Below are 72,089 nucleotides of genomic sequence, written 5' to 3'. Positions count from 1 at the left end.
GGTCTATGATTTAGAAGACAAATGCATAGGACAATAATTGTAAATCTGTTTTTAATCAACTTACAATGTATGTAATTTCTGTAAAATACAAGTATGTAATTTACATCATATAATAGCACAAAACAGGGAGAGGAAATGGAGCCATACTTGAGCAAAGTTAGTCTATACTTTTTAAATTAAATTGGTATTAATTGAAGCTAGATGGCTTTTTTTTGTGGTTGTTGTTTTGTTTCTGTAATCTCTGAACCCAGCGTGGAGCTCAAATTCATAACCCCAAGATCAACAGTTACATACTTTACTGACTGAGTCAGCCAGGTGCCCTGAAGCTAGATGGTTTTAATGTTCATTTTAAACTCCAGGGCAACCACTAAGAAAATTACTAAAAAATATAATAAAAGAAATGACAAGAGAATAAAAATGGTATACTATAGAATTACTAACATAAAAGAAGCCAAGAATGATGGAATAGGGGAACAGAAAAAAAAGATACATAGAAAAAATAGCAAAATAGTAAATGTTAATCCTTCTTATCAGTAATTATAGAAATTATAAATTAACTAAGCACTCCAATTAAAACACAGCAATCAGCAAAATGGGTGAAAAACCATGATCTAAAGACATGCTGTCTACCAGAGACACACCTTAGACCCAAAGCCACAAATAGGATGAAAGTAAAAAGATGAAAAAATAATATACCATATGGACAATTTCCTCTAACTAATGGTAGAAGTCAGATAAGTTGGAAATGTGACTAGGATATAATGCACCACTGATGGCTTGAGATGGAGGAATCCATATACTAAAGAATATAGGTAACCTCAAGAAGCTGAAAGTGGGCCCCCACTGACAATCCGCAAAGAAACTGAGGACTCAATGTTAAAACTGCAAAGAAATGAAATTTTCAACAACTTGAATGAGTTCTGAAGTAGATTCTCCTTAAAGACGCCACATAAGAGCCCAGTGTGGCCAGCACCTTGACTTTGGCACTGTGATCAGAGAACCCAGTTGAGCCTGCCTGGACTTCTAATCTATAGAACTATGGGCTAGTAAATAGTTGTTTTAAGCCACTACTATGTCTGTGATAATTTGTCAAGCAACAATAGAAAACTAATATATTCTCTTGTTTTCTAATTGTTTCACGTGACTTATCTCCCTTAGGAGATTGCAAGCAACATGAAAGATAGAACCAAGTCTTATAAGTATAGCTCACAGTGCATATAACATGATACATTAAAGATCAAGAACAGTTCATTGAATAAAATACTAAGATTCATTTATATTTTCTGCTTACACCATATGATATCTCAGACTTCCCAGTCACCTCCAATAATGTGCAGGATTATTTTAGGGTAATAATGGACTTAAGAGTAATACAGCTGGAGTAAAAAAATCTATATTTTAGAGATGTTCCAACCATATCAAGAATGTATTTAGAATACCAAATATATTTCATCTCTTTTTCTGAGTAATTAAAATGCTTACACTCTATTAGGGAAGATAGCCTTCTGTATCTATTGCTACTGTTTCATAACTTACTTTCCTTAGATCATTTCAATAATAAATAGCACCAATTTTTTTTCAGAACTCAATCTCTAACAAGTTACAAATTTTCATTAGTTTCTATAATATCACTGTTCATTAAGTTATCATTTTTAGCCTAATCTTACATAAGGGTACTCTGAAAGTAATGGATTTTCAGAAGTGTGCGTACATTCTTTTACTTTCCTAGAGAAAACATACTTATTATTAATAACTCTCTTAATGGGTGACGGGCACTGAGAGGGGCACTTGACGGGATGAGCACTGGGTGTTATTCTGTGTGTTGGCAATTTGAACACCAATAAAAAATAAATTTATTATTAAAAAATAACTCTTAATAGATGCAGTGTTGGGAATATGTAAGTTATAAAATTATTGTGAAGTTAATATAATCTCTTAGTTTTTTTTATTTTTTTAAAGATTTTATTTATTTATTAATGAGAGAGACAGAGAGAGAGGCAGAGACACAGGCAGAGGGAGAAGCAGGCTCCATGCAGGGAGCCCGACGCCAGACTCTATCCCGGGTCCCCAGGATCACACCCTGGGCTGAAGGCAGCGCTAAATTGCTGAGCCACTCGGGCTGCCCTAATCTGTTAGTTTTTAAAACAAAGAAAAAGTAACTTGCCTTCATATAAGGATCATGAACAATTAAAAAGTAAAATCATAATTTCACAGATAGTTGCCCATCTAAATTCATTCATATTTGGAGAAGAAGAAAGGCTACATTAAATTTTAATCAAGTTTCACAGCTGCTGAAATATATTCATGAAATACTTGATTGGCATTCCTAACACAAACAGAATGATCTATAAAAAGGACTGTTGCATTTTAAGGTCAGGCATGTCATGTTCATCTTCCTATGTTCAAAATGTGTCATATTGAAAGATTGTAGCTATTTCCTTATTTTCATATTCCATTTCTTATGACTTCATCTTCAAATAAATTTCATTCAAATACCTAAAATCAGGTTGGAAAAATTATGGTTCTCAGATAGAGGGATGGGTTTTCTAGGAATGAGTTATCATTCTGCTTATTCCAAATGGACTTGTTGATCCTATAGAAAGAAAGCTTTGTATGCCTAGGTTTATACTAAAATTATATTAATTTGCTCCACTATAATAATAATATTACCTTTATTACTTTATGTCCTGCTATTTTATAATCCCTATAAATATTTTCATTATGGACCCTCCCTTCCAATATTTCTAGACTTCTAGGTATGGAAAGAGGCAAATATAAAAATAATCTATGAATGCAGATGAAGCTTTCTCTAAGAAAATAAACACAAGGGATGCCCGGGTGGCGCAGCGGTTAGACATCTGCCTTTAGCTCAGGGCTTGATCCTGGAGTCCTCAGATCTAGTCCCACATCAGGCTCCTTGCATGGAGCCTGCTTCTCCCTCTGCCTGTCTCTGCCTCTCTCTCTCTCTCTCTCTCTCTCTCTCTGTCTCTCATGAATAAATAAAATATTTAAAAAATCTAGAAAAAGCACATATTTTTTAAAAAAAGAAATGAAACACAAGAAATTTCTGATTTACCTAATAGATATTTTAGAGAAGGTAATTTGCTTTATAAAAAGAAGTTTTTATTTAAAATAATTAGTGTAACATTTAAAGAATACTTGATTCGCCTTCCATATAAAGCAATATGTAGTTTTTTTATTTTCATTTTTTATTGTGATAAAAACACTTAACATGTGATCCACTCTCCAAACCACTTTTTAAGCAAACATCATTATCTATAGTTGCAATGTTACATAGCAGATTTCTAGAGCTAATTCATACTGCATGACTGAAACTTCATGCCACAGTACTGGCTACACATTTCTACCCCTCTGCAGCCCCTGGCAACCACCATTACATTCTTCATTTTATGAATTTGACTATCTTAGATACCTCATATTAATGGAATGATGTAGGGGCCCCCTGGATGGCTCAGTCGGTTAAGCATCTGACTCGTTTTTTTTTAATAAATTAATTTTTATTGGTGTTCAATTTACCAACATACAGAATAACACCCAGTGCTCATCCCGTCAAGTGTCCCCCTCAGTGCCCGTCACCCATTCACCCCCACCCCCCGCCCTCCTCCCCCTCCACCACCCCTAGTTCGTTTCCCAGAGTTAGGAGTCTTTATGTTCTGTGTCCCTTTCTGATATTTCCCACACATTTCTTCTCCCTTCCCTTATATTCCCTTTCACTTTTTTTATATTCCCCAAATGAATGAAATCGTATAATGTTTGTCCTTCTCCGATTGACTTACTTCACTCAGCATAATACCCTCCAGTTCCATCCACGTTGAAGCAAATGGTGGGTATTTGTCGTTTCTAATAGCTGAGTAATATTCCATTGTATACATAAACCACATCTTCTTTATCCATTCATCTTTCGATGGACACCGAGGCTCCTTCCACAGTTTGGCTATTGTGGACATGGTTGCTAGAAACATCGGGGTGCAGGTGTCCCGGCGTTTCATTGCATCTGAATCTTTGGGGTAAATCCCTAACAGTGCAATTGCTGGGTCGTAGGGCAGGTCTATTTTTAACTCTTTGAGGAACCTCCACACAGTTTTCCAGAGTGGCTGCACCATTTCACATTCCCACCAACAGTGTAAGAGGGTTCCCTTTTCTCCGCATCCTCTCCAACATTTGTTGTTTCCTGCCTTGTTAATTTTCCCCATTCTCACTGGTGTGAGGTGGTATCTCATTGTGGCTCTTGGTTTTAACTCAGATCTGATCTGAATGATACTGGCACTGAGTCCTACCTAGGCTCTATGCTCAGTGGGGAGTCTCTTAAAGATTCTCTCCCTCTGCCCCTCCACCCTACCCTCAATCACTCTCACTCTTGCACTCTCTCTCTTTCTCCTGCTTCATCTAAAATCAATAAGTCAATTAATTAATTAATCAATCAGGATGCCTGGGTGGCTCAGTGGTTGAACATCTGTCTTTGGCCCAGGGTGTGATCCTGGAGTTCTGGGATTGAGTCCCACATAAGGCTCTCTCCGAGGAGCCTGCTTCTCCCTCTGCCTATGTCTCTGCCTTCTCTCTGTGTCTCTTGTGAATAAATAAATAAAATCTTTAAAAATAAATAAATGGATAAATAAATAAATCTTTTAAATAATGAATGGAATGATGCAGTAATTGTCTCTGTGACTGAATTGTTTTACTAAGCACAATGTCCTTGAGATTATTTTCTTTCTTAAGGCTGATTGGCATTACACTGTATATAATTGTAAAAAGTGAAATGAAATGCAGTCACTCATGTCTACAAGTTTTAAAATTAAGCCAGTTTGATAAGTTCTTTATAAATCTTACACACTAGCCCTTTATATGATAAGACATTTGCAAATATCTTCTTCCATTCTGTAAATTGTCTTTTGGTTTAGTGAACTGTTTCTTTTGCTGCACAGTTTTTTATCTTGATGAAGTTCCAACAGTTCATATTTGCTTTTGTTTTCCTTGCCTCTGGAGACATGTTTAGAAAGAAGTTGCTGCAATTATGACTCAACACTCAAAAACAAATAATCCAATCAAGAAATGGACAGAAGACATGAATAGACATTTCTCCAAAGATATACAGATGAACAACAGACACATGAAAAAATCCTCCACATCACTTGGCATCAGGGAATTACAAATCAAAACCACAATGAGATACCACTTCACATTAGAATGGCTAAAATTAACAAGTCAGGAAACAACTAATTTTGGCAAGGATGGAAAGAAAGGGGAGCCTTCTTACACTGTTACTAGGAAGAAAACTGGTGTAGCCACTCTGGAGAACAGTAAGCAGGTTCTTCAAGAAGTTAAAAATAGAGCTATCCTACCACCCAGCAATTGCACTATGAGGTATTTATCCAAAGGATACAAAAGTGATCCAAAGGGGTACCTGCACCCCAATGTTTATAGCAGCAATGTCCACAATGGTGAAACTATGGAAAGACCCAAGATGTCAATCAACAGATGAATGGGTAAAGAAAGGTGGTACATATATATAATGGATTTTTTCACCAAAAAGGATGAAATCATATCACAATATGGATGGAACTAGAGGGTATTATGCTAAGTGAAATAAGTCAATCAGAGAAAGACAATTATCATATGGTTTCACTCATACGTGGAATTTAAGGAACAAAGAAGAGGATCACAGGAAGAAGGAGGGACAAATAAAATAAGATGAAATCAGAGAGGCAGACAAACTTTAGAGACTCCATAAGAGACTCTTAACTACAAGAAACAAACAGAGGGTTGCTGGAGGGGAGGTGGCTGGGGGGATGGGGTGGCTGGGTGATGTGCATTAAGGAGGGCATGTGATATAATGAGTACTGGGTGTTTATGAACAGTTTAATAACTGAAGTCTACATCTGAAATTAATGATATACTATATGTTAAATAACTGAATTTAAATAAGTTAAAAATCTAAAAATTAAATAAAAATAAAGTTAAGCCAGGAGGTTATTAAGGAGGTGTTCCTTTTGAACATCCTTACTGGGTGGAATCGTGATATCTTGAACTGAGCCAAACTGCAAATTTTCCAAGTACTCTGCAAGAACATCAGCAACTTGCTACAGTAACTCACTTTTGCTTGGTGATAGCTTTAGCAACCATTTATGTTTAGCCAAGATTAATCTTCTGCCACCAGAACCAATCAAAATTCTCTGTAAACAACATAGACCAGCATTTTCTTTAGTCCTTGAAACCCCCCAACTTTGTTCCATAGTGGGACACAATTTGATTTACTACCCAGATCCACAACTTCGAGACTCCAAATAACAGCTTTTGTTTTATTTCAATTATGCCTCTGTTCTATGTCAACAGTATATCCCACTTTTCTTTATCTATTCATGTCTATGGACATTTAGGTTGTTTTGATATCTCAGCTCTTATGAATAATGCTGCAAGAACATTGACAAACTAATATATTCTAGAGATCCTGATTTCAGTTCTTCTGTATGAATACCCAGGAGTATGATTGTTGATTTTTTTTTAAAAGACTGTCTTATTTATTCATCTCAGAGGGAGAGAGAGAGAGAGAGAGAGAGAGAGAGAGAGAGAGAGAAGAGGGAGAAGCAGACTCCCTGCTGAGCTGGGAGCCAGATGTGGGGCTTGATCCCAGGATTTGGAGATCATGACCCAAACCGAAGGCAGATGCTTAACCATCTGAGCCACCCAGTTACCCCGGATTGCTGGATTATATAGTAGTTTACTTTTTAATTTTTTTCAGAAGCCTCCATACTATTTTCCATAGTAACTGTTCCAACAGTGTAAGAGTTTCAATTTCTCCACATCCTCATCAACACTTGTATTTGGTGTTTGTTTGTTTGTTTTATAATAGCTAACCCGACAGGTGTGAGGTGTTTTTTATGAAGAAATGTCTATTCAGGTTCTTCACTCATTTTTTTTTTACTACTAACTTCTTCTTATAGCAAATAATGCACTGTAGTTTACTCTGGTCATCTTTCTCTTCTTACTGTTTTTCCTGAAGTTTACTAACTGCTCCATGCAGCTCTATGCTTAGATTTCTTTGTGCTTTTTATCTCTTTGGTTTCCTTTATACTTATTGCTAGTTCTTCTAATAGCTTCCCAACATAATTTCCACAGATTCTATCACCACTTTGTTATTTATCATTCCTGTATTTTTATTCTTGTACTTATCTCTCCTGAAAATCTACAATAATTTCTCTCTAAACTGGTTGTGTCCTAAGCTTCCTAAACAGCCCTCATGCTGGGACTTACTTTTGCCTTTTCCTTCAGTTATATTTCCTAGTTGATTTGCATTATCTATTTTCTTAAAACTCTTTGTGCGTGTGTGTGTGTGTGTGTGTGTGTTATCCTCCATTAATTCCATCAGGTGAAAGATTAGTATTTATTATTTTGATTTTTATAGAAGAAATGTGTGGGAAATATCAGAAAGGGACACAGAACATAGACTACTAACTCTGGGAAATGAACTAGGGGTGGTGGAAGGGGAGGAGGGCGGGGGGTGGGGGTGAATGGGTGACGGGCACTGAGGGGGACACTTGTCCGGATGAGCACTGGGTGTTATTCTGTATGTCAGTAAATTGAACACCAATAAAAATTAATTTATTAAAAAAAGAAAATGTTTTAAAATGTTCACAAAAAAGTTAATAAAATGGTAATGTACAAAATCTAAAATGACTGCACAGTGTCAAAAAATAAAGGTGATTACACTTTCAATATGCCCAACTCTTGAGTTGCCCTGCTTCAGTCTAGACTACTTGTCTCCTAGATCTCATGAATGCCATCCTGTAACTCCCTCCAGTATCATCTTGGAGAACATTTTTACTCTTTTTTTTGTGAGATAACTGACTACAGTTTTCTGTCTTCCCATTTGTCCTTTGTAACTCTGTATTTATTTCTGGAGCATACATTTTAGTATCTTTTTTGGGGGGTTATGTTTTTATTTAAATTCCAGTTAGTTAACATACAGTGTAGTATTAGCTTCAGGTGTACAAGATAGTGAATCAACACTTCCATAAAACACCTGTGCTCATCACAAGTATACTCCTTATTCTCCATTACCTATTTAACCCATCTCCCACCCACCTCCATTCTGGTAGCCATCAGTTTGTTCTATACAGTTAAGAGTCTATTTCTTGGTTTGCCTATTTCTGTCTTTTTTCCCCCTTTGCTCATTTTTTTTTTAAATTCTGCATGTGTGTGAAATAATATGGTGTTTGTGATTATCTGACTTTTTTTGCTTAGCATGATTCTCTCTAGCACCATCCATGTTATTGTAAATGGAAAGATTTCATTCTTTCTTGTGTCTGAGTAATATTCCATTGTATGTATATAACACATCCTCTTTATCCACCCATCAGTTGGAGGACATTTGAGCTGTTTCCATAGGTTGACTATTGTAGATAATGCTTCTATAGACATGGGGTGGAGGCATCCCTTTGAATTAGTATTTTTATATTCTTTGGATAAATATCTAGTAGTACCATTGCTAGAATACAGGATAGTTCTATTTTTAACACCTTGAGGAAACTTCATATTATTTTATTTTAAAGATTGCATTTATTTATTCATGAGAGACACAGAGAGAGAGATGCAGAGACACAGGCAGAGAGAGAAGCAGGATCCCTACAGGGAGTCCGATGCAAGACTTGATCCCGAAACCCCGGGATCACATCCTGAACTGAAGGCAGATGCTCAACCACTGAGCCACCCAGGCATCCCACTTCATACAATTTTAGAGTGGCTGCGCCAGTTTGCACTCTCACCAACAGTGAAAGAGGGTTCCTCTTTCTCCACATCCTCACCAACACCTGTTGTTTCTTGTGTTATGGACTTTAGCCATTCTGACTGGTGAGAGGCGATATTTCATTGTGGTTTTAATTTGTATTTCCCTGATGATCAGTGATGTTGAGAATATTTTCTTGTGCCTGTTGGCCATCTGAATGTCTTCTTTGGAAAAATATCTATTCATGTCTTCTGCATATTTTTTAACTAGATTATTCATTTCTTGAGTTTTGGGTTTTATAAGTTCTTTATATATTTTGGATATTAAGCCTTTATCAGATATGCCATTTGAAAATATCTTCTCCTATTCCATAGGTGTCCTTTTAGTTTTTTGCAGAAGCTTCTTGTTTTGATGAAATCCCAATAGCTTATTGTTGCTTTTGTTTCCCTTGCCTCAGGAGACATATCTAGAAAAAATTCGCTGTGGCCAATGTTAAAGAAGTTACTGCCTGTATTCTCTTTTAGGATTTTGGTGCCTTCTAGTCTTGTGCTGAGATCTTTCATCCATCGGAATTTATTTTTGTGTATGGTATAAGGAAGTGGCCTAGTTTCCTAGGCTGTCCAGTTTTCCCGACACCATTTGTTGAAGTGGCTGTCTTCTTTCCATTGGATATTCCTTTGTGCTTTGTTGAAGATTATTTGACCATATGGTTGTGGGTTCATTCCTGAGTTTTCTATTCAGTTCTACTGATCGATGTGTCTATTTTTGTGCCAGTACCATTCTGTTTTGATTACCACAGCTTTGCAATATAACTTGAAGTCTGGAATTGTGATGCTTTCAGCATTGCTTTTCTTTTTTATTTTTGCTTTGGCTATTTGATATATTTTACAGTTTCATACAAATTTTAGGATTGTTTATTCTAGCTCTAAGAAAAATGCTGGTGGTATTTTGATAGGGATTGAATTAAATGTGTAGATTTCTTTGGGTAGTATAGACATTCTAACAATATTTGTTATTCCAATCCATGAGCATGAAATGTATTTCCATTTCTTAGTGTCATCTCCACTTTCTTTCATAAGTGTTCTAAAGTTATCAGAGTACCTGTACAGAGTACCTAACCTCTTTGGATAGGTTTATCCCTAGATATCTTATTGTTTTTGGTGCAGTTATAAATGCAATCGATTCCTTGATTTCTCTTTCTGCTACTTCATTATTGGTGTATGGAAATGCCAGAGATTTCTGTATATTGATTTTCTACCCTGCAACTTTATTCATGTATCAACTCTAGTATTTTTGGTGGACTCTTTCAGGTTTTAGATTTATAGTATCAAGTTATCTACAATAAATGGAAGATTTACTTCTTCTTTGCCAATTTGGATACCTTAGTATCTTTTTGAAAAAGGGTTCAGAGAAGGTAAATGTTCCCTGAACATGCATTTCTGAAAATGTCTTCATTCTATATTTACACTTGATTTTTATTTGCCTGGGTGTAAAATTCTAGCTTGAGGATCACTGTACATTAGAATTTTGAAGGCACTGCTCAGTTGTATTCAACTATGCAGGGTTTTGTTAATAGATATGAAGATATTCTCAAATATGTTTGAAAGTTTTTAGACCACTGTATCAGACACATTGTAACTGGTATGTAAAAGTTCACTAAGGATACCTGGGTGGTTCAGTGGTTGAGTGTCTGCCTTCAGCTCAGAGACTGAACCTGGGGTCCAGGGATCAAGTCTCACCCACATCAGGTTCCCTTCAAGGAGCCTATTTCTTGTTCTGCTATATCTATGGCTTTCTGTATCTCTCATGAGTAAATTAATAAAATATTTTTAAAAATAAAAATTAAAAAATAAAAGCTTTCTAATATCACTACCCTCAATAATTTTCTTGAATCATCTGTTTGATGATAACTCCCTCTCCACTTTCTCTATTTTTTTTTATGAAGTTCCTATAATTAAGATTTAGGGGGAGGGGGCGGGCATAGATGGCAGAGAGGTAGGGTCCCCAAGTCACCTGTCCCCACCAACTGACCTAGATAACTTTCAAATCATCCTGAAAACCTATTAATTCAACCTGAGATTTAAAGAGAGAACAGCTGGAATGCTACAGAGAGAAGTTTGTGCTTCTAACAAGGAAGGAAGGAGGAAAAATATATAAAAAGAATCCAGTGGGGGAGGGACCCCCACTAGGATCCGGGCTAAGGCCAGTCAGCAAAAGCCTCCAGGACAGGAAAGCCCAGCCCTGGGGAAGCAGGAACTTTAAAATTTCACACCAGATTCTTCCCGGATGGAAAGGTACTTAGCAGGGAAACCAGGCAGAACCGCAGGAGGTCCAGTGGAAGCTCCAGTTTCCCAGAGTCACTAACAGAAGAAGGGCGCCCCAGAGGAGAGCATGCCACAGATTGTGGGCCGAGCTCCGTAAAGTGCTGGAGTGCACCACCAGGCGGTGGCTCTGGTAGGAGGGGGCCGTGCCCTGCTGCCTTTGGGAGCCAAGGCCCCGGGAGCATAATTCCAGTGGCACAGGTCCTGGACCCTAGAGTGCTGGGGACACAGCCTAGGATCCTGTGCTCTCCCCGGGACAGGTAGAGGCAGGGAGGGCACAGGACAGTGAGGACTCTCCTGCCACCGGGTGCCCCCAAGCTGTGCAGATCAAAACACCCCGCCCCTGGGAGCATCCAGGCAAGTGTGGACTGGGAGACTGTGGGAGTTACTGAGGGGAGCTGACTCCAGAGCTGGAAAGCTGGCCGCCACCAGTGTGGTTGTTCCTCCTGCTGCGACCCTGTGCCTGGGATTGAGTGGGACCACAAGGGAACAGGGCCTCACAGGATAAACCACTCCCACTGAGCCCTGCACACACTTGAGAGTCAGCACAGCAGGCCCCTCCCCAGAAGACCAGCTGGAGGAGACAGGAAGAGCAAGTTCTTGGCCGAGCAGTGCTGGAAAGCTCCAGGGGAAGTCGAGGGATTTACAGTATATAGAACCAGAGGATACCCCTCCTTGTTTTTGTTTTTGATTTGTTTTTTTCTTTTTCTGTTCCTTTTTCTTTTCTCCTTTGCTTTTTCTTCCTTTTTCCAATACAACTCGCTTTTAACCACTGCACTGAGCAAAAGGACTAGAAAGAAGACTCACCACAAAAGAAAGAATCAGAGACAGTACTCTGCAACAGAGGTAAAGAATTTAGATTACAATGTGATGTCAGAAAGCCCATTCAGAAGCACAATTAAAAGCTACTGGCAGCTCTGGATAAAAACATGAAAGATTTAAGAGATTTCATGACTGCAGAATTTAGATTTAATCAGGCCCAAATTAAAAATCAGTTAAAGGATATGCAATCCAAACTGGAGGTCCTAACAACAAGGGTTAATGAGGCGGAAGAAAGAGTGAGCGACATAGAAGCAAGTTGATGGCAAGGAAGGAAGCTGAGGAAAAAAGAGAAAAACAATTAAAGACCATGAGGAAAGGTTAAGGGAAATGAATGGCAGTCTCATAAGGCAAAATCTACATTTAACTGGGGTTCCAGAGGGCTCCGAAAAGGACAGAGAATGAGAAAGCATATTTGAACAAAGCATAGCTGAGAACTTCCCCAATTTGGGAGGGCGGAAAACAGGCATTCAGATCCAGGAGATAGATCCCTCCCACCCAGCCAAAATAAATAAAAGTCATTCAACACCTTGACATTTAATAGTGAAACTTGCAAATTCCAAAGACAAAGAGAAAATCCTTAAAGCAGAGAGAGACAAGAAACCCCTAACTTATATGGGGAGAAATATTAGATTAAAAGAAGACCTCTTCACAGAGACCAGGCAGGCTAGAAAGGACTGGCATGATGTATTCAGGGTACTAAATGAGAAACACATGAAGCCAAGAATACTTTATCCAGCAAGGCTCTCATTCAGAATAGAAGGAGAGATAAATAGCTTCCAAGATAGGCAGAAACTGAAAGAATATGTGACCACCAAACCAGATCTGCAAGATCTGCAAGATTTACAGGGGGACTCTGTAAAAGAAAGAGGAATCCAAAAGAAATAATCCACAAAACAGGGACTGAATATGTATTATGATGACACTAAATTCATATCTTTCAATAGGAACTCTGAACGTGAATGGGCTTCATGATCCCATCAAAAGACAAAGGGTTAATAGATGGGATAAAAAAGCAAGACCCATCTATTTGCTGTCTACAAGAGACTCATTTTAGACCTAAGGATACCTCCAGCCTGAAAATCAAAGTTTGGAGAACCATTTATTGTTCATATGGTCCTCAAGAGAAAGCAGGTGTAGCAGGGGTATCAGAATTAAAGTGTATCCCAAAAATTGTAGTAAGAGATGAAGAGGGACACTTATCATATTTAAAGGATCTATCCAACAAGAATACCTAACAATCATGAATATTTATGCTGCTCATGTGGGAGCTGCCAAGTATATAAATCAATTTATAACCAAAGTAAAGACATACTTAGATAATAATACACTAATACTGGGAGACTTCAACATGGCGCTTTCTACAAATGACAGATCTTCTAAGCACAATATCTCCAAAGAAAGAAGAGCTTTAAATGATACACTTGACCAGATGGATTTCACAGATATTTACAGAACTTTACATCCAAACGTGACTGAATAGCATTCTTCTCAATTGCATATGGAATTTTCTCCAGAATATACCACATACTGGGTCACAAATCAGATCCTAACCAAAACCAAAAGATTGGGATAGGCCCCTGCATATTTTAAGACCATAATGCTTTGAAACTTGAATTCAATCATAAGAATAAATTTGGAAGAAACTCAAACATGTGGAGGTTAAAGACCATCCTGCTAAAAGATGAGCGGGTCAACCAGGAAATTAGAGAATTAAAAAGATTCATGGAAACTAATGAGAGTGAAGATACAATCATTCAAAATCTTTGAAATACAGCAAAAGCAGTCTGGGGAGGGAAATACATCGCAATACAAGCATCCCTCAAAACGTTGGAAAAAATTCAAATACACAAGCTAACCTCACACCTAAAGGAACTGGAGAAAGAAGAGAAAAAAAAAAGCTATGCCAAGCAGAAGAGAGTTAATAAGCATTCAAGCAGAACTCAATTAAATAGAGATCAGAAGAACTGTAGAATAGATCAACAAAACCAGGAGTTGGTTCTTTGAAAGAATTAATAAGATAGATAAACCCCTAGCGAGCCTAATTAAAAAGAAAGAGAAAAGATCCAATTAATAAAATCATTAATGAAAAAGGAGAGATCATCACCAAAACCAAGGAAATACAAACAATTTTAAAAACATATTAGGAGAAGATATACACCAATATATTAGGCAATCTAGAGGAAATGGACGCATATCTGGAAAACTGTAAACTATCAAAACTGGAACAGAAGATATAGAAAACTTGAACAGGCCAGGAACCAGGGAGGAAATTGAAGCAGTCATCCAAAACCTCCCAAGACACAAAAGTCCAGGGACAGATGGCTTCCCAGGGGAATTCTATCAAACGTATAAAAAAGAAACAATAACCATTCTACTAAAGCTGTTCCGAAGAAAGGGATGGAATAATTCCAAACTCATTTTATGAGGCCAGCATCACCTTAATTCCGAAACCAAAGACCCCACCAAAAAGGAGAATTATAGACCAATATGCCCGACAAACACAAGTACAGAAATTCTGAACAAGATAGTAGCCATTAGGATCCAACAGTACATTAAGATTATTCACCATGACAAAGTGGGATTTATCCTTGGGATGCAAGGCTGGTTCAACACTCGTAAAGCAATCAGTGTGATAGATCATATGAACCTGAGATAAACAAGAACCATATGATCCTCTCAATAGATGCAGAGAAAGCATTTGACAAAACACAGCATCCATTCCTGATCAAAACTCTTGAATGTAGGGATAGAGGGAACATTCCTCAGTATCCAAAAGCCATCTTCGAAAAGCCCACAGCAAACAGCATTCTCGATGGAGAAACACTGGGAGCCTTTCCCATAAGATCAGGAACACGACAGGGATGTCCACTCTCATCACTGCTATTCAACATAGTACTAGAAGTCCTAGCCTCAGAAATCAGGCAACAAAGAGAATTAAAAGGCATTCAAATTGGAAAAGAAGTCAAACTCTTCCTTTTCACAGATGACATGATACTGTACATAGAAAACCCAAAGCCTCCACCCCAAGATTGCCAAAACTCATAGCAATGTGGCTGTGTCAAGATACAAAATCAATGTCCAAAAACCTGGCATTTCTATACACTAACAATGAAACTGCCGAAAGAGAAATTAAGGAGTCATTCCCACTTACATTTGCACCCAAAAGCATAAGATAGCCAGGAATAAACCTAACCAAAGAGGTAAATGATCTATACCCTAAAAACTAAAGAACACTAATGAAAGAAATTGAGGAACACACAAAGAGATGGAAAAATATTGCATGCTCATGGATTGGAAGAATTAATATTGTGAAACTGTCAATGCTAACCAGGGCAATTTACACGTGCAATGCAATTCCTTTCAAAATACTACAGACTTTCTTCAGAGCATTGGAACAAATCATTGTAAGATATTTTGGAATCAGAAAATACCCCCAAATAGCCAGGGGATTATTAAAAAAGAAAACCATAGCCGGGGGCATCACAATGTGAGATTTCAAGTTATACTACAAAGCTGTGATCATCCAGACAGTGTGGTACTAGCGCAAAAACAGACACATAGGGCCACCTGGGTGGCTCAGTGGTTTAGCAATGCCTTCAGCCCAGGGCGTGATCCTGGAAACCTGGGGTCAAGTCCCATGTCAGGCTCCCTGCATGAATCCTGCTTCTCTCTCTGCCTGTGTCTCTCCCTCTGTGTGTGTGTGTCTCTCATGAATAAATAAATAAAATAAATAAAAACAGACACATAGATCAATGGAGCAGAGTGGAGAACCCAGAAATGGGCTCTCACCTCTATGGTCAACTAATATTCGACAAAGCAGGAAAGATTATCCACTGGAAAAAGGACAGTCTCTTCAACAAATGCTGCTGGGAACATTGGACAGCCATGTGCAGAAGAATGAAACTAGAGCATACTCTTACACCATACACAAAGATAAACTCAAAATGGATGAAAGATCTAAATGTGAGACAAGAATCCAACAAAATCCTAGAGGAGAACACAGGCAACACCCTTTATTAATTTGGCCACAGCAACTTCTTGCAAGATACATCTATGAAGGCAAGGGAAACAAAAGCAATATGAACTATTGGGACTTCATCAAGATAAAAAGCTTTTGCACAGCAAAAGAAACAGTCAGCAAAACTCAAAGACAACCTACAGAATGGGAGAAGATATTTGCAAATGACATATCAGATAAAGGGCTAGTATCCAAGATCTATAAAGAACTTATTAAACTCAACAGCAAAGAAACAAACAATCCAATAATGAAATGGGCAAAAGACATGAACAGAAATTTCACCAAAGAAGACATACACATGGCCAACAAGCACATGAGAAAATGCTCCGCATCACTGGCCATCAGGGAAATACAAATCAAAACCACAATGAGATACCACCTCACACCAGTGAGAATGGGGAAAATTAACAAGACAGGAAAGAGCAAATGTTGGAAAGGATGTGAAAAGGGGGGAACCCCCCCTTGCACTGTTGGAAATGTGAACTGGTACAGCCACTCTGGAATACTGTGTAGAGGTTCCTCAAAGAGTTGAAAATAGAACTGCCCTATGACCCAGCAATTTCACTGCTGGGGATTTACCCCAAAGATACAGATGCAGTGAAATGGCAGGACACTTCATCTCAATTTTTATAGCAGCAATGTCCACAATAGCCAAACTGTGGAAGGAGACTTGGTGTGATCGAAAGATGAATGGATAAAAAAGATGTGGTCTATATATACATGGAATATTACTCTGCAATTGGAAATTACAAATACCCACCATTTGCTTCGACATGGATGGAACTGGAGGATATTTTGCTGAGTGAAGTAAGTCAATCAGAGAAGAACAAACATATGGTCTCATTCATTTGGGGAATATAAAAAATATTGAAAGGGAATAAAGGGGAAAGAAAATGAGTGGGAAGTATCAGTGAGAGAGACAGAACATGAGAGATACCTAACTCTGTGAAAGGAACAATGGGTGGTGGAAAGGGAGGTAGATGGGGGGATGGGGTGACTGGGTGATGGGCACTGAGAGGGACACTTGATGGGACAAACACTGGGTGTTATGCTATATGTTGGCGTATCGAATTCCAATCAAAAATATATACAAAAAAAGACTTAGGGCTTCATAAGGTAAGTTGTTTTATTTACTTTTACTCCTATTTTCCATGTCTTTATCATGCTGTTTGACTTTCTGAAAGAATTCCTCAATTTAAATGTGTAAACTTTGAATTTAGTTTTTCACTTTTGCTAATTATATTTTTAGATTTCATAAACATTTGTAAGTTCTAGTTTCATGGATGTAATATTTTTATTATTTTTCTGAAGTTGCAGTGATAATTTCTGAGTGTTTTTTTCTTTCTCCTTTCAGTATTTCTATGAGAGCTGATTTGTGCTCCACCAACATCTCTTTCACTTGTGTAGTGTAGGCATTTCCTAGATGCTGGTATGAGTGCTTCCTGGCTAGGAGTGCACAGTTGTCCTCACTTCAGAGCATTGTATTTATTAGAAATGGAAAAGCCTTACCCAGAAGTTTATACACTTTTCCAAGCAGCCAGACTGCTTCCAATGATTGACTAACAAGGATACAAAAAATGTGCCACCTTGATCCAAGGTGAGACTACCTGTATAGTATAATTTATGTTTCATTGCTCTTCATGAGACTAGGCTTTAGCTAATCTCCAGCTATTTCCAAAAGCTTGCTTTGCATTCTTCACCTGTCTTATATAGTGCCTGAGGTAGAGTAACACAAATTCTCTTCTTTTACAAGTACCATCACAATAATCACTTTCAGAAGAATCTTATCTCAAATTCTGCTTCTGCCAAGCCCAACCTAAGACACTCTTTCTTTATGTATTTTTTAAGTAGGCTCCATGCCCAGTGTGGTGCCCAATGTGGAGCTTGAACTCATGACCCTGAGATCAAGACCCAAGCTAAGATCAAGAGTCAGATGTTTAACTAACTGAGCCACTGAGGTACTTCCACATTCTATTTCTTTAAAGCTGAGGGTTTTTTCTCCCTATGGTGATGATATTTTTTATCTCTATTTCTTTGTAGCAGTTTTCCTCACACAACAGGTGATTTCTAGATACTAATGTCTTTACATCTTTCCTCTTAGAGCAGTCAGATTTCTCATGGAAGTCCATTTCTGTCCATGCTGGAGGGAAAAGCATGGCTGCCAGTGTCCTGGGAGCCTAATGGAAAAAGATACCCAAGGATTTCATCATTTAGTATGCAAACATTATAATCTGAGACTTCCTTTTAATTAGACACCTTTGTAACTTGAATTTTGTGTACGTGCCTCTATTTATTACTGAAAGATTAAGATATGCCTGATATCTAAATAACAATTCCTCTTCCTAAGGGCAATAAAATTTTTATGATATGTTGGAAAATAAGAGTGGCATTATGCTAAGTGACCAAGTTCTAGTCCTGACATTGCTTCTAAATATGTCTGTGGTCTCAAGGAGGTCATTTAACATTGTTTAATCTCAGCTTCTTTTCTGTAAAATGATATTTTGGATCTGGAATGGGAAGAGAGAAAAGGTAGATAGGGAGTATAATTACTTTCGTATAAAAATTCCCACAAGATTATTTAAATGTTTGCTACAAAATATATATCCATGCCTCATTTAATTTATACAAAATTTTCTATGAATTATTTAAAAAGTGTAGAATCATGTGGTTTCATTATGAAATTTAAAGGTTGAAACTCCACGATATATGTAATGTGATGCTGGAATACAGTTTCCAAAAGTTATCACCACTTCACATTCAAGAGAAATAGTTGGGAAAAGGACTCTCCCGCTGTGGAAAGTTTTAGATTCATGACAAAATCCCCTTCAATCATTGTTGAAGTAATTTTTAAGGGACGCCTGTGTGGCTCAGTGGTTGGGCGTCAGCCTTTGGCTCAGGGCATGATCCCAAGATCTGGGATCGAGTCCCACATTGGGCTTCCTGCAAGGTACCTGCTTCTCCCTTTGCCTATGTCTTTGCTTCTCTCTCTTTGTGTCTGTCATGAATAAATAAATAAATCTTTTTAAAAAAGAAAAATTTAAACTACTGACAGCTTTTAAGGCTACCTGGCATTCTAAATGTGCTAGATACTAGATACTACATAATTGATTTTTTTTGTATTGGAGACTTATTGGATAATCTGGCCATATACTAAATTTCTGAGAACCATGCATTCAGAATTGCAAAATGATGTATGGGGTATCATCTGATGTAAGCTGGATTAATCAGAGACCCTTCTCCAGGTATTTGTAACTGCAACTAAGCAAACTAAATTTCTCTTCATATTTTTGTGCTTTTAACATATAAATTCTGTCATGCAAGTTGGAGAAACAAAGAAAGTTGATCTGAACATAATGAAAATAAAACAGAAAAAAAATAAAGCCCTGATAGTATCCTTGGATTTAGTTCTTTTCTTATTTCCTTCTGTTCTTGGATTCCTTGAGAAATCATATTTATTTACCATAAATTGCTTTTCTTGCTTAAGCCAAGTCAAGTGGTTTAACTGTAACCCAAAGAGTTCTAACCTATATATATATATAGTTTTCTAATGATTTCTATTCATTCCCCTATTTGATCTTGAACTCTTAAACAAGCCAAAGGTCACTGAAAACATTGATTCTTAAATCTGCTACATATTTTTGTGGGCTTTAAAAAGATAAAATTCAGTTTTGGTGATAGTGAAAGTATGGAGAAAGCAACAACTCCTTGTGAAATATAACCTTTTAGGAATTTAAAACATACACCCCATTCACCCAGTAATAATGCTTATGGGGATCTATCCTAAGGAAACTGATTCAAAATGCAGAAAAATCTTAAATATATTAATATAAGCATGATTTATAGTGACGAAATTAGAAATAACCTGTATGAGTAATGACTGTTTAAATTGTAATAGGTAAACATTTTAAAAACAATTATTTTTTGAAATGAATTTTAATAATAGGTAAAAATGTTACTTTCATTTTAAAGAGAAAATATTTGAAATTTTTCATTAAATTTCTCTGACACATTAAGAAGATTTCCTTTAATTTTCATTCAAAATTGTTTTATCATGAAAGAAATTAAGGACAAAACAAAGAAATAAAAATACATTCCATGTTCATGGGTTGGAAGAATAAATATTGCTAAAATGTCTATACTATTCAAAGCAATCTACAGATTTAATGTAATTGCTATCAAAACACCAACAGAATATTTCCCAGAACTAGAACAAAAAACCTTAAAATTTATATAGAACCACAAAAGACCCCAAATAGCCAAAGCAATTTTGAAAAAGAAAAGTGAAGCTGGAGGCATCACAATTCTAGACTTCAGGTTATTTAACAAAACTGCAGTAACCAAAATAAGATGGTGCTGGCACAAAAATGGACACATAGATCAATGGAACAGAATGGAAAACCCAGAAATATATCCACAATTATATGGATGGTCAATTACAAAGCAGAATAGAATATCCAATGGGGGAAAAGGCAGTCTTCTCAACAAGTGTTGGGAAAACTGGACAATAACATGCAAAAGAATGAAACTGGGCCACTTTCCTACACCATATACAAAAATAAACTCAAAATAGGTCAAAGACCTGAATATGAGACCTGAAACCATAAGAATCCTAGAAGAGAGCATAGACAGTAATGTCTCTGATACTGAATACAGCAACATCTTTCTAGATATGTCATCTCCAGACAAGAGAAATAAAAGCAACAATAAATTTTTGTTACTACATCAAAATGAAAACTTCTGCACAGTGAAGGAAACAATCAACAAAACTAAAAGATAACCTATGGAATGGGAGAAAATATTTTCAAATGACATATCTGAGAAAAGGTTAGTATCCAAAATATATAAAGAACTTACAAAATTCAACACCGAAAAAGGCAAATAATCCAACTTAAAAATGGGCAGAAGAAATGAACAGACATTTCTTGAAAGAAGACATCCAGATGGCCAACAAACACATGAAAAGATGCTCAGCATCAGTCATCATCAGAGAAATGCAAATTAAAACAGCAATGAGATATCATCTCACACCTGTCAGAATAGCTAAAAAGCAACAAATGTTGGCAAGGATACAGAGAAAGTGGAATCCTCTTCCACTGTTGTGGGAATGCAAACTGGTGCAGGAACTCTGGAAAACAGTATGGAGATTCCTCAAAAAGTTAAAAACAGAACTACCCTACAATCCAGTAATCACACTACTCAGTATTTACCCAGAAAGTATAAAAAAGATGAATTCAAAGAGATACATACATCCCATGTGTGAAATATATATAAAGATACATATATATATATACACATACATACATATATACATACATACATATACATACTATCTCAAATGGAATATTATTTGGCCATGTAAAAGTGTTAAATCTTACCTTTTGCAATGACATAGATGGAGAGTATAATACTAAGCAAAATAAATTAGAAAGAAAGACAAATACCATATGTTTAACTCATATGTGGAATTTAAGAAGCCAAATGAGCAAAAATTTAAATAAAACAGGTAAACAAACCGAGAAACAAACTTTTTTAATTTTTTTTAAAATTTTTATTTATTTATGATAGTCACAGCGAGAGAGAGAGAGAGCCAGAGACACAGGCAGAGGGAGAAGCAGGTTCCATGCACCGGGAGCCCGACGTGGGATTCGATTCCGGGTCTCCAGGATCGCGCCCTGGGCCAAAGGCAGGCACTAAACCACTGCGCCACCCAGGGATCCCAAGAAACAGACTCTTAACTATAGAGGAACAAACTAATGGCTACCAGAGGAGAAGAATGGGGGAACGGTTGAAGTAGGAGATGAAGATTAAGAGTACATTTATCTTGATGAACACTGTGTAATGTATAGAATTGTTTAATCACTATATTGTAAACTTGAAACTACTATAAGACTATATTAACTAACTGGAATTAAAATGAAATTTAAAAAATAAAATTGTCTTACTTAGAAATGATCTATATTGGTTAACCTTTCTATTCTATAATTAGTCCTCTATCTTCAAAACACTGTTTAAAGATGCACATCTTTTTCAGATTATGTTCAGCATCATCTTATCTATTTAAAAAATAGAATACTTTGGCAGTTTCTATATATATTGTTGTATCTTTTGCAAAAAAAAGCTGTCATTTTATTGAAAGTTTTCTAATAGCTCAGAAAATTCAGAAAATTTGTGATATTCAGAAAATATATTCACTATGGATATCTTCATCATTGTTCATTAAGATTCTGGCCTGAATGCTCCAGCTAGTCACGTTGTGAGAGAGCATATATTCTGATTTCATTCTAATTTTTCTTAAAATATCATTATGTCCTTAAAATTTATAAATTTACTGAACATTTTACAATAAACATACATTGATTTCTCTTTGTTTCATGAGTTCCAACCCTAACAATATGCTTCCAGCTTTAGAACTCTTTACCACTATCTTATTCTAAGGTATCAGAAAGTAAACTCTCTCAAAAGATATTGGCATGTGGATGCCTGGGTGGCTCAGCGGTTGAGCATCTGTTTTTGGCTCAGGGCGTGATCCAGGGTCTGGGGATTGAGTCCCACATTGGGGTCCCTGTGAGGAGCCTGCTTCTCTCTCTGCATGTGTCTCTATCTCTGTGTGTGTGTGTCTTTCATGAATAAATATTTTAAAAAAAGATATTAAAAAATAAAATAAAAAAATAAAAAAAGATATTGGCATGATGTTTTTCAACTAAGAATACTCATGATTCAATGAAATAACAGGTTGATTCTCTTCTCTCAAACTGCTTATTTCACGAAGTTTAATGAATCAACAGATAAATCTTAACATACTCTTCATTAGCATTAATTATAAACATAATAAAAGGAATAGAGGTAAGAAAACAATTGGAAGTATATGGACCAATAGACATATAAGGTGCAGGTTGCTTAGGTAGAAGATAGTGAGAAAGACTGCCCTGAAAGGAAATAAATTGCACCTGCCAAAAATGCCATGCCCTCTATTTCCCCTCTTGTCTCCAGAGATTTAAGCGTCAATATATACTATTGTCTTTAATTTCCATAATTAAAACATCTATCAGATATTTTAAGATAAGTATAGGAAAGAAGCCAAATAAGAAAATGAAAGGCTAGAATGCAATAAAGGAAAGTTTAGTGCACCCAAATTTGCTGGATTTGGTCTTTTCCTTCTTGAATTGGCAGCATATCAAGATATGCACAACCTAAATTAAGAAGTAGCTCTGCACAGCATTTCCTCTCTACTCTGCATTCTCTGAATGCACTGGCCAAAGATTTTTCAATTTCATACATCATTTACAACTAGCTGTGTTGCTCTGTAGTCATTACTAGGCTCAGTCTGAGCACCAAAAAAGAACACAAAGAAACACATAGACACATATATTTGGCATTGTCACAGTTAGTGCAAAATAGTCGAAAGTCCACTGAACTATGACACTAGCTAGAAAAGTCACACACCTGGAACATAAAGTGCCCAAGAACTAATTAATCTTTGTAATTGTTTGTTTGTCAAAACAAGTTGGTTCTGTATGTAAATTCAAAATAAGTCCCCAGCATTGTGGAAGTGATAGTAAGTAGCTAAAGGAACTGCAGGTAGAAGTTTCCTTAATAGTGTGAGTGTTGGGCATGCTTGATATTTACCAAATTTAACTATCGCATTTATTAGACACCCTGACAGTCATCAAAGTTGAATTTTAAGTTTTTGTTGAAATAAGAAATGATGACAAGAAAAATCCAATTTACTTTGAAGTTTGAGGTTACTTTTATTTTTTTTAATTTTATTTTTTTATTTGACAGAGAGAACACAAGCAAGAGGAGCAGGAGAGGGAAAAACAGACTTCCTACTGAGCAGAGAGCATAATGTAGTGCTTGATCTTTTTCCCCCATTCCAGTTACCCTGTAGGAAAAACAAAAATATTGAGTTTTTTAGTAGTTATTGGTTTATGCCACACTATACATACTCATACTTTGCTGTTTGTCCTTTGGGTAAAAAATACCTATCTTTGTGAGATACATGTCTAGGACAAAGTTAGCATGACCCATACATCAGTCAAGGTTCTCCTTAGAAGCAGAACTAATGTGATCTATCTGTCTATATCTATATCATCTATATCTATATCTAATCTATTGAGAGAGGCTGATTTGTTTAAGGAATGGATCACATAACCGTGTAATTGTGGAGGTTAACAAGTCTGAAATCTGCAAGGGAGGCCATCAGGATGGAAATTCATGTAAGAGTTGATGATGCAGTTTTAAGTCCAAAACCATAAGACAGATGATCAGATTGGAAACTGCAGCATGATCTCTATACTGTAGTCTTAAGGCAGAACACCTTCTTTGGGAAACCTCAATCTTGGTTCTTACAGCCTTGGATTGATTGCATGAAGTTCACCTCCATTATGAAGGGTAATCTGCCTTAAAGTCAGCAGATTGTAAATTTTTATCACATAAAAAATATCTTCATAATAACTAGACAAGTGTTTGACCATATAACCAGGCACATAAAATTAACCCTTACATACCAAACACACAAACGCATGCACACACAACACCAGCCTCATTATCACTGTGTTCTAAACTGACCTAATCATGTTAAATATTTAAAGAAAATTTTATATAACGTTTTAATAGTAAATTCATGAATTACTAAAAAAATTAGAATTTTTCCTGATGGCTTTCTGAAAAGTATGTTCTTCCTTCCACTGAAATTAATTATATGACAGTTAACATGCTAATCTACTGGGAATGAAGTAGGATTCTTGTGAGTAGGTTGTTTTCTTTTTTTCAATTCACAGGGGTTGAGATTTCCAAAATGTCTAAATGCTTAGTTTTGCTTAGCTAATAGCACTGAAGATGAATCTATTCATTACAGTATTTATCTTATTGGCAACTGACCAACACTACTTGAACCAAGCTAAAAACCTCTCAAAATAAAATATCATTTACCTAATATCATTTTGGAATAGAAACACCACCAAAATATTTGATTGACTAGTTTAATGATTGAAGGTTACAAGAATACCATTTTGGACAGCTATCATGACACAGATATTCAGAGCCTTGGATAGTTTACCTATATAGTCACAAACAATATGATAGCAGATGGGTTTTTGTATGTACCACCTACCAAATCTGGATCAGTATCTGTATTTGAAAACTAATTCAATAATATCTATAAGTATTATAAGTGGTCAGTTTTCTTCATTTATTTTCAATGTTTATGTTTTTTTTCTAGACAAAACAGTGCTCTTTTACATAGGTTACCAACTTTATCAATTTGTTTTAGAAAATTATTTTGAACATCTTGATCAAAATCTTACTTCTACAAATAACAAACTAAAGCTACAATTTAGCTTAATCTTAGGCAATTAAAACACACACTTTATTAAACTTTGGTCATACTCATTAAAATTAATTGAGACCTTGGCCCTTTGCTAGACTCTTTCTTAATGTGCTTGGAAGGAAAGATAATAAAACCAGCAAACAAGATCCTTTTTTAATGACTATGGTCCATATCAATTTTGGTTGGTTTAAATTAATTGTATATTTCTACTTTAAAGTTTTATGATTATCTTCCAGGAAATGCATATGTGCTTCTCAAAACTAAGAAAACACTTTATATGACAAAAAAAGAAAAAAAACTGCTGAGAAAATACAAGGTAAAATGATTTAAAAGAATAGTATTAATTTAAAGGTCAGATTTTGCTAGTTAAAAGGACAGCCTAGCCAGTGGATTATTAAAAGCTACATTAATAGTCAATGAATTGCTGGCTGCAGTCATACGTTTGCACAACTGCTAAACCAGGGACAGAATTTATTCACTTAATTTAAATTGTATGTTCAGTTCTCGAGTGATTTCATTAGACAGATGAACTAACTTGTACATGTCACATTTTTCCTCTTGGAGTTTGATATATTTCATGCACATTGATTTCTACAGAGGACCCAAAGTAACCTGTACCTCTAATGTGATTTCTGCATAACTAGATTTTAGTTACTGAGGGAGCTAGAGAGTTGAGACATATTGTGGGCAGACTCCCTTAAACTTCTGTGTATATACCTAAATACTGTAATATTGCATTCAGTTAACTCCCTTCATGTTCAATTACAAAATTTCCAAATATACTTTTATTTCAAAAGATAAAAAATACTATGAAATTAAAGGAATAAATGACCACATTTCTACATTCCGGTAAAAATACAAATTGTTTCACCTTGCTTATAAGAGTATACATACATTCAATCAACCAGATATCATGAACACATGTCGGCAATGTGATTTTAGTTTATGGACACTTAAAACTCCATAATTCTGCCCTCATCTTCTCTAACTTCTGAATAGTGAGAAATATCAATAATTTCTTTCTTTCTTTCTTTCTTTCTTTCTTTCTTTCTTTCTTTCTTCTTTCTTTCTTCTTTCTTCTCTTTCTTTTTTCTTTCTCTTTATTTATTTCTTTCTCTTTCTTTTCTTTTCTTTTCTTTTTTTTCTTTTCTTTTCTCCCAATTAAATAGGCAGAGTAGAAAAACTGGAAAGGTTGTGTCCAAAGTAATGGGAACAAGTTATGCACTATGGAAAAGTCAAATTTTCTATGCCAACATTAGTGATTCAAGATATGTTTCTCTACTAAATTATCTCACTAATCTTGGAACATCAAAATCTATTCTGCCTATTATTATATGCTACTGGAAGTGTAGATAGATATGATGTTTCAGATAGGCTCCTCAGCATATGAATGAGGCCTGGAGAGACAGCACAACAAAAGTTTTTGTTAACAATCAAGAAACTGATACTGAGTATCTAAAGGGTGCTTTGAAGTCAGAGTATTATGAGAATTACACATTTCACACATGACCAACATAATATTTTACTTCTTCCCTCCAAAAATAGAAAGATAAAAAAATAAGAACTAAAGCATCTTCCTGTATGACAAAGACATCCTTGCCCAGTCTACTGACTTGAAATACCTTTTTATTCAATATATTACACAATGAAAACAATAAATTTTATATACTTTTCACAGCACTTGTTTTCAATATAGTATATGTTTTTGTTTATACAAAAAAATTTAAACAGGATATTTGTATATAGGCAACACAGCTCATTATGTTTTTATTTTGAGCACTTTGGGATCTTTCAAGACTGCTGTTTCTCTTATATGCTCTGATTTAATTTTTATATAGAAGAATGTACTTTAAATCTCTGACACTATTGATTTACCAGTACATGGGTTTTTCAAGGCAATTCATGACTGCAATATTTTGATTATTCACTATGTACAATGTCAATACAAAAAGTGACAGTGTTGAGAAACAGGAATCTAAGATCTATTACCATGATTTTGTCTGGCTTAGTACCTACATAAAACCATGGTTTTCTATGATAACTCAGTGAATATTAACGGATAATAATAAAATAAATAAATATCCTGTTCAAAAAAATTTTTGAATAAACAAGAACACATACTATCTTGAAAACAATTGCTGTGAAAAGTATATAAAATTTCTCTCTTCTTTTTAATGAGCGTTCCAAACAACCTAATCATATAATAGATATTTCATAATTCTTTGCTTTGTTCATAGGCACATTGTTTAAATGATCTATCAGAATCATAGAAAGCTACCAAATATAAATAACATGAATAAGGGTTTGCTACTTCTCTTTCAGTTCATCTGACTGAGCAAAAGAAACTTCAAAGAAGCAGAAGTCAAATGAAATACGCCTTCATTAGCCTCACTTTTTCATAATTGAGGTGATTCTGTACATTCAATTACAATCTTCTTTCTTTTAAAATAAATTATTTTTCATATATATTTAGTTAGATTTTAAGGAGGAAAACATAACAAGAACACAATAGATAAATACTTTATGAATCCTGATTTATTCTTCTGTAAACTGGTAAAGTTTCCTGAGATATTATAAAAATAATGAAAAGGAAAATTAAGAATATGAGACTTGCAGGGTTTCAGACTGGATAAAAAAGCAGGACCCATCTATTTGCTGTCTACAAGAGACTCATTTTAGACAGAAGGACACCTACAACCTGAAAATAAAAGGTTGGAGAACCATTTACCATTCAAATGGTCCTCAAAAGAAACCAGGAGTAGCCATCCTTATATCAGATAAACTAAAATTTACCCCGAAGACTGTAGTGAGAGATGAAGACGGACACTATATCATACTTAAAGGACCTATCCAACAAGAGGACTTAACAATCCTCAATATATATGCCCCGAATGGGGGAGCTGCCAAATATATCAACCAATTATTAACCAAAGTGAAGAAATACTTAGATAATAATACACTTATACTTGGTGACTTCAATCTAGCTCTTTCTATACTCAATAGGTCTTCGAAGCACAACATCTCCAAAGAAATGAGAGCTTTAAATGATACAGTGGACCAGATGGATTTCACAGATATCTACAGAACTTTACATCCAAACTCAACTAAATACACATTCTTCTCAAGTGCACATGGAACTTTCTCCAGAATGACCACATACTGGGTCACAAATCGGGTCTGAGCCGATACCAAAAGATTGGGATCGTCCCCTGCATATTCTCAGACCATAATGCCTGGAAATTAGAACTGAATCACAAGAAGTTTGGAAGGACCTCAAACACGTGGAGGTTAAGGACCATCCTGCTAAAAGATGAAAGGGTCAGCCAGGAAATTATGGAAGAATTAAAAAGATTCATGGAAACTAATGAGAATGAAGATACAACCGTTCAAAATCTTTGGGATGCAGCAAAATCAGTCTTGAGGGGGAAATACATCACAATATAAGCATCCATTCAAAAACTGGAAAGAACGCAAATATAAAAGCTAAACTTACACTTAAAGGAGCTAGGGAAAAAACAGCAAATAGATCCTACACCCAGCAGAAGAAGAGAGTTAATTAAGATTCGAGCAGAACTCAATGAAATTGAGACCAGAAGAACTGTGGAACAGATCAACAAAACGAGGAGTTGGTTCTTTGAAAGAATGAATAAGATAGAAAAACCATTAGCTAGCCTTATTAAAAAGAAGAGAGAGAAGACTCAAATTAATAAAATCATGAATGATAAAGGAGAGATCACTACCAACACCAAGGAAATACAAATGATTTTAAAAACATATTATGAACAGCTCTACGCCAATAAATTAGGCAATCTAGAAGAAATGGACGCGTTCCTGGAAAGCCACAAACTACCAAAACTGGAACAGGAAGAAATAGAAAACCTGAACAGGCCAATAACCAGGGAGGAAATTGAAGCAGTCATGAGCAACCTCCCAAGACACAAAAGTCCAGGGCCAGATGGCTTCCCTGGGTAATACTATCAAACGTTTAAAGAAGAAACCATACCTATTCTGCTAAAGCTGTTTGGAAAGATAGAAAGAGATGGAGTACTTCCAAATTCATTCCATGAGGCCAGCATCAACTGAATTCCAAAACCGAAAGACCCCACCAAAAAGGAGAATTACAGACCAATATCCCTGATGAACATGGATGCAAAAATTCTCAACAAGATACTAGCCAATAGGATCCAACAACACATTAAGAAAATTATTCACCATGACCAAGTAGGATTTATCCCCGGGACACAAGGCTGGTTCAACACTCATAAAACAATCAATGTGATTCATCATATCAGCAAGAGAAAAAACAAGAAACATAGGATCCTCTCATTAGATGCAGAGAATGCATTTGACAAAATACAGCAACCATTCCTGATCAAAACCCTTCAGAGTGTAGGGATAGAGGGAACATTCCTCAACATCTTAAAAGCCATCTACGAAAAGCCCACAGCAAATATCATTCTCAATGGGGAAGCACTGGGAGCCTTTCCCCTAAGATCAGGAACAAGACAGGGATGTCCCCTCTCACCACTGCTATTCAACATAGTACTGGAAGTCCTAGCCTCAGCAATCAGACAACAAAAAGACATTAAAGGCATTCAAATTGGCAAAGAAGAAGTCAAACTCTCCCTCTTCGCTGATGACATGATACTCTACATAGAAAACCCAAAAGCCTCCACCCCAAGATTGCTAGAACTCATACAGCAATTTGGTGGCGTGGCAGGATACAAAATCAATGCCCAGAAGTCAGTGGCATTTCCATACACTAACAATGAGACTGAAGAAAGAGAAATAAAGGAGTCAATCCCATTTACAATTGCACCCAGAAGCATAAGATACCTAGGAATAAACCTAACCAAAGAGGTAAAGGATTTATACCCTAAAAACTATAGAACACTTCTGAAAGAAATTGAGAAAGACACAAAGAGATGGAAAAAGTATTCCATGCTCATGGATTGGCAGAATTAATATTGTGAAAATGTCAATGTTACCCAGGGCAATTTTCACATTTAATGCAATCACTAATCAAAATACCATGGACTTTCTTCAGAGAGTTAGAACAAATTATTTTAAGATTTGTGTGGAATCAGAAAAGACCCCGAATAGCCAGGGGAATTTTAAAAAAGAAAACCATAGCTGGGGGCCTCACAATGCCAGATTTCAGGTTGTACTCCAAAGCTGTGGTCATCAAGACTGTGTGGTACTGGCACAAAAACAGACACATAGATCAGTGGAACAGAATAGAGAACATAGAAGTGGACCCTGAACTTTATGGTCAACTATTATTCAATAAAGGAGGAAAGACTATCCATTGGAAGAAAGACAGTCTCTTCAATAAATGGTGCTGGGAAAATTGGACATCCACATGCGGAAGAATGAAACTAGACCACTCTCTTTCACCATACACAAAGATAAACTCAAAATGGATGAAAGATCTAAATGTGAGACAAGATTCCATCAAAATCCTAGAGGAGAACATAGGCAACACCCTGTTTTGAACTCGGCCACAGTAACTTCTTGCAAGATACATCCACGAAGGCAAAAGAAACAAAAGCAAAAATGAACTATTGGGACTTCATCAAGATGAGAAGCTTTTGCACAGCAAAGGATACAGTCATACAGTCAACAAAACTAAAAGACAATCTACAGAATGGGAGAAGATATTTGCAAATGATGTATCAGATAAAGGGCTAGTTTCCAAGATCTATAAAGAACTTAATAATCTCAACAGCAAAGAAACAAACAATCCAATCATGAAATGGGCAAAAGACATGAAGAGAAATCTCACAGAGGAAGACATAGACATGGCCAACAAACACATGAGAAAATGCTCTGCATCACTTTCCATCAGGGAAATACAAATCAAAACCACAATGAGATACCACCTCACACCAGTGAGAATGGGGAAAATTAACAAGGCAGGAAACCACAAATGTTGGAGAGGTTGTGGAGAAAGGGGAACTCTCTTGCACTGTTGGTTGGAATTTGAACTGGCACAGCCACTCTGGAAAACTGTGTGGAAGTTCCTTAAAGAGTTAAAAATAGAACTGCCCTACGACCCAGCAATTGCACTGCTGGGGATTTACCCCAAAGATTCAGATGCAATGAAACGCCGGGACACCTGCACCCCGATGTTTCTAGCAGCCATGTCCACAATAGCCAAACTGTGGAAGGAGCCTCGGTGCCCATCGAAAGATGAATGGATAAAGAAGATGTGGTTTATGTATACAATGGAATATTACTCAGCCATTAGAAACGACAAATACCCACCATTTGCTTCTACGTGGATGGAACTGGAGGGTATTATGCTGAGTGAAGTAAGTCAATCAGAGAAGGACAAACATTATATGTTCTCATTCATTTGGGGAATATAATAATTGTGAAAGGGAATATAAGGGAAGGGAGAAGAAATGTGTGGGAAATATCAGAAAGGGATGCGGAACATAAAGACTCCTGACTCTGGGAAACGAACTAGGTGTGGTGGAAGGGGAGGAGGGGGGGTGGGGGTGAATGGGTGACGGGCACTGAGGGGGGCACTTGACTGGATGAGCACTGGGTGTTATTCTGTATGTTGGCAAATTGAACAAATAAAATAAAATAAAAGAATATGAGTCTTAAATAGTTTTAACATAATATCATTTAGCTTAAAGTATAGTTCAGCCCAATGTTTCCCTGTTTACTTTCATTGCTGAAAGTGGGGTTTTAAATTTTTTTTTAATTTTTATTTATGATAGTCACACACAGAGAGAGAGAGAGGCATAGACACAGGCAGAGGGAGAAGCAGGCTCCATGCACCGGGAGCCCGACGTGGGATTCGATCCCGGGTCTCCAGGATCGTGCCCTAGGCCAAAGGCAGGCGCCAAACCGCTGCGCCACCCAGGGATCCCGAATTGGGGGGTTTTAAAGTCCCTTTCTATTTATTTTATTGCTATCTATTTTTCCCTTCAGAGTTGTTAATATTTGTTTAATAAGTCTGGTACTGCAATGTTGGGTGCATATATATTTATGATTGTTATACCTTCTTGGTGTCTGATACTTTTATCATTTTGTAATGGCCTTCTTGATCTCTTGTTACCATTTTTGTCTTAAAGTCTATTTTATCTGATATAAGGATACCGACCCCTCCTTTATTTTGGTTTTCTCTTGCATGGTTAATTTTTTTCTATCCCTCTCAGGGGACAAAAGAGCTGGTGGGAGGCATTGAGCTGGCCCATTCATTAACATAGCAACAGAGACACCAGCTGAGGGCAGCTAACCTGGATGCCAGCTTTTTGCTACACTTTACCATAAAATCCAAGGCCCTACCTGGTCATGCAACTGCTTTTCTGGGACAAACCAGTACCAGCCACAGCATGGTGAGACCCTCCCCCAAAAGATCAGTGTGGGCCTGCACTGCTCCAGATCCTAAAATTAGGAGTTTTGAAATCCAGCCACGTGCCTGCCATAAAACACAGGAACACTGTATGCTGCCAAGTAGGCATATGGCATAGAAATAGGGTGAAGGCAGGGATCTGCCAGAACCATGGGACAAAAGAAAGGAGATTGTTCACTCTTCTCTTGGGCTTCCTGAATAGCAGCAGGTACACACTCCCTTCTCTCAAGAAAAGAGAGATCTATTGCCATTTTTCTCCCCTCCCATGAGCACAGATGGGCTTCAGGATGCTGCACAGGACTCACAGTGGAGGCTTGAGCCACATACACAAAGCCCCACCCACCTGTGCTCTCTGAAGGTGCATTTTTTAATAGGAAAAGTGTGATTGAGAACCAGAGCAATAGCAGCCCTTCTCTCAAAAGACCAGCACAAACTCTCTATGCCCACAAGGTCTACTGGTCATATTGTACCACAAAGCTTCACCTCTAGTGGAAATAGGAACAGACACAGGCTTTCCTCACAAGCAAAAGAAAGAGATCTAGACAAAATGCCAAGACAGAAGAATTCATCCCAAAACAGAACAAGAAAAAGCCATGGCCAGGGAGTAAATCAAAATATATAGGTAATATCCTCAAACCAGAATTTTTTTTTTAAAAAAAGATTTATTTATTTATTCATGAGAGACACAAAATGAGAGAGAGATACAGACAGACAGACAGACGTAGGCAGAGGGAGAAGCAGGCTATTTACAGGAGCCTGATGCGGGACTTGATTCCAGATCCCAGGATGACGACCTGAGCCAAACGCAACCACCCACCCACTGAGCAACCCAGGTGTTCCCCTCGAACCAGAATTTGAAACAACAAAAAAAGTCACTAGCTGAGATTGAGCAAAGCATAGAGAAAAAGAGACACATACTGCAGGTAAAAAAGGCCTAAAAACTAGTCAGACTGAAATAAAAAATACTATAACTGAGATGCAAAACTGACTAGATGTAATAACCACAAGGACAAAAGAATAAGGGAAATGAATCAGTGATATACAACATAAAATTATGGAAAACAATGAGCTGAAAAGAATAGGTAAAGAAAACTATATTCTACATTATATTATGAATGTAGACTTAGGGAACTCAGCAAATCCATAAAATATAATAACATGTGTATCACAGTAGTCCCAGAATAAGAGAGGGAAAAGGGAGCATAAGGTTTATTTAAGGAAATAATAGCTGAAAATTTCTTTAATCTGGGGAAACAAATACACATCCAAAACCAGGAGTCAAAGAGAACTCCATTAAAATCAACAAAACCCAGCCAACACGAGGAAATATTATAGTAAAATTTGCAAAATAAAGAGATAAGGAAAGAATCCTAAAAACAGAAAGGGAAAAGAAGTTCTTGACTGATGAGCGAAGACAAATCAAGGGAGCAGCAGATATCTAAGGAGATATAAAGTGTTTCCCACACAAAGAAAAACTAAAGGAGCTCCTGATCGCTAAACCAAACTACCAAACTTGCAAGAAATATTAAAGGAAAACTTTGAGTATGAAAGTCCAAAGTGTTTCTTTGTAATTTTATTTTTTTCCATACATATATATTTTTTATTCAAGTTCTATTTGCCAACATATAGTATAATACCCAGTGCTCATCCCGTCAAGTGCCTCCCCTCAGTACCCGTCACCCTGTCACCCCATTCCCCCGCCCACCACCCTTTCCACTACCCCTTGTTCGTTTCCCAGAGTTAGGAGTCTCTCATGTTTTGTCACCCTCTCTGATATTTCCCACTCATTTTCTCTCCTTTCCCCTATAATCCCTTTCACAATTTCATATATTCCCCATATGAGAGAAACCATATAATGATTGTCCTTCTCCTATTGACTTGCATCACCCAGCATAATATCCTGCAATTCCATCCCCGTCAAAGCAAATGGTGGGTATTCATCATTTCTAATGGCTGATTAATAATCCATTATATATATACTTCTTTATCCATTCATCTGTCAATAGAGACCAAGGCTCCTTAAACAGGGTGGCTACTGGCTATTGTGGACATTGCTGCTATAAACATATGGGTGCAGGTATCTTGGCTTTTAACTGCATCTGTATCCTTGGGGTAAATCCCCAGTAGTGAAATTGCTGAGTCATAGGATAGCTCTTTTTAACTGTTTGAGGAACCTCCACAATATTTCCAGAGTGGCTGTACCAGTTCACATTCCTACAAACAGTGCAAGAGGATTCCCCTTTCTGCACATCCTCTCAAAATTTTGTTATTTCCAGTCTTGTTAATTTTCATCATTCCACTGGTGTGAGGGGGTATCTCATTGTGCTTTTGATTTGTATTTCCCTGATGGCAAGTGATGCGCAGCATTTTTTCATATGCTTGTTGGCCATGTGTATGTCTTCCTTGGTGAAATTTCTGTTCATGTCTTTGCCCATTTGATGATTAGAATGTTTGATTCTTGGGTGTGGAGTTTAATAAGTTCTTTATAGATCTTAGATACTATACCTTTATCTGATATATCATTTGCAAATATCTTCTCCCATTCTGTAGGTTTTTTTTTTTTTTAGTTTTGTTGACTTTTTTTTTTTCTTTTTCCTTACTCTGCAGAGGTTTTTTATTGGGCAAGTCCCACTAGTTCATTTTTCCTTTTGTTTCCCTTGCCTCCATAGATGGATCTTGAAAGAAGTTGCTGTGGCCAAGTTCAAAAAAGGTGTTGCCTGTGTGCTCCTCCGGATTTGATGACTCTTGTCTCACATTTAGATCTTTCATCCATCTTGAGTTTAGCATTGTGCATGGTATAAGAGAATGGTCCAGTTTCATTCTTCAGCACGTGCCTGTTCAATTTTCCCAACATGATTTATTGAAGAGACTGTCATTTTTCGAGTGGATAGTCTTTCCTGCTTTCTTGAATATTAGTTGACCATAGAGCTGAAGACCCATTTTTGGGTTCTTCTATTCCGTTCCCTTGATCTATGGGTCTGTTTTTGTGCCAGTACCACACTGTGTTGATGATCACAGCTTTATAGCGCAACTTGAAATCTGGCATTGTGATGCCCCCGACTCTGGTTCTCCGTTTTAAAATTTCCCTGGCTATTCAGGGTCTTTTCTGATTCCATACAAATCTTAAGATGATTTGTTCCAACTCTCTGAAGAAAGTCCACGATATTTTGATAGGGATTATGTTGAATGTGTAAATTGCCATGGGTAGCATTGACATTTTCACAATATTAATTCTGCCAATCCATGAGCATGGAATATTTTCCCATCTCTTTGTGTCTTCCTCAATTTCTTTCAGAACTGTTCTGTAGTTTTTAGGGTATAGATTCTTTACCTCTTTGGTTAGGTTTATTCCTAGGTATCTTATGCTCTGGGGCACAATTGTAAGTGGGATTGACTCCTTAACTTTTCTTTCTGCAGTTTCATTGTTAGTGTATAGAAATGCCACTGATTTCTGGGTGTTTATTTTGTTTCCTACCACATTGCTAAATTGCTTTATGAGTTCCAGCAATCTTGGGGTGGAGTCTTTTGGGTTTTCTATGTACAGTATCATGGCATCTGCGAAGAGGGAGAGTTTGACTTCTTCTTTTCCAATTTGAATGCCTTGTATTTCTTTTTGTTGTCTCATGGTTGAGGCCAGGACTTCTAGTACTAAGTAGAATAGCAGTGGTGAGAGTGGACATCCCTGTCACATTCCTAATCTTAGGGGAAAGGCTCTCAATGTTTCCCCATTGTAAATGATATTTGCTGTGGGCTTTTCGTACATAGCTTTTAAGATGTTGAGGAAGGTTCCCTCTATCCCTACACTCTGAAGAGTTTTGATCAGGAATGGATGCTGTGTTTTGCCAAATGCTTACTCTGCATCTATTGAGAGGATCATATGGTTCTTGTATTTTCTTTTTGTTGATGTGATCTATCATGTTGATTGTTTTACGAGTGTTGAACCAACCTTGCATCTCAGAGATAAATTCCATTTAATCATGGTGAATAATCTTCAAAACGTAATGTTCGATCCTATTACCTAGTATCTTGTTGAGAATTTTTGCCTCTCTGTTCATCAGGGATATTTGTCTATAATACTCCTTTTTGGTGGGGTCTTTGCATGGTTTTTTGAATCAAGGTGATGCTGGCCTCATAAAACGAGTTTGTCAGTATGTCATCCCTCTCTATCCTTCAGAAGAGCTATAGTAGAATAGGAGTTATTTCTTCTTTAAACATTTGATAGAATTCCTCTGGGAAGCCATCTGGCCCTGGACTTTTTTGTCTTGGAAAGTTTTGGATGACTGCTACAAATTTCTCTCTAGTTATTGGCCTGTTTATGTTTTCTAATTTCCTGTTCCAATATTGTTAATTTGTGGTTTTCCAGAAACGCATCCATTTCTTCTAGATTGCCTTATTTGTTGGCATAGATAGCTGCACATAATGTTTTAAAATAGTTTGTATTGCCTTGGTATTGGTTGTGATCTCTCCTCTTTCTTTTATGATTTTATTAATTTGAGTCTTTTTTCTTTTTAATAAGACTAGCTAATGGTATATCTAACGTATTAATTCTTTCAGAAAGCCAACTCCTGATTTTGATGATCTGTTCTATTGTTCTATAGTTATTCTGCTTTCTATTTCATTGAGTTCTGCTTGAATCTTAATTATCTCTCTTCTTCTTGGTGTAGGTTTTACTTGCTGTTCTTTCTCCAGTTCCTTTAGGTACGAGGTTAGCTTGTGTATTTGTTGTTTTTTTTCCCAATTATTTGAGGGAGGCTTGTATTTTGATGTATTGCCTCTTATGCCCACTTCTGCTGTATCCCAAATATTTGTGTCTTCATTTTCATAAATTTCCATGAATCTATAATTTTTCTCTAATTTCCTGATTGACCCATTCATCTTATAGTCGGATGTTCTTTAACGTCCATGTGATTGAGTTTCTTCCAAATTTCATCTTTTGATTGAGTTCTAGTTTCAAAGCATTGTGGTCTTAAAATATGTAGGGGATAATCCCAATCTTTTGGTATTGGTTGAGACCTGATTTGTGGTCTATTCTGGAGAAAGTTTCATATGCCCTTGAGAAGAATGTGTATTTAGTTGTGTTTGGATGGATATAACTGTGAAATACATCAGGTGCCATTATATTTAAGGCTTTTTTTTTTGGCGATGTTGTGCTTAGAAGATCTGTAATTTGCAGAAAATGCCGTGTTGAAGTCTCCTACTATTATTGCATAACTAAGTATCTCTATCTTTGGTTATTAGTTGATTGATATACTTGGCAACTCCCACATTAGGGGCATAAATATTCATGATTGTTAGGTCTTCTTGTTGGGTAAACACTTTAAGTATGGAATAGTATCCCACATTTAATCTGTTACTACAGTCTTTGGAATAAAATGTAATTTATCTGATATGAGGATTGCTACCCCAACTTCGTTTTCAGGACCATTTGAATGGTAAATGGTTCTCCAACCTTTCCTTTTCAGGCTGTAGGTGTCCTTAGGTCTAAAATGAGTCTCTTGTAGACAGCAAATAGATGTTTTTTTATCCAGTGCAAAACCCTGTGTCTTTTGATGGGATCATTTAGCCCATTCTCATTCAGAGTAAAAATTAAAAGACATAAATTTAGTGTCAGCTTAATACCTATTCAGTATTATTATTTGGATTATTTCTTTTGGCTTCCTCTTTCTTTTACAGGGTCCCCCTTAATATTTCTTGCAGAGCTGGTTTGATGGTCACATATTCTTTCAGTTTCTGCCTATCTTGGAAGTTCTTTATCTCTCCTTCTATTCTGAATGAGAGCCTTGTTGGATATAGTATTCTTGGCTGCATATTCTTCTCATTTAGGACCCTGAATATATCCCTTTCTGGCCTGCCAGATCTCTGTGGAGAGGTATGCTGTTAATCTAATATTTCTCCCTATATAAGTTAGAGATCTCTTGTCTCTTGCTGCTTTAACGATTTTCTCTTTATCTTTGGAATTTGCAAGTTTCACTATTAAACATCTAGGTGTTGAACAGTTTTTATTGAGTTTTTTTGGGTGGGAGGGGACTTTATCTCCTGGATCTGAATGCCTGTTTCCTTCCCCAAATTAGGGAAATTCTCAGCTATGATTTGTTCAAATATGCTTTCTGGCCCTCCTCCCTCTTGGCGTTCTCTGGAACCCCAATTATGTAGATTTGATGTAGATTTTTTCCTTCTGAAGCTATCATTTATTTCCCTTAACCTTTCATTATGGTCTTTCCAGCCCTGTTCGGTCAAGAACTTGCTCTTCCCCTGTCCTTCCAGCTGGTCTTCTGGGGGAGGAGCCTGCTGTGCTGATTCTCAGGTGTGTGTATCTGGGGGAGATGCCCTGCTCCCCACTGAGGGAGCCGTTTACCCCATGAGGCCTCTGTCCCCTGGCAGCCCCGCCTCTCCCAAGCAGGAGGTGAAACAAGGAAGAACAACAATAATGTTGGCGGCCAGATTTCCAGCCCTGGAGTCAGCTCCCTGCTATCAACTACCTCAGTTTCCCAGTCCACACTGGCCTAGGTGCTCCTGGGGTGGCGTGGGTGTGCTGATCTGCACAGATTGGGGGCTCCCCATGCTAGGAGCATCCTTGCTGTCCTGTGTCCTCCCCGCTTCCACATATCCCGGGGGGAGTGCAGGTTGGTGGGCTGTGTCTGCTTGTGCCATGGGATCTGGAGCCCTGTGCTGCTGGAATAGCACTCCCGGGGTGCCTGGCTCCCAAAGGCAGCAGGGCACAGACGCCTCCATCCGGAGCAGACCACTTGACCTACCAGCTTTTCCCTGAGGCCCCACCAGCTGCGTGCTCCACCCCTTTACTGAGATCAGCCTACAGTCTGTGGCGCGTTTTCCCCCGGGGCCCGCTTCCTCTATTAGGGACTCCAGGAAACTGGAGGCTTCACTGCCCCTCTTGCGATTCTGTGCAATTTCCCTGCTAAGCACCTTTCAGTCCGGGCAGAACCCGGTACGGATTTTAAAAGTTCCTGCTTCTCTGGGGCTGGGCTTTCCTGTCCCAGAGGATTTCGCAGCAGGCCTTAGCCTGGCTCCTCTCAGGGCCCCTCCCCCACTTGATTCTTTTTTATTTTTTTCTACTTTCCTATCTCATTAGATGGTTTCCGCTTGTTAGAAGAAACCTTTCTCTGTAGTGTTCTGGCTGTTCTTTCTTTAAATCTCAGGCCAAATTCGTAAGTTTTCAGGATGCTTTGAAAGTAATCTAGGTAACTTGGTGGGGCCAGGTGAATTGAGAACCCCTACTCCTCCACCATCTTGCCCTGCCTCTGATAAATATTTTTCTAACCATCTTAATTTCAATCTGGAGGTGTCTTTAGTTCAACAATGAGTATCTAGTAGGCAGCATTTTGTTATTTCTTTAGTTATTTTTATTTATTCTGATAAACTTTTTCTTCTTATTTGAATATTTAGTCCATTTACATACAGAGTGAATTGTGATAGATATGAATTTAGTGCCATTGTGTTACCTATAAAGTCATTGCTTCTGGAGATTTTTTTTCTGTTCCTTTCTAATATTTATCACTTTTGGACTTTCAGAGTCAGGGCAAGATGGTAGAATAATAGGAGTCCTCAACATACCTGGTCCCACCAACTTATCTAGATAACTTTTGAAACACCCTTGAATGCGTATGAGTATGACCTGAGATTTAAAGATAGAACAGCTGAAATGCTACAAAGAGAAAAGTTTGCTTCTAGAAAGGTAGGATGGGGGAAATAAATAAATAAATAAAAAGAATAAAGTAGAGGAGGGGCCCCATGATGAGCTAGGCTAAAGCAGAGAGGTGAAAAACTCTGGGACAAGAAAGCCCAGCCCTGGAGAAGGAGGAACTTTAAAAATCCCAACTGGATTTTTCTAAGATGGAAAAAGTTCTTAGCAGGAAAATAAGGCAGAATCACAGAAGGGGCTGTGAAGCCTCCAGATTGCCGGAGTCACTAATAGATGAAGTGTGCCCAGGGGAAAGCTCACCAAAATTGTGGACCAATCTCAGTAAAGGGCAGGAGCGCCGCAGCCCTCGGGGCATTTGGGAGAAGCCAGGGGGTTAGCCAGAAGTGCTCTGGATGGAGGTGGCTGTGCTCTGTTGCCTTCAGGAGCCATGGCCCCTGGAAGTGAGGTTCCAGCAGCAGAAGGCCCTGGATCCCAGGGTGCCCAAGCTGACGAAACTGGCAATCCTGCATTCCCCCTGGGAGAGACAGAAGCAGGGATGAAGAGGGACACTATATCATACTTAAAGAGTCTATCCAAAAAGAAGACCTAATAATCAGGAATATTTATGCCTCTAATGTGGGAGCTGCCAAGTATATCAATCAACTAATAACCAAAGTAAAGACATACTTTGATAATAATACACTAATAGTAGGAGACTTCAACACGGCATTTTCTACAAATGACAGATATTCTAAGCACAACATCTCCAAAGAAACAAGTGCTTTAAATGATATACTGAACCAGATGGATTTCACAGATATACATAGAACTTTGCATCAGAATGCAAATTAATACATATTCTTCTTAAGTGCACATGGAACTTTTTCCAGAATAAATCACATACTGGGTCACAAATCAGGTCTTAACTGGAACCAAAAGATTGGGATTGCCCCCTGCATATTTTCAGACCACAATGCTTTGCAACTAGAACTCAATCACAAGAAAAAATTGGGAAGAAACTCAAACATGTGGAGGTTAAAGAACATCTTGTTAAAAAGTAAATGGGTCGACCAGTAAATTTGAGAAGAATTATAAAGATTTGTGGAAACTAATGAAAATGAAGATACAAATGTTCAGATTCTTTGGGATACAACAAAAGCAGTCCTAAGAAGGAAATACATCACAATATAAGCATCCCTCAAAAAATTGGAAAAAACTCAAATACACAAGCTAACCTCGCACCTAAAGGAACTGGAGAAAAACAGCAAATAAAAACTACACCAAGGAGAAGAAAAGTGTTAATAAATATTGGAGCAGAACTCAATGAAATAGAGACCAGAACTGTAGAACAGATCAACAAAACCAAGAATTGGTTCTTTGAAAGAATTAATAAGATAGATAAACCATTAGCCAGCCCTATTAAAAACAAAAGAGAAAAGACCCAAATTAATAAAATCACGAATCAAAAAGGAGAGATCACCACCAATACCAAGGAAATACAAAGGATTTTAAAAACATATCATGAGCAGCTATACTACAATAAATTAGGCAATATAGAGAAAATGTACGCATTTCTGGAAAACCACAAATTACCAATACTGGAACAGAATGAAATAGAAAACCTAAACAGGCCAATAACCAGGGAGGAAATTGAAGCAGTTATCAAAAACCTTCAGACACAAAAGTCCAGGGCCAGATGGCTTCCCAGGGGAAGTCTATCAAATGTTTAAAGAAGAAACAATACCTACACTACTAAAGCTATGCCAAAGAATAGAAAGGGATGGGATACTTCCAAACTCATTTTATGAGGCAAGCATCACCTAAATTCCAAAGCCAGACAAAGACCCCACCAAAAAGGAGAAATATAGACCAATATCCCTGATAAACACAGGTGCAGAAATTCTGAACAAGATAGTAGCCATTAGGATCTAACAGTACATTAAGAACATTATTCACCATGACCAACTGGGATTTATCCCCAGGCTGCAAGATTGGTTCAACACTCATAAAGCAATCAATGTGATAGATCATATCAAAGGAGAAAAAAGAAGAACCATATAATCCTCTTAATAGATGCAGAGAAAGCATTTGACAAAATACAGTATCCATTCCTGATCAAAACTCTTAATTTCTTTTTTTTAAAACTCTTTAGATGTAGAGATAGAGTGAACATTCCTCAGCATCTTAAAAGCCATCTATGAAAAGCCCACAACAAATAGCATTCTCAATGGGGAAACACTGAAAGCTTTTCGCCTAAGATCAGGAACACAACAGGAATGTCTACTCTCACCACTGCTATTCAGCATAGTACTGGAAGTCCTAGCCTCAGCAATGAGACAACAAAAAGAAATAAAAAGCATTCAAATTGGCAAAAAAGAAGTCAAACTCTCCCTCTTCACCAATGACATGATACTGTACATAGAAAACAAACAAACAAACAAAAAAACTCCACCCCAAGATTGCTAGAACTCATACAGAAATTCGGCAGAGTGGCAGGATGCAAAATCAATGCCCAGAAATCAGTGGCATTTCTATTCATTAACAATGAAACTGAAGAAAGAGAAATTAAGGAGTCAATCCCTTTTACAATTGCATCCAAAAGCGTAAGATACCTAGGAATAAACCTAATCAAAGAGGTAAAGATCTATACCCTAAAAACTACATTACAAAAGGATCCCGATGCTCGCAGTTAGCGTCTTCTTCAGCCAGGCCTGTCTGGATCAGTTCCCTTATGGCCTGCTCCCTCTGCCTGTGCCTCTGCCTCTGTCTCTCTCTCTCTCTCTCTCTCTCTCTCTCTCTCTGTTTCTAATGAATACTAATTTAAAAAAAACACAACAACTATAGAACACGTCTGAACAAAATTGAGGAAGACACAAAGAGATGGAAAAATATTCCATGCTCACGGATTGGAAGAATTAACATTGTGAAAATGTCAATGCTACCCAGGGCAATTTACACATTCAATGCAATCCCTATCAAAATACCATGGACTTTCTTCAGAGACTTGGAACTAATCGTCTTATGATTTGTGTTGAATCAGAGAAGACCCCGAATTAGCCAGGGCAATATTGAAAAAGAAAACCAGAGCCAGGAGCATCACAATGCCGGATTTCAGGTTGTACTACAAATCTGTGATCCTCAAGACAGTGTGGTACTGGCACAAAAACAGACACAATAATCAATGGAACAGAATAGGAACCCAGAAATGGACCCTCAACTCTATGGTCAACCAATATTTGACAAATCATAAAAGACTATCCACTGGAAGGACAGTCTCTTCAATAAATGGTGGTGGGAAAATTGGACAGCCACATGCAGAAGAATGAAACTATCCTATTCTCTTACACCATAAACAAAGATAAACTCAAAATGGATGAAAGAGGGACACCTGGGTGGCTCAGGAGGTTGAGCGTCTGCCTTTGGCTCAGGGTGTGATCCCGGGTTTCTGGGTCAAGTCCTGCATCGGGCTCCCTGCTAGGAGCCTGCTTCTCTCTCTGCTGTGTCTCTGCCTCTCTTTGCCTCTAATGAATAAATAAAATCTTTATTAAAAAATGGATGAAAGATCTAAATTTGAGACATGAATCCATCAAAATCCTAGAGGTGAACACAGGCAACACCCTTTTTGAACTTGGCCACAGCAATTTCTTGCAAGATCCATATATGAAGGTAAGGGAAACAAAAGCAAAAATGAATTATTGGGACTTCATCAAGATAAAAAGTTTCTGCACAGCAAAAGAAACAGTCAACAAATTCAAAGACAACCTGCAGAATGGGAAAATATATTTGCAAATGACATATCAGATAAAGTGCTAGTATCCAAGATCTATAATGTACTTTTTAAACTCAACAGCAAAGAAACAAACAATCCAATTATGAAATGGGCAAAAAACATGAAATTTCATAGAGGAAGACATACACATTGCTAACACATGAGAAAATTCTCCACATCACTTGTCATCAGGGAAATACAAATCAAATGTACAATGAGATACCACCTCACCCCAGTGAAAATGGTGAAAATTAACAAGACAGGAAACAACAAATGTTGGAGAGGATGTACAGAAAGGGGAACCCTCTTGCACTGTTGGTGGGAATGTGAACGGTTACAGCCACTCTGGAAAACTCTGTTGAGGTTCCTCAAAGAGTTTAAAAATAAAACTGTCCTATGACCCATCATTTGCAATGCTGGGGATTTACTCCAAAGATATAGATGCAGTGAAAAACCAAGACACCTGCACCTGAATGTTTTTTGCAGCAATGTCCACAATAGCCAAACTGTGGAAGGAGCCTTGGTGTCTATGGAAAGATGAATGGATAAAGAAGATGTGGCATATATATATACAATGGAATATTACTCAGCAATTAGAAACAACGAATACCCACCATTTGCTTCAACTTGGATGGGACTGGAGGGTATTATGCTGAGTGAAGTAGGTCAATCGGAGAAGGACGAATATTATATAGTTTCATTCATTCAGGGAATATAAAAAAGAGTGAAAAGGATTAAAGTTTAAAGGAGGGAAAATAAGTGGGAAATATCAGAGAGGGTGTCAGAACATGAGAGATTCCTAACTGGGAAACAAACAAGGGGTAGTGGAAGAGGAGGTGGGCTGTGGGATGGGCTACCTGTGTGATGGGCAATGAGAGGGGTACTTGATGGGGTGAGCACTGGCTGTTAAACTACATTTTGGCAAATCAAACCCCAATACAAAATATATTTTGAAGAGAAGATAACCCCAAGGATTCCCCCAAAAATTGCTAGAACAGATATATAAAGTCAGTAAAGTTACAGGATACAAAATCAATGTATAGAAGTTTGTGGCATTTCTATACACCAATAAGGCAGCAGCAGAAAATGAATTCAGGGAACTGATCCTATTTACAATTATACCCATTAGATATCTGGAAAGAAATCTAACCACAGAGGTTAGTTCTGTACTCTGAAAACCATAGAACAATTATGAAAGAAATTGAAGGAAACACAAAGAAATGGAAAGACATTCCATGCTTATAGAATGGAAGAACAAATATTGTTTATGTTAAAATATCTATACTACCCAAAGAAATCTACACATTTAATGCAATCCCTATCAAAATACCACCAGCATTTTACAGAGCTAGAACAATCCTAAAATTTATATGGAACCACAACTATCCCAAATAGCAATAGCAATCTTGAAAAAGAAAAACAATTCTTGAGGCATCACAATTCCAATCTTCAAGATATATTACAACACTATAGTGATCAAGACAGTATGGTACTGGCATATAAGCAAACACATAGATTAATAGAATAGAAAACTCAGAAATAAACCCACAACTATGTGATCAATTAATTTTCAAAAGGGGCACCTTGGTGGCTTAGTGGTTGAGCATCTGCCTTTGGTCATAATCCTGGGGTCCCAGAATTGAGTCCTTCATCAGGCTCCCCACAGGGAGTCTGCTTCTCTCTCTGTCTATGTCTCTCTGCCTTTCTCTGTGTCTCTCATGGAAAAATAAATAAAAATATTTTAAAAAGTTTTTTCAACAAAGCAAGAAAGAATACCCACTGGGGAAAGTACAATCTCTTCAACAAATAGTGTTGGAAAGCTGGACAGCAAAATGCAAAAGAATGAAACTGGGCCACTTTCTTACACCATACACAAAAATAAACTCAATATGGGACACTTGCATGGCTCAGTTGGTCGAGCATATGACTCCTGATTTCAGCTCATGTCATGATCTTAAAGTACTGGGATCAAGCCCCACATGGGCTCCAGCTCAGTGGAGAGTCTGCTTAAGGATTTTCTCCCTCTCCATCTGTCCTTCCCCCACCTTTAGTGGCTCTCTCTCTCGAAAAAAAAATAAAATTTTAAAACATAATAAAAAAGTAAATTCCATATAGATTAAAGACCTACAAATGAGACCAAAAACCATAAAAGTCCTAGAAGAGAGTGCAGGTAATAACCTATTTGACATTGGCCATTGCAGCTTTTTTCTAGATCTGTCTCCTGAGGCAAGGGAAATAGAGCAAAAAAAAAAAAAAAAAACAAACAAAAAAAACCAAAATTATTGGGACTTCATTATAATAAAAAGCATCTGTAGAGTGAAGGAAATAATAAACCTATGGAATGGGAGAATATATTTGCAAATGACATATCTGATAAAGTGTTAGTAACTACAATCTATAAAGAACTTATAAAACTCTATACTCAAAAGACAATCCAATTTTAACATGAGCAGAAGAAATAAACAGACGTTTCACCAAAAAAAAAAAAAAAAGAAAGATATCCAGATTGTCAACAGACACATGAAACGGTATTCAACATCAGGGAAATTCAAATCAAAACCACAGTGAGATCAGTTCACACCTGTCAGAATGGCTAAAATCAACAACACAAAAAAAGCAGGTGTTGGCCAGGATGTGGAGAAAAAGGAACACTCAGCTACTGTTGGTGGGACTGCAAACTGGTATAGCCACTATAGAAAAGAGTATGTAGTTTCCTCAAAAATTTAAAAATAGAAATACCATATGATCCAGCAACCATTCTCCTGGATATTTACCCAAAGAACACAAAAACACTAATTCAGAGGGATGCAGGCACCCCCATGTTTGTAAGAGCATTATTTGTAATAGAAAATATATGGACGCAGCCCAACAGTCCATTGAGTGATGAATGGATAAAGATGTGATATATACATACAATGACATATTATTCAGCCTTTTAAAAGAATGAAATTTTGCCATTTGCAATGACATGGATGGAACTAGAGAGTATCATGCTAAGTGAAATAAGTCAGTAAAAGTCAAATACCATACAAGTTCACTCATATATGGAATTCAAGGAATAAAACAAATGAGCAAAATGGGAAAAAGAGTGAGAGAGGCAAATCAAGAAACAGACTCTTAACTATAGAGAATAACCTGATGGTTACTAGAGGGGAAGTGGGTGGGCAGATGGGGGAAATAGGCGATGGGAATTAAGGAGTGTGCTTGCTGTGATGAACAACAGATGCTGTATGTAAGTGTTGAATCACTGAATTCTACACCTGAAACTAGTATTATATTGTATGTTAACTAACTGGAATTTAAATAAAAACTTAAATATTTAAGAAATAGAAGCACTTATGTTATTAGACGGCACAAACCTGATAATTTCCCTGATATATAATTTTATATATATATATATATATATATATATATATATATATATATATATATATCAAAGGCATGATATCAATGGGGCATTGGACTTGGCAGTCCAATTTTAGAATTTTTCCTACCACACCATCCAATTCAGAAGGTAATGTACAGGTGCTTACCATAAAAATAAGGTACTAGACTGAAGCCCTTAAAAGTAGGGACTGGGTCTTGTTTATATTTTTGGCTCCAATAGCTAACATAATGCCAATCCCAGAGTAGGGTCTTCTTAAGCATTTGTTGGATGATTTAAATCCTTGACATGATAATTAAGAAAGCAAGAACTGTGAAATTAAGGAGTAATTAAATTAATTAATAACTATAAATAAAGATCATGGTTATGTACTCACGTTTTCACTATAGCTAGAAATCAACAAAATGAGTGTTTATTTCACACAATATAAAAATAAGTGCTAGTAGATGTATAAGTCAAGCACATAGCTTAGGTAGCTACACTTTCATGCAAGAATAAATTCATTGTTCATTAAGACAATGTTACAAACTTTAATATTTTCCAAGTTGTATATTATCATATGAAGCAGTTAGCAGTAATATTCTTTTAAAACCTCTACTTTTGGGGATGCCTGGGTGGCTCAGCGGTTGAGCGTCTGCCTTTGGCTCAGGGCATGATCCTGGGGTCCTGAGATAGTGTCCCATATTGGGCTCCCTGTGGGGAGCCTGCTTCTCCCTTTGCTTGTGTGTCTCTGTGTCTCTGCCTCTCTGTCTCTCTCTGTCTCTGTCTCTCTCTGTCTTTCATGAATGTATAAACAAAATAAAATAATTAACAATTAATTAAAACTCTACTTTTGTCAACTCTATTTAGGATTTTTTCCTTATTGCCAAACATAGATGTTATAATAAAACTGGCCTATTTTTTTAAGTATTTAATCATTATATTTGCAAACATGGTTTTGTTTCTAGAATTTGTAATGCCTTTACTCATATTTACAGCCTTTCTAGATATGCCTATCTTCTATAGTACCTACATCCACATGAGAAACACTTCCTACATCAAGCAGAATATTCCAGTATTTCTGAAAAAAATAAATTTATCTCCTAAAAAGATATCCAAAACACATGCAAAATATAATTGTGTCATATCTTGTATTAGATACTAGGGTTTGCTGCCCATAATTTCCTCTCTTCTTCTAGAATTAAAAAATTCACTTTATCAGCTGTTCTGAACATTGGTGTCCAACAGCTCTCAATAGTGTTCCTTCCCAGAACTTACCTTAGGGTGAAAAAAGCTTCTTGCCTATGGTCACTCACCTTTCCAAGGAGCAGCCCACATTCAATGACTGGATAATGAAAGGAAATAAATGCTTGATTTTCTACCTTTCGGTTTAGGATAACTATGAAAGGCCATACAAATTCCAGTTTCCCATGGGACCATCTGGACTTTGTGCTGTAACCGCTTCAGTATTCTCTCCCTGTCCAATCCTGCTTCCTTTACTTTCTGATACATGTTGTTCCAAAGAGCTTACTATAATAAACTCTCTGAATCCAAAGCTTCATCTTAGAATTTGTTGCTAGGTAATTAAATGGTAACATCATTATAGCTATTTCTAAGGGATTGAATACTTCAAAAATTACCAAATTACTCTCACAATTAAAAAAAATGACTCCATGTAATTTTGTTGTATAGGCTGTCTTATATGTTGAATGGGAATGTAGACCCCATAAAAATCCTAATTCAATTTGAGCATATCTACTGTGCATATATGGTGAAGTAATAGGTGGAGAAACCAAAATGATCCATTACACTAAGTATACTGTTAAACTGCACAAGTTAAATCAAATATTATCATTGGACTATAGATATCTAGAGACACTGTTGAAATTTCACCATAAATGTGACTTTTCAAAGAAACACAAATATAGAAAAACAGAAAAGTAGAGGCACCACATATTACATTTTTAAAACATATTACCCAATTATCATTAGGCACATCCTGATTCTTTATTCAGTTGATCCATTCCACCAGGAAATAGCCCATCAGTACCTTTTAATCAGTAATAACCTTAATAACCTTGGTATTGCATAAACTGCCTTTCATTTATGTTCACCAAGCATATGGGTCTATTGCATCCGTCTGTCACATTCTATTATCTGGCAGTAGATTGATTGATCTAGTGATGATCTAGCACTGTGTGTGCTGACCAGGCATTGTTCTTCTCCCATCCAATTTCCTTATCGGTGGTTACCACTTTTTTTTTAAATTTTTATTTATTTATGATAGTCACAGAGAGAGAGAGAGGCAGAGACACAGGCAGAGGGAGAAGCAGGCTCCATGCACCGAGAGCCCGACGTGGGATTCGATCCCGGGTCTCCAGGATCCTGCCCTGGGCCAAAGGCAGGCGCTAAACCGCTGCGCCACCCAGGGATCCCCGGTGGTTACCACTTTATATTCATTCACTCACAGTGTCTTTCCATGCTTTTCTTTTCATCTCAAAGTCTAAATAATCTTCTATCATCAAAAATCCTCAATTGCTTCCTTGTTTCTTCCAATGCCAAAAAGTCAATGAAACTACACTGGAGAGGAAAAATAACAGTAGCTCTTTCTATATCTCCTCTTCCCTACGTGCATTATGGAGTTTGGTAATGCAATCACAATTCAATAAAGAAAGATGAATCATATTCACAACTCCAAAAATAATATGTCTTATATCACAGAAACTGTACCTTATACCCTGGGCTTTTAAATTTAGAAATAAGAAGAATAAAGAGAGGTAACTGGAAGTGTTCAAGTTCCATATATCTATTCTTTTGCCCAGAAAAAAATAGTGAAAATAATATGCATACACACAATATATCAATACAATACAACACACACACACATTTAGCTTACGATTCAATTTATGATGGAGCTATGTTCCAATAAGTCCATCATAAGTTTAAAATACTGTTAAGTCAAAAAGGCATTGAATACACCTAACATACCGAACATCAGAGCTTAGCCTAGCCTGCCTTAAATATGGTTAGAACATTTACATTAGCCTACAGTAGCACAAAATCATTTAGCACAAAGTCTACTTCATAATAAACTGTTAAATATCTAATATAATTTATTTAATACTGTCCTGAAAGTGAAAAATTGAATAGTTGTACGGGTAGATAATGGTTGTAAGTATATGGGCTATTTACCCTCATGATCTTATGGCTGACTGGGAGTTGCAGCTCGCTTCCACTGCCCAGAATCACAAGAGGGTATCCTACCACCTATCACTAGCCCAGGTAAAGATCAGATTTAAAAATTCAAAATATAATCTCTATTGAATGAATATTGCTTTCATTTTACCACCATAAAGGTGAAAAATTAAGGAGAACCATCATAAATTGGGAACATTTGTATATATAATCACTTAGAACAAGGGAGGAAAAAGTAAAGACTTATACACACACAAAAAAACAATTATGGTGCTAAACACTTCATTGGTCCTATCAAGTGGAAAGCTTAAAGTCTTCCTTAAGGATTTGGCGACTTTTTCCGTATTCTTTCTTCTTAAATAAATGTCATCCCCTCTACTCTCTTTCATTCCTTTTTTGGACTCCATGTTTCAGTCCTCTAGGTTTCATATTTTTCCTTACATTTTCCACATTTGTGTTTTATATATAGTAGAAGGGTTGTGTTTAGTGGGTTTTTTTTGCTTTTGTTTTTTGGGATTTTTTTACTTTAGCCTTCAGTAAGCTCACTTAACTTTTTAAAAAATAGTAAAACAGGGGCACCTGGGTGGCTCAGCAGTTGAGTGTCTGTCTTTGGCTCAGGGCATGATCCTGGAGTTCCAAGATCAAGTCCCACATCTGGTTCCCTGCATAGAGCCTGCTTCTCCCTTTGCCTATGTCTCTGCCTCTCTCTTTATGTCTCTCATGAATGAATAAGTAAAATCTTTTAAAAATAATAATAAAACAACATATTTTACTGTATAAATGACTAAGTATCACTCTGGCACATTATATAGTGAAGTAATCAGATGCTTGCAGCTATATTAATATCAATATGTGACATTTAAAAGATTCATATTGATAGAAATACATAGTTTTGCCACATCAAATACCACAAACTTCATAGCTGTTTTGGCATGACTGTTGAGCAATTCTTGGTAAAATGCTTAACAGAATAGTATACAACTTCCTTTCATTTACACTGTAGTCCCAGGCCTAGAAATAGTACCAGCTTAAACCTATATAAAATATTGTGTCTTTATTCAAATACAGTTGACCCATGAACAAAATAGTTTTGAGCTACATGGGTTCACTTATATGAGGATTTTTTTTTAGTGTACAGTAGTGTAAATGTATTTTCTATTCCTTAGGATTTTCTTTATTTTATTTTCTCTATCTTTATGTTAAGAATACAGCATATTATGCTGATAGCATAAAATACGAGTTAATTGACTGCTTATGTTATCAGTAAGGTTTCTAGCCAATGGCAAGCTATTAATAGTCAAGGTTTGGGGGAGTCAAATATTATTATACATGGATTTTTGGGCTGCATGAGTGGTCAGCACCCCTAACCTACATGTTGTTCAAAGGTCAACTTCACATGTATAATAGAGTAAGTTTACACTCAGATAATTATGAAGAGTTTTTGATTAAGAAAATTATGAAGAATTTTTAAATCAATTTTTTAAAGTATAGCATTTTATATACATATATTAATATAATACTTATATATTATATATGTTATATAAACTTATGGAAGTATAGGTGAATAAAATTTATATATGTACTTAAAAGATAGAAGAGGATACAGTTCTACAAATTACCAATATCACTGTGAACCTATCTATATAAGCATGAACTCAATGAAAATTCCTTTTATTTACTCTTTTACTCGCTACTTCCATTACACTCCTTACATCTTAATTTTGTCTCCTTTGAACATTATATGAATGGAATCATATGGCATGCATACCACTGTCTGCCTTCTTTTATTTAATTTTATATTCTTAATAATCACTGTTAAGAGTTTACTTCATTCTTAATGTATAAAAATTACTTTTGTGAATTTACAATGGATATGCTCCAAGTTGTCTATTATTCCTGTTGATGGACATTTATTTCCTTTTTTTTGCCTATTCCAAGTAGTGATTCTGTGATCATTCTTGTAAATGCTTTTTCATGTGCATTTCTTTCATGTATATATGTAAGAGTTGAATGTTGGGTTATCTAAGGTATGTGCATATTAAGCTTTAGCAGATATATGCCAAAGAGTTTTCTAAAAATGTATTTTATCTCTATAAAATGGAGTATTTCATATCTTGACTCGTAATACTTAGTATTCTTGGTTTTAAAAATCACCTTCACCATATACAAGCATACTTTGTGTGAAAACTGCCATTTTTACTTTTTCCTTCATAATCTGAATTTTTTTTCCCTTGCTATATTGCCCTGACTAGTAATTTTGGGAAAATGCTGAATAGAAATGGTGATAGTTCATATTCTTATCTCATTCTTGTTATTAGGGTGAAAGCTTTTAGTATGTCATTATTAAGTATGGTATTTGCTGTAGTTTTTTTGAGACTCTATATAAGATTAAAGGAATTTCTTTCTAGTCATATATCAATAAGAGCTTTTGCAAATTAATAGACTTCATTTTTAGAGCTGTTTTAGGCTTACACAAAAATTGAACAGAAAAAATAGGGAGTACCCATATATCTCCTTACTAACACCATAGCCAATTTTCCATATTATTAACATCTTGCATTACTGTGATACATCTAATTGGTAAACCAATATTTATACATTTTTGTTTAACCAAGTCCAATGTTTACATTAGGGTTCACTCTTGGTTGTGCATTTCTATTTTGACAAATGCATGCTATGATACATCTGCCATTTACATTATAAGGAATGGTTTCACTGCTCTAAAAATCCCTATGTTCCACCTATTCATCCTTCCTCCCTCCACCAACCACTGTCTGTCAACTTTGTCAACCACTGATTTTCTTTTTTACTGTCGTTGTAGTTTTGCATTTGTCAGAATTTCATTTAGTTGGAATCATATGGCTTTTACATTTTTTATACACACTGCTTTTACTTAGCTTTATGCATTTAAGGTTCCTCCATGTCTTCCAAGGCTTGACAGCTAAGTTATTTTTGTCACTGAATAATATCCCACTGTATGGTAGTACTACACTTTAATCATTCACTGTTTGAAGGATATCCTGATTGCTCTAATTTAAAAAAAATATTTATTTATTCACGAGAGACAGAGAGAGAGACAGGCAGAGACACAGGCAGAGGGAGAAGCAGGCTGCATGGAGGGAGCATGACGTGGGACTCGATCCCGCATCTCCAGTATCACACCCTGGGCTGATGGCAGGCGCAAAACCGCTGAGCCACTCAAGGATCCCCGTAATTTTTTATAATTATAAATAAATCTACTACTATAACATTTCTGTATGGGTTTTTGTGCAGACATATGTTTTTAATTCATTTGGGGAAATACCTGGAAGAAAAATTGCTGAATAATATGTAACGTTATGTTTATTTTTGTAAGAAAATGCCAAAGTTATAAGGGAAGGGAGAAGAAATGTGTGGGAAATATCAGAAAGGGAGACAGAACATAAAGACTCCTAACTCTGGGAAAGGAACTAGGGGTGGTGGAAGGGGAGGAGGGCGGGGGGTGGGGGTGAATAGGTGACGGGCACTGAGGGGGGCTCTTGACGGGATGAGCACTGGGTGTTATTCTGTATGTTGGTAAATTGAACACCAATAAAAATTAATTTATTAAAAAAAAAGAAAATGCCAAAGTGTCTTCCAAAAGCAGATATACCACTTTGTATTTCTGTTGCTGTTACTCCACATCCTCACTAGCATTTGGTGCTATCGGTGTTTTGGATTTTGACTATTCTAATAAGTGTGTGGTGGTATCTTGTTATTTTTTCCAAAAGATTTTTATTTATTTATTTATTCATGAAAGACAGAGAGACAGAGAAAGAGAGAGAGAGAGAGAGAGAGAGAGAGGAGAGAGAGAGAGGAGAGAGGCAGAGACATAGGCAGAGGGAGAAGCAGGCTCCATGCCGGAAGCCTGATGCGGGACTCCATCCCAGAACTCCAGGATCACACTCTGAGCCAAAGGCAGACACTCAACCGCTGAGCCACCCAGGCATTCCTCTTGTTATTTTAATTTGAAATTCCATAATATATGATGTTGCATATAAGAGAATGGAAAGACAAGCCACATACTGGCAAAAAATATTTGTGGTTTTTTAAAAGTTTTTATTTAAATCCCAGTTAGTTAACATAGAGTGTAGTATTATTTTCAGGTGTACAATATAGTGATTCAACACTTACTTTTTTTTTCTTTGATTCAGCACTTTCATACAACATCTGGTGCTCTTTACAAGTGCACTCCTTAATCCCTGTCACCTATTTCACTCATCCCCCCACTCTTTTACCCCTGTGGTAACCATACTATAGAGAACCAGGCTGTTCTCTTTAGTGAAGCGTCTGTTTCTTGGATACCTCTCTCACTCTTTCCCTTTTTTATTTCTTAAATTCCATATGTGAATGAAATAATATGTTTTTTTTTTCTCTGAGTGAATTACTTTGCTTAGCATAATACTCTCCAGCTCTATCCACATCATTGCAAATGGCAAAATTTCATTCCTCTTGATGGTTTTGTAATACTCCATGGTATGTATGTACATATATCACTTCTTCTTTATCCATTCATCAGTAGGTAGATACTTGGGCTGTTTTCATAGTTTGGCTATTGTAGATAATGCTGATATAAACATAGGGGTGCATATATTCCTTTGAATAAGTATTTTTATATCCTTTGGTTAAATACGTAGTAATGCAATTGCTAAGTCATGGAGTAGTTCTATTTTTAACTTATTGAGGAACCTACATATTGTTTTCTACAGTGGCTGCACTAGTTTACATGCCCACCAACAATGCAAGGGTATTCCCCTTTCCCCACATCCTCTTCAATATCTGTTGTTTCTTGTGTTGTTGATTTTAGCCATTCTGGCAAGTGTGAGGTAATAGCTCATTGTAGTTTTGATTTGTATTTCCCTGATGATGAGTGATGTTGAGTGTCTTTTCATGTGTCTGTTGGACATCTGGATGTCATTGGGAAAACATCTATTCATGTCTTTGCCCATTTCTTAACTAGATTATTTCTAGGGTGTTGAGTTTTATACATTCCTTATATATTTTGGATACCAAGCTTTTATTAGATATGTCATTTGGAAATATCTTCTTCCATTTTGTAGGTCACTGTTTAGTTGGATTGCTTTCTTCCCCATGCAAAAGCTTTTTATTTTGGTGGAGTTCCAATAGTTTATTTTTGCTTTTGTTTTCCTTGCCTCAGGTGACATATCTAGAAATAAGTTGCCACAGCCAATGTCAAAGAGGTTACTGCCTGTGCTATCCTCCAGGATTTTTATCATTCAGCAGAAGATATTTTGAATATTTGCTAAACAGTCTTATATCTAAAATATATAAAGAAAGCAAAACACACAATTTAAAAAACATATTTTAGATATAAGTCCACTAACAGGCATATTTTTATTTAGATAATTACGTTTTTCACACAATTATATTTTAACAACTGATACAATATGAACTTTTAAATTAAGTGAAATTTTATTTGCCATTAATAGAAGCATTCTTTTGAATACATAAATTAACAGTTTTATTTTAATAGCATTTTAAAAGATATGATTATGTTGACACAGCTAGTTAAGAAAGACTGTTCTCAGTCACCGAGATCAGAAAAATGGGAATAGTGGCTTTCTTTTAATGTTTTTCTGACTTTGAGTATTCTAAATGACAAAGAGTCTCATAGCTGTATCTTGATGTTAATTTACTGTGAGAATGTGTGGCAATAAGGCAGAAACCAACTGTGTGTTCTGTCAATACTTTGCAAATATTTTATATGAAAATTAAACTAAGTTTATGATAAATTTAAAAAAAATGTTAGCAAATATTTGCAAATATTTTCTGCCAGTACATAAGACAGTACACCTCTTGTTTTCCACTTTCTTAATAGTGATTTCAAAACAGTAGACATTTTAAATGAAATCCACATTATAAACTTTATTTACATGGATCATGATTTGGGTATTGTATTTATAAACACTTATTGCCAAGTCCAAGATTACCCAAATTTTCTCATGGTATCTTTAGAAGTTTTATGGCCTGGTCATTTACATTTAGATCTATGATCCATTTTTATTCAGTTTTTGTGAATTGTGTAACACTATTTCTAAGTTATTATTTTTTTTCATGTGGATGTTCAGCACACTTTGTTGTTGGAAAGGCTATCCTTTCTACATTGAATTGTCTTTGCTCTCTATGAAAGATCAGTTGACTATATATTAGAAAAGCCTTCTATAGTTACCCTATAGAAAATAGAAGCCTGCTACAAACACTCACTAATTTTCTATGCCCTTGCTTTACTTTAATCTTCCTCAGAGTCTTATTTCCACTTTATACAGAATATTTGTATAAACATTTTTTGTTTATTATAGGTTTTCTCTACTATCAGTGACAGCAGTGACTTCACTTCATTGTCACTAGCACCTCTAACAGTGTCTGATACATAGTATCAAAACACATTTGTTGACTTATTCAGTAAGTTAATTAAAGTATAATTTAAACTTAACCAGATTAATTGAAGCTCTTTATAATTGTGTGTGTCCAAAACTGCTTGAACTATCATCAGTGACAAATAATATGTAAATACTATGCAAACCTCAATAGGGTAGCACTTGGCATTCGAAATCAGATTTGAGAACTTTGTAAATATAGTTGTAGTAAAAACCATTTAAATAGATAAACAAAATTAGTCAACTTTCCTTAGTTTACTCATATTTTACAAAGGGTAAGAGTCAACTATTTATCACATATAGAAACTTCCATTCACAAATAATATTTAATCACCTTAAAATATGTTTATATAATATAAATTGGTGCCACACAAATTTTTAAGTAATATATTTAGATTAGTACCCTTCTATATACTCATAGTTATAATTCTGGTGCTATATTCAGAAGGAACTTGATATACTTAGACATCTTTTGTTTATGAATCAAAGAATAACTTCTAAAATATCTAAAACCTTCAGTTTGTAAGTTTTGAATTAGAATTGTTCAGGTTGACTTTATTATAATATACTCAGTTTAAGTGTGCTATTTCTATGTCCTAAACAAAGAAACTAAAACATATTTCAAGAGTTTCACAGTTCTAGATTTTTGGTTTTTTTAACCCATTCATTAAATTTGATCACAACATTTGGTCAAATGGCAACTTTTGAAAATGCAAAACAGGACAACTACATCTGTAATAGTTTACATCTCCCAAATTGATCATAAAGCAAAATATATTGCTGTTATCTGGCATCAAAAGCAAGAAATGCCATATGCTCACAGTTTAATTTCCACAGTGTTGCTCTAATATAAAATCCTAATTTAATATATTTTTCTATTGTTTGTCAGATTATCCTTTTAGATACATGGAATAGGGATATATAGAGGAAAATGAGGCAATGTTTGACTCAAAATATGCAAAGTATTATAGAATTTTACAAAAATTGAATAGAGAACTACTGACAAGGTTACATGTTTAGGCTCCTTAATTAAGGAGATTTCCTGGCATGGAACTCACAAAAGAGACAACTTTATCATAAACTTTTGGTTTATATCTGCCATTTTCAATAGGTAGTAATTGTAACTTAACAGTCAGTTGGACTATATATAACAGTATTCAGACTGCAATGAAAAAATGAGAAAAAATTAAAAATTCATAAACATTTATTTTTTCTGGATTTCTGAATTATAATACAAACTTAAAATAAATACAAAATGAAATTAGATCCTTAATGGATTTCATAGTACTTATACCACTTGGCCTAATTTATTGTACATTTTAAATTTTCTCCTAAAAAAGAAAACAATGTGAAAATACTTATGAACAAGGATTTTAGCCATGTTATCATATAGAATATATAAAACTGAATGAAAACATGGGGTATTTACCCCACAGTTTGGGATTTTATTTTATTTTTTTAAAGATTTTATTTATTCATGAGAGACACAGAGGGAGAGAGAGAGGCAGAGACACAGGCAGAGAGAGAAAAAGGCTCCATGCAGGGAGCCTGATGTGGGACTCAATCCCGGGTCTCCAGGATCACACCCTGGGTCAAAGGTGGAGCTAAACTGCCGAGCCACCCAGGCTGTCCAGTTTGGGATTTTAAAAATGAAATTTTGATACATCTATAAGATATGACACAAAATAAAGTTGAAGAATATTTATTGATATGGGAAAATGGTTAGCATGTCTTGTTAAGTGACAATTGTCAAATATTAGCTCCCAGTGTAAGATACCAATTGCATGAATAGATACTAAGTACACAATACAAAAACTGGAAATGTATAGTTTGTTTTAGACATTGTAAGTGACCACGAACATTTTTAGTACTTTTCTCCTTCTAGGCAAATGGGAAGAGTACACTTCTCTGTCCTGTTGAAGTGAGCTTAACCATATAAGTTGACTTGGCCAAAAAAATGAACAGAAATAACATTTGCTATTTCTAGGCAGAAATATTTAGCAGTCAGTGTATCATTTCCCATGGTTACTTTCCCTGTAATCATAAACTTTAAAGTCTGATGTGAAGAATTTAGTGTCCTTAAAAATGGTGGTCTTGTCATTGTATGTCCCCAAGTGAATATGGTAGACATAGACTCCCTTCAGATCATTGTTTTACATGTAGCATGAGCAAGAAATGTACATTGCTGTTTTAAACCACTTGTGTTTGCAGTTTGTTATTGTAAAATAATCCAGCATATCCTTACCATTACACAGTAAAACATTTTTGGTGGATCTTGCTGCTTAAGACATTATGAGTATTTTTTCTTATGTGTTTCTGTTTTTTTCTAAATATTCAAGATGATCATAAACTATTTATAAAATAATAATGAAGAATAAACATTTATGAAGAAAAACTTAAAATTAATAAGTTATACTTTTGACATTTACATAGAATTTAATAGACCACCAATAACCTCTTTATTAAAGTCAGTATTTGGGGGATGCCTGGGTGGCTCAGCAGTTGAGTGTCTGCCTTTAGCCCAGGGCATGATACTGCAGTCCTGGGATCGATTCCTGTATGGGGCTTCCTGCAAGGAGCCTGCTTCTCTCTCCGCCTATGTTTCTGCCCCTCTCTGTGTGTCTGTCATGAATAAATAATTAAATTAAAAAATAAAGTCAGTATTTTTTTTAAATTGATATGTTATTCAAGAAAATGTAATCATAGAATCTTAATAAGAATTCCTGTAGATCACTGACATGTTATGGACCAAAGTTTTTTTAAATGATTTTATTTATGAGGTGCCTGGGTGGCTTTTGATTGGGCATCTGCCTTCAGTTCAGGTCATGGTCCCAGAATCCTGGAGTTCTGGGATAGAGCTCTGGATCAGGCTCCCTGCTCAGTAGGGAGCCTGCATCTTCCTCTGCCTCTGCCACTTCCCCTGCTTGTGCTCTCTCTCTCTGTCAAATAAATGGATAAAATCTTTAAAAAAATAAATCTTTATTTATTTGAGAGAAAGAGAGTATGAGTGGGGGTGGGGGACAGAGGGAGAAGCAAACTATCTGCTGAGTAGAGTGCAACTTGAGGCTTAATCTCAGAATCCCAGGATCATGACCTGAGTGGAAGGCAGATGCTTAACTGAGTCACCCAGGTGCCCCAACACCAAATTATTATACAAAATTTTATCCTGCTAATGTACCAACATTTGGAATTTAATTGGGAAAATTAGAAAACATCAAAACCTGAAGAATATTGAACTAAAATTATAAGGAACCATCTACTTCTAACATGCTATCTTAACATAAGAAAAAATATTTTAAATGTCTGAGATTATTTTCCTCAAATATTATTTGATAAAATAACAAGAGAAATATTCTATGAGAAAACAACAAAATGCTCCCAGAACATAATAACAGTTATAATCCATTGGTATCTATGATGTGTCAGTCATTTTAGGTTCCCCAATGCTAATCCTCACAACAGCCCTACAATATTAGTTAGCATTATCATTTCCATTTCATAAATGAAGAAAAGCAATTAGTTCAAAGCCATACATAAAACTAGAAATCAATAACAGCAAAAACAGAGAAATGCTCTGAAGAACAATGTGTGCATGAATTTGGTGACCTACATGAAATGGAAAAATTCCTTACAGATGTAAATTTGCAAAAAAAAATCACACAAGAAGAAAAAGACAATCTGAAGAGGACTATATCCATTAAAGAAATTGAATTTTTAAAAAAAAGAAAAGAAAAAGAAATTGAATTGATAATTAATAATTTTCCAAGAAGGAAAGACCAGGACCAAAGGCAATTACTCATTAATTCTACCAAATATTTAAGGAAGAAATTTACTAACTTTCTAAAATGCTTTTCAAAGTATAGAAGCAAAGTGAATATATCCTAATTCAAGAGCATTTTTAAAAACCACATGATCATATTTATTGGTACAGAAAAAGCATTTGACAAAATCCAACTCTTATCTATAATAATAATCTTAATAACTTGAAATAAACTAGGAATAGAGGGAAAATTATTCAATTAGACAATGAATATCTGCAATATCCTGTGACTTAAAATAAAAATAAATTTGGGCCTATAGCTAACATCATGTTTAATGGTGAGGAACTAGGAGCTTTCCAACAAGAATGTCCCCTTCCACTCCTTCTCAATATTATAAGTACCACCTAATGCTTCCCTTCAAAAAAATGGAATAAAAAATCAATGGTATACATATTGAGAATGAAGCAATAAAACTGTTTTGGTTTACAGATGATGCAATTACTTACATAGTAAATCCAAAAGAATTGAAAAACAACAGCAACAACAACAACCTCTCCGAAGTAACAAATGACTATAGCAAGGTTAGGATACAAGGTTAATACACAAAAGTCAATGATTTTCCTATACACTAGCAATGAACACAAAAGTCAATGATTTTCCTATACACTAGCAATGAACACGTTGAATTTGAAATTAAAAACTATGACATTTATATTAGCACCTCAAAAAATGAAATACTGAGATATAATTCTCACAAAATATGTACATGATATATATGAAGAAAACTATAAAACTCTGATAAATAAAATCAGAGAACTAAATAAATGAGGAGATATTCCATGTTCATGGTCAGATGGCTCAGTATTATCAAGACATCAGGTCTTCCCAACTTGATCTACAGATTCAACACCATTCAAATAAAAACCCCAGGAAGTTAGTAGACACTAATAAATTACTTCTAAAGTTTCTATGAAGGGTCAAAAGACCAAGGATATCCAGCACAACAGTGAATAAAAACAAAACTGGAGGACTGACACAATCCAACTTCAAGATCTACTATAAAGCTACAGTAATCAAGACAATGTGGTGTTGGTGAAACACTCGACAAATATACCAGTGGAAAAGAAGAAAGGGATCAGAAATAGACACATAAATATAGCCAACTGTTTTTCAAACAAGGAGCAAAGGCAATATAATAAAGATAGTCTTTTCAAAAATTAGTGCAAGAACTGGACATCCATATGCAACAACAACAAAAAAAAACCAGACATAGACTTACACACTTCACAAAAAATAACTGAAAATGGATCACACGCATGGGTGGCTCAGTGGTTGAGCATCTACCTTCAGCTCAGGTCATGATCCCGGGCTCCTGGGATCAGGTCCCATATTGGGCTCCCTGTGAGGAGTCTGCTTCTCCACCTGCCTATGTCCCTGCCTCTCTCTCTCTGTGTCTCTCATGAATAAATGAATTTAAAAAAATCTTTAAAAGTGAAAATGGATCACAGACCACCATATTAAACTGAAAACTATAAAACTTCTGGAACGTAAGAGATGGGCAACTGGGTGGCTCAGTTGGTTTTAGCATTGGACTCTTGGTATCAGCTCAGATCATGATCTCAGGGTTATGAGATTGAGCCCTGCATTGGGCCAGGTACTCAGTGCAGAGTCTGCTTGAGATTCTCTCTCTTCCTCTCCCTCTGTCTCTCCCCTGCTCATGCTCTAAATAAATAAAGGAATGAATAAATGAATGAATGAATAAATAAATAAATAAATAAATAAATAAATAAATAAATAAAATCCTTTAAAAGAACATAAGAGAAACCCTACATGACTTTCAGTATGGCAATGCCTTTTAAATAAAACACCAAAACTACAACCCATGAAATAAATAAATGATAGAATGGCTTTGCTTTATTTTAAAACTTCTCTATGAAAGTCAATGTCAAGAAAGTAGGAAGGCAAGTCAGAGACTTGGAGAAAATATTTGAAAAAGACAAATCTGATAAAAAGACTGTTAACTGAAATACACAAGGAACCCTTAAAATTCAATAAGACAACACAATTTTTTAAATGGGCTTAAGACCTTAATAAACACCTCACTAAAGAAGATATCAGATGGAAAATAAGAATTTGCAATGATGTCCCACATCATTTGTTATCAGGGAAATTAAAATTAAAGCCATTGAACATGTATCAGAAAGATCAAAATCCAGAAAATAGACAATAAAAAAATGCTGGTAAAGATGTGGAATAACAGTAACTCTCATTCATTGCTAGGAGAATACAAAAATAGTACAGCCACTTTGGAAGAAAATTTGGCATTTTCTTACAACATTAAAACAAGTCTTACCATATGTTCCAATAATTGTGATTTGGGGTATTTACCCAAAGGAGTTTAAAACTTATGTCCCCACAAAAACCTGATCACAGATGTTTATTAGCTTTGTTCATAATTGCCAAAACTTGGAAACAACTGAAATGTCTTTAGTAGGTGAATGGGTTAATAAATTGGTATATTCAGACAATGGAATATTATCCAGTACTAAAAATAAATGAGCTATTAAACCATGAAAAGATATGGAGAAACCTGAAATGAATATTACTTAGTGAAATTTGAAAAGACTATGTAGGTAAGGAAAAATAATTTGTCCTCTATTCTTCTGAGTGCATAGCTCAGATTCATAATAAAAAATGGATTAACAAGAGAAAAACAATTGTAACACATGTGGTGCACATAACAGAGGCGAAACCTAAATGAAAAGTAACCCAAAATGGTGGCTTAGAATTCCAGTTCATATAACATCTTCAACAACAACAACAACAACACAATAAATTTGGTAACAAATGACAGGATTAAAGAATGTAATTTTAGGTTTCCAAGGGTGGCAAATTGTGGGAAGTAGATGGAAGGAAACTAGTAGAGCAAGGCTTCTTCAGGATTCTTCTGGTGCCATTTCTGGGCTGATAAAATTCTGTCTCCAGTGAAGAATTTATATCCTACTTTTAGGCAAAAATGAGGGAGATTTTCCTGCTTTGTAATTGCCTATAGCAAAGGTAAGTTCTATGTCAATGAGGTATACTGTGGGTTAGCATATTTTGGTTTCCATCAGCAATATACTGTGTGATTCCAACTATATGACATTGTAGAAAAGGCAGAACTATGGAGAAAGTAAAAATATTCAGTTTTTTTGAGGTGTTAGAGGGAGATAAAGATAAATAAGTGGAATACAAAGGATTTTAAGGCACTGATACTATTTTCTATCATAATAGTGGATACATGTAATTATAAATTTTTCAAAACTCATAGAATGTATGGGTTTCTTCACTCTTGATGAAGAATGCCAAGAGTACATCTTAACGTAAACTATAGACTTGGATGATAACACATATATCACTGCAAGTTTAATAAGTGTTTTTAATAAGCATTCCTCATCAACAAGATATTGATAGGGAGGCTGTGCTTGTATGGCGACAGAAAATAGAAGGAAACTCTTTGTATCCTCCCTTGAATTCTGTGTGAATATAAAACTGTTCTTTAAAAACTCTATTAAAATAATGTACAAATTCAGATAAATAAACAATTTCTCTGTTTTTTAAATTAATGGATAAAAGCATCTCCAAAGATATAAAATGGCCAGTAAATACATGAAAAAGTACATCATTAGCCATCAGGGAAATGCAAATCAAAAACCACAAAGACGTACCACTTCACATCCACTGGTATGACTATAATTAAAAAGAGAGGAGGGAGGCAATGGTGGAAGAGTAGGGGATCTTCATTTCATCTGGTCCCAAACCTACATAGATAACTTTCAAGCCATCCTGAACACTTATGAATTCAATCTGAGATATAAAGAGAGAATAGCTGAACGTTACAGAGAGAAAAGTGATCACTTCTTACAAGATAGGAGTGCAGAGAAGGGAATTAGAGGGGATATATAAGAAGAGAAATGGTGGGAGGAGGGAGCCTTTGTAAACCCCTTCTGGAAAGCAGTACAGTGCACAATTGGAAATTTTAGAAATCTGCTGCTGAATCTTCCCTGCCTACAAAGTAGTCAGTGGGGAAAGAGGGCAGAATCACAGAAGAGGCAGTGAAGTCTCAATATTCCTAGAGACACAGTAAGAATAGGGGCCACCCAGGAGAAAGCTCAACTTGTGCCATAAACCAGAAACCCAGTCAGGTCATGGGATCGATGCTGTGCTAGGTTCCAATAAAGGACTGGAATGCAGCAACCCTCTTTGGGCATCTGGGAGAGGCGGAGCAAGTGTGCATTTGAGCAGGTGAATGCTCTCTACCTCAGGGCACGGGAGACAATGGCAGGCTATTCTCCATTCCCTCCAAGATAGCGGAAATGAGGAGCACATAAGACAGCAAAAACAATCCCACCACTAGGCACTGTCCAATTTATATGAATCAGTTCCCCCATGCATGTCCTGAGGAGAATCTGAGCAAGTGTGCATTGAGAGACTGCAGTTCAGTACAGATGGGGAGCTCCTGGCTCTGGGGTTGAGATCTAGCTGCTGCCATTTTTTTCTTCCTTCACCCTGGAGAGGCACAGCCTCTAGGGAACAAAGACCTCACGAGGCAAACAGCTCACATGGAGCCCAGCCACCTGGCAAGGGGTGGGGCATCTACACCCAGGCACAGACACCTGAGAATCAGTGCAGCAGGCCCCTCCCTCAGAAGAAAACCTGGAAGAACAGGGGAAGAGCAAATTTACTGACGAAGCAGCACTGAAAAGCTCCAGGACAAAGAGGGAAATACATCGTAATACAAGCATCCTTCAAAAAATTGGAAAAAACTCAAATACACAAGCTAAACTTGCACCTAAAGGAACTGGAGAAACAACAGCAAATAAAACCTACACCAAGCAGAAGAGAGTTAATAAAGATTTGAGCAGAACTCAATGAAACGGAGACCAGAAGAAATGTAGAACAGATCAACAAAACTAGGAGTTGGAAAAAAAACAACAACCAGGAGATGGTTCTTTGAAAGAATTATATGATACATAAACCATTAACCAGTCTTATTAAAAACAAAAGAGAAAAGACTCTAATTAATAAAATCATGAATGAAAAAGGAGGGATCACAACCAATTCCAAAGATATACAAATGATTTTAAAAATGTACTATGAGAAGCTATATGCCAATAAATTAGGGAATCTAATTTATTAAAAAAGGATGCATTTCTGGAAAACCAAAAATGACCAAAACTGGAACAGGAAAAAATAGAAAACCTGAACAGGCCAATAACCAGGGAGGTAATTGAAGTAGTCATCAAAAACTTCCCAAGACACAAAAGTCCAGGGCCAGATGGCTTCCCAGGGGAATTCTATCAAACATTTCTTTTTTTAATTTTTATTTATTTATTTATGATAGTCACACAGAATGAGAGAGAGGCAGAGACATAGGCAGAGGGAGAATCAGGCTCCATGCACCGGGAGCCTGACGTGGGATTCGATCCCGGGTCTCCAGGATCACGTCCTGGGCCAAAGGCAGGCGCTAAACCGCTGCGCCACCCAGGGATCCCTCTATCAAACATTTCAAGAGGAAACAATACCTATTCTACTAAAGCTGTTGCCAAACATAGAAAGGGATGGAATACTTCCAAACTCATTTTATGAGGCCAGCATCACCTTAATTCCAATACCAGAGAAAGACCCCACCAAAAAGAATTATAGACCAATATCCCTGATGAACACAGATGCAAAAATTCTCAACAAGATAGTAGCCAATAGGATCCAACAATACATTAAGAAGATTATTCACCGTGACCAAGTGGGATTTATCTCTGGAATGCAAGGCTGCTTCAACACTTCTAAAGCAATCAATGCGATCGATCATATCCACAAGAAAAAAAACAAAAACTATATGATCCTCTCAATAGATGCAGAGAAAGCATTTGACAAAATACAGTATCCATTCTTGATCAAAAGTCTTCAGAGTGTAGGGAGAGAGGGAACATTCCTCAGCATCTTAAAAGCCACCTACGAAAAGCCCACAGCAAATATCTTTCTCAATGGAAAAACACTGGGAGCCTTTCCCCTAAGATCAGGAACACAACAGGGATGTCCACTCTCACCACTGTTATTCAACACAGTACTAGAAATCCTAGCCTCAGCAATCAGGCAACAAAAAGAAATAAAAGGCATTTAAATTGGCAAAGAAGAAGTCAAACTCTCCCTCTTCACAGATGACATGATACTGTACACAGAAAATCCAAAAAAGTCCACCCTAAGATCGCTAGAACTCATATAGCAGTTAGGCAGTGTGGCAGGACCCAAAATCAATGCCCAGAAATCAGTGGCATTTCTATACACGAACAATGAGGCTGAAGAAAGAGAAATTAAGGAGTCAATCCCATTTACAATTGCCCCCAAAGGCATAAGATACCTAGGAATAAACCTAACCAAAGAGGTAAAGGACCTATACCCTAAAAACTATAGAACACTTCTGAAAGAAATTGAGGAAGACACAAAGAGATAGAAAAATATTCCATGCTCATGGATTGGAAGAGTTAATATTGTGACAATGTCAATGCTACCCAAGGCAATTTACACGTTCATTGCAATCCCTATCAAAATATCATGACGTTTCTTCAGAGAGTTGGAACAAAAACTTTTAAGATTTGTGTGGAATCAGAAATGACCCTGAATAGCCAGGAGAATATTGAAAAAGAAAACCAGAGCCGGGATCAACACAATGCCAGATTTCAGGTTGTACTACAAAGCTGTGATCATCAAGACAGTGTGGTACTGGCATGAAGACAGACACATAGATCAATGGAGTAGAATGGAGAACCCAGAAATGGGCCCTCAACTCTATGGTCAAGTAATATTTGACAAAGCAGGAAAGACTATCCACTCGAAAAAGGACAGTCTCTTCAATAAATGGTGGTGGGAAAATTGGACATCCACATGCAGAAGAATGAAACTAGACCGTTCTCTGACACCATACACAAAGATAAACTCAAAATGTATGAAAGATCGAAATGTGAGACAAGAATCCATCAAAATCCTAGAGGAGAACACAGGCAACACCCTTTTTGAACTTGGCCACAGCAACTTCTTGCAAGATACATCCATGAAAGCAAGAAAAACAGAAGCAAAAATGAATTATTGGGACTTCATCAAGATAAGAAGCTTCTGCACAGCAAAAGAAACATTCAACAAAACTCAGACAACCAACAGAATGGGAGAAGATATTTGCAAATGACGTATCAGATAAAGGGCTAGTATCCAAGATCTATAAAGAACTTATTAAACTCAACGGCAAAGAGACAAACAACCCAATCATAAAATGGGCAAAAGACATGAACAGAAATTTCACAGAGGAAGATGTAGACATGGCCAACAAGCACATGAGAAAATGCTCCGCATCACTGGCCATCAGGGAAATACAAATTAAAACCACCATGAGATACCACCTCACACCAGTGAGAATGGGGAAAATTAACAAGGCAGGAAACCACAAATGTTGGAGAGGTTGTGGAGAAAGGGGAACCCTCTTGCACTGTTGGTGGGAATTTGAACGGGCACAGCCACTCTGGAAAACTGTGTTGAGGTTCCACAAAGAGCTAAAAATAGAACTGCCCTATGACCCAGCAATTGCACTGCTGGGGATTTACCCCAAAGATATAGATGCAGTGAAAGGGCAAGACACCTGCACCCTGATGTTTATAGCAGCAATGTCCACAATAGCCAAACTATGGGAGGAGCCTCGGTGTCCATCGAAAGATGAATAATTAAAGAAGATGTGGTCTATATACACAATGAGATATTACTCAGGCATTACAAACGACAAATACCCACATTTGCTTCAACGTGGATGGAACTGGAGGGTATTATGCTGAGTGACATAAGTCAATAGGAGAAGGAGAAACATTATATAGTCTCATTCATTTGGGGAATATAAAAAATAGTGAAGGGGAATGAAGGGGAAAGGAGAGAAAATGAGTGGGAAATATCAGAGAGGGTGACAGAACATGAGAGACTCCTAACTCTGGGAAACGAACAAGGGGTGGTGGAAAGGGAGGTGGGCGGGAGGATGGGGTGACTGGGTGACAACAAGGAGAGGGGCACTTGCCGGGATGAGTACTGGGTGTTATGCTATATGTTGGCAATTCGAACTCCAATAAAAAATACCAAAAAAAATTAAAAATTAAAAAAAAAAGAAAAACGAAAGCTCCAGGACTGAGAGAAATAGTATATTTTAATTCGAGGGGTTTTTTCCTTATGTTTTTTTCTCTTTCAGGTTGAAAAGTTCCATTTTTTTTCTGCCTTAACTACAATATGTTATCAACTCTTCATTTTTAAGTGTTTTTTTTTTCATTTTGACTTTTGTATTTTTACAATTACATGTCATAGACCTATTCTTCATTTTTGGCATCGTTTCAATGGATTCAATTTAATTTTTATAGATATATGTTGTGGTTTTGTTTTGTTTTATAATTTCGGAATGTAGTACCTTCTAACATATGGACCAAAATACACTCAGAACCAAGTGAAGCACCATGTTGTTCCATTCTGTGAGATTACTTATCTCTTCCTTCCCATTCTGCCCCCCTATTCTGTATTCTTGTTTTTGTTTTTGTTGTTGTTTCTCTATATGCATTTTGCTGGTTTATATAAATGTGTAATTTAGAATCTTTTAACATACAGAACAAAATACACTCAGAACCAAGAGGATAACCCTCTTGGTACAGTCTGTTGGACTATATTCTTTCTGTCCCACCACTCTCCCCCTTTTTTCTAATTTTTACTATTTTTTAATTGTTTTCTACTTTTGTGGTCCTTTTGTTTTTCTTTTATTTTCTAGTCCCTAACCTCTTTGGAATTGACTAGGGTGTATTTTACTTAGGCCGTGGTTGATATTTTTGACACTACTTGCTCATACAACCATTCTGCACTACCAAAATGACTAGAAGGAAGAATGCACCACAAAATAAATAACTAGAAGTAATACTCTCCGCTATAGATCTAATGGATATGGATTTAAGTAAAATGTCAGAGACACAACTCAGGGGTACAATTATAAAATTATTGGTGGCTCTTTAAAAAAAGCATAAAGGACTCTAGAGATTCTCTTACTGCAGATTTCAGATCTAATCAGGCTGAAAATAAAAATACATTAACTGAGATGCAGTCTATACTGGATGCTCTAACTGCTAGGGTTAATGAGGTAGAAGAGAGAGTGACATAGAAACCTGACACCTCCAGACTGAAAATAGAAACCAAGTCGATGGAAAGGAAGGAAGCTGAGGGGAAAAAAAAAGAGAGAGAGAGAAAAAAACAGTTAAGAGCCCGGAGATGGGATGCCTGGGTGGCTCAGCAGTGAGCATCTGTCTTTGGCTCAGGGCATGATCCTGGAGTCCTGGGATCAAGTCCCACATTGGTCTTCCTGCATGGAGCCTGCTTCTCCCTCTGCCTGTGTCTCTGCCTCTCTCTTTCCCTATGTCTCTCATGAATAAATAAATACAATCTTAAAAAAAAAGAGCCCAGGTGGAGAAGCTCTGGGAAATAAATGATACTTTGAAAAGGAATAATATTCATGTTATTGGGATTCCAGAAGATGTAGTGAGAGAGAAGACAACAACATATATTTGAACAAATCATAGCTGAGAACTACCCTAAATTGGGAAGGTAAAAGGCATTCATATCCAAGAGATAGAGAGGGCCTCCCCCAAAAAAATCAACAAAAAATGATCAACACTCTGATATATAATAGTGAAGCTTCAAATGTCAGAGAAAATTCTAAAAGCAGTTCCAGACAAGTGATTCGTAACTTATAGTGGGAGAAATATTAGAAAAACAGACCTCTCCACAGAAACCTGGCAGGCCAGAAAGTGCTGACATGATATATTCAGGGTACTAAATGAGAAAAAAATGCAGCCAAGAATACTTTATCTGGCAAGGCTGTCATTCAGAAGGAGAGATAAAGAGCTTCCAGGTTAGACAGAAAGTGAAAGAATATGTGACCATCAAACCATTTCTGCAAGAAATATTAAGGGGGACCCTGTAAGTGAAGAGGGAGCCCAAAGAAACAATCCTCAGAAACAGGGGCTATATTGGTAATACTGTGACATTAAATTCATATCTGTCAATAGTTACTTTGAACATGAATGTGCTAAATGATCCAATCAAAAGACACAGGTATAAGGTTGGATAAAAAAAATATCTACATGCTGTTTACAAGAGACACATTTTAGACCTAATGACACCTCCAGACTGAAAATAAGTGTGTGGAGAACCATTAATCATTCAAATTGTTCTCAAAAGAAAGCTGGGGTAGCAATCCTCATATCAGAGAAATTAGATTTTAAAACAAAGATTGTACTAAGAGATGAAGAGATATCATACTTAAAGGGTCCATCCAATAAGAAGACCTAACAATTATGAATATTTATGACCCTAATGTAGGAGCAGACAATGTATATCAATCAATTAATAACCAAAGTAAAGAGATACATATGTAATAATACATTAATAGTAGAAGACTTCAATGTGGCACTCTCAGCAAAAGACAGATCTTCTAAGCACAACATCACCAAAGAAACAAGAGCCCTGAATGACTCACTGGACCAAATGGATTTCACAGATATATACAGAACATTCCATCCTAATGCAACAAATTACACATTCTTCTCATGTGCACATGGAACTTTCTTCAGAATAGACCACATACTACTAAAAGATGAATGAGTCAACCAGGAAATTAGAGAGGAACTTATAAGATTCATGAAAACTAATGAAAATGAAAGTACAACTGTACAAAATCTTTGGGATAGAGCAAAAGTTGTCCTAAGAGGGAAAATCATATCAATAAAAGTCTCCCTCAAAAAATTGGAAATATCTCAAATACACAAGCTTACCTTGTGCCTAAAGGAACTGGAGAAAGAACAGCAAACAAAACCTTCACCAAGCAGAAGAAGAGAGATAAGAAAGATTCAAGTAGAATTCAATTAAATCGAGACCAGACAAAATGTAGAACAGATCAACAAAACCAGGACTTGATTCTTTGAAGAAATTAATAAGATAGATAAACCCCTAGACAGCCTTATTACAAAGAAAAGAGAAAAGACTCAAATTAATAAAATCATGAATGAAAGAGAAGAGATCACAACCAACAGCAAGGAAATACAATTTTAGAAATGTATTATTACCAACTATATGCCAACAAATTAGACAATCTTAAAGAAACGGATGTATGCCTGGAAAAGCACAAATTACCAAAACTGAAACAGGAAGAAATAGTAAGCAAAATACAGCATCCATTCCTGATTAAAATTCTTCAAAGGGTAGGGATAAAGGGAACTTTTCTCAATATCAAAAAGGCCATTTGTGA

Source organism: Nyctereutes procyonoides, unplaced genomic scaffold (genome assembly GCF_905146905.1).
Source record: "Nyctereutes procyonoides isolate TBG_1078 unplaced genomic scaffold, NYPRO_anot_genome, whole genome shotgun sequence".
In the NCBI taxonomy this organism is placed as follows: Eukaryota; Metazoa; Chordata; class Mammalia; order Carnivora; family Canidae; genus Nyctereutes; species Nyctereutes procyonoides.
The sequence above is the reverse complement of the archived record's forward strand: the minus strand, read 5'-3'. Positions refer to the sequence as shown.